The 72,089-nt window shown below is 45.8% G+C and overlaps 1 protein-coding gene across 2 annotated transcripts; it reads right to left on the reverse strand.

The window, feature by feature from the left end:
• Window positions 1–21,327: 21,327 nt before the first annotated feature.
• Window positions 21,328–56,494, reverse strand: CIBAR1 (CBY1 interacting BAR domain containing 1). Of its 2 annotated transcripts, none has more exons than XM_040431295.1 (9): window positions 56,342–56,494; window positions 46,829–47,063; window positions 42,969–43,037; window positions 42,185–42,286; window positions 32,534–32,539; window positions 28,830–28,934; window positions 27,882–27,995; window positions 26,418–26,522; window positions 21,328–22,179 (listed from the first exon to the last, which is right to left on the reverse strand). In XM_040431295.1, exons 1-9 carry the CDS (start codon window positions 56,368–56,370, stop codon window positions 22,075–22,077), a joined length of 870 nt encoding a protein of 289 aa, XP_040287229.1. In that variant the 5' UTR covers window positions 56,371–56,494; the 3' UTR covers window positions 21,328–22,074. The 2 variants fall into 2 exon arrangements, with proteins under 2 accessions (XP_040287229.1, XP_040287230.1); XM_040431296.1 differs by having other exon boundaries at window positions 56,200–56,438.
• Between the last annotated feature and the right edge of the window lie 15,595 nt (window positions 56,495–72,089).

Raw genomic sequence — 72,089 nt, forward strand, 5'->3', positions numbered from 1 at the left:
GTAAAACACTCCCACACAAAATCCTCCCCTCTGCCTGTGATACAATTACCTTACAAAATGGGTTGATGTAATTATCACAGGCAGGAGAATACACAATGTCTTCTGTCCTGGAGACAACCGAGGAGTAATTCAATTATCTCTCAGGACAAAGGGAAATCGCCAATACACACGTGAAGACAATAGGACAGACATCACTACTCAAATATACAATGTCCCAACCATTACAGTAAACATAGACATTTAACATATCCCCAGATGGATCTGAGCGCTCAATATATCCAAACAGCGCTCATATGCCACAAACACAGTCAAATCGCCATGGGGTTTAAGTTTAGCATGGGCTGATGAGAGGGCCCATAATCCTGGGGCAAGAGGCTGGCAACCAGGCTTCTCCACCACCCAGTGGCGAGGTTGGTTTCGCCACAATTCCCATCTCTGTTTCCCATTGTTGGATAAAGTGTGGCTTAGTGGGAATATTAGTTTCTAATATTTTGTTGTAGATAAGCGAAATTAATTTTCTACTTGGGTTAGAGGAGTCTAATATAGCATCGTACCAAGAAGGTATATAATTTCTTTGGGCAATGGCTTAATATTGATGGAACAATGAACTGAAATGAAAGTAATGAATGGATGACCATTTCAAAACCAGGAGCGACTCCTGGAGGTCACACAGAATGGGGATCACATTTCCCTTTAGCATGTCCCCGACAGTGCGATCCCCAAATACAGACCAAATTCCAAGGGTATCAACATACAGTGGATATAAAAAGTCTACACACCCCTGTTAAAATGTCAGGTTTCTGTAATGTAAAAAAATGAGACAAAGATAAATCATTTCAGAACTTTTTCCAGATATTCCTGCATCTCCTTTAATGTTGCTAAAGGCCTCTGGTAGCCTCCCAGACCAGTTTTCTTCTCGTCTTTTCATCAATTTTGGAGGGACGTCCAGTTCTTGGTAATGTCACTGTGCCATATTTTCTCCACTTGATGATGACTGTCTTCACTGTGTTCCATGGTATATCTAATGCCTTGGAAATTCTTTTGTACCCTTCTCCTGACTGATACATTTTAACAATGAGATCCCTCTGATGCTTTGGAAGCTCTCTGTGGACCATGGCTTTTGCTGTGGGATGCGACTAAGAAAATTTCAGGAAAGACCAACTAGAGCAGCTGAACTTTATTTGGGGTTAATCACAGGCACTTTAAATGATGGCAGGTGTATGCTGACTCCTATTTAACATGATTTTGAATGTGATTGCTTAATTCTCAACACAGCTACATCCCCAGTTATAAGAGGGTATGCACACTTATGCAACCACATTATTATTATTATTTTTTCTTCCCTCCACCTAAAAGATTTCAGTTTGTTTTTCAATTGAGTTGTACAGTTTATAGGTCACATTTAAAGGTGGAAAGAGTTATGAAATGATTTATCTTTGTCTCATTTTTTTTTTACATCACAGAAACCTGACATTTTAACAGGGGTGTGTAGACTTTTTATATCCACTGTAGCTGTTTTATAGATAGAAGGGAAGAAGTCTCAGTGGCATAAATGGTGTGGCTTAGTAGGCACCTTCCACAAGTTAGCTATGTCAGGTGGAGAGAGTAATTTGACAACTTAATTTAGTGTTGTAAGGGTTTATGAGTTCAGAGTGAAGTGTCAATTGGATGGATAGGTAGTATGTTTTGACATCTGGCAGCCCAGAGCCTCCTCTTCAAACCGCCCTCTTCTTGCAGGAGCGGTAGGATTGGTACCCGCACCTGTTTCGCTGTGGGTGGAAATTCTTCTGCCAGCGCCCGCAACAGCAGAATGCATCATCTCTCGCAGCAAAGCCTTGAAATGCTACATTCTTCCAGCCCTCTATGATGCTGGTAACATGTCCGCCATTTTGTGTTTGTACCGGGGGTCTAAGTACGTTGCCACCCAGTACTGGTCCTTGCCCTTTAGGCTTTTTATATGGGGGTCCCTCTGCAGACACTGGAGCATGAAGGCCCCCATTTGCACTAAATTGGAAGTGGTGGAGCGCCCTGGCTCCTGTTCATCGCCCAGCAGAATGTCGCCCTCGGTCTCCTCCCCTTAGCCACGGACAACACCATGGATCCCCGAAAAGTTTGAAGTCCCCCTCAAAGCCTGCTCTTCTTGCTCCTCCTCCCCCAGCCACCCTCCTCCTCTGACTCCTCTTTAGACTCCTGCTGACTTGTCTCAGATGGAATTGGAGAGGGTGGTGCCCTCAGGCGATACACCCTCCGTGAAGACACTTTGCCGGTGCGACTGAACGACCAGATGAGTAAGGATGTGAACTTCTGTTTATTCAATCGAGGATGACAACGCGTTTCGGAACATGCGTGTGCTCCCCTCCCAGTCTTTTAGTGCATTCTTCACACTTTTCCATCCATGAGGTGATGTCCCTATTACTCATCCCAAATTGCCCCTCATATCTTTCTACTAATTGGACATATACAGTTAGTCATCAATTTAATATGCATCCATTGTGAGAATTTTATATACACTGCTCAAAAAAATAAAGGGAACACTTAAAAAACACAATGTAACTCCAAGTCAATCACACTTCTGTGAAATCAAACTGTCCACTTAGGAAGCAACACTGAGTGACAATCAATGTCACATGCTGTTGTGCAAATGGGATAGACAACAGGTGAAAATTATAGGCAATTAGCAAGACATCCCCAATAAAGGAGTGGTTCTGCAGGTGGTGACCACAGACCACTTCTCAGTTCCTATGCTTCCTGGCTGATGTTTTGGTCACTTTTGAATGCTGGCGGTGCTTTCACTCTAGTGGTAGCATGAGACGGAGTCTACAACCCACACAAGTGGCTCAGGTAGTGCAGCTTATCCAGGATGACACATCAATGCGAGCTGTGGCAAGGTTTGCTGTGTCTGTCAGCGTAGTGTCCAGAGCATGGAGGCGCTACCAGGAGACAGGCCAGTACATCAGGAGACGTGGAGGAGGCCGTAGGAGGGCAACAACCCAGCAGCAGGACCGCTACCTCCGCTTTTGTGCAAGGAGGAACAGGAGGAGCACTGCCAGAGCCCTGCAAAATGACCTCCAGCAGGCCACAAATGTGCATGTGTCTGCTCAAACGGTCAGAAACAGACTCCATGAGGGTGATATGAGGGCCCGACGTCCACAGGTGGGGGTTGAGCTTACAGCCCAACACCGTGCAGGACGTTTGGCATTTGCCAGAGAACACCAAGATTGGCAAATTCGCCACTGGCGCCCTGTGCTCTTCACAGATGAAAGCAGGTTCACACTGAGCACATGTGACAGACGTGACAGGGTCTGGAGACGCCGTGGAGAACGTTCTGCTGCCTGCAACATCCTCCAGCATGACCGGTTTGGCATTGGGTAATGGTGTGGGGTGGCATTTCTTTGGAGGGCCGCACAGCCCTCCATGTGCTTGCCAGAGGTAGCCTGACTGCCATTAGGTACCGAGATGAGATCCTCAGACCCCTTGTGAGACCATATGCTGGTGCGGTTGGCCCTGGGTTCCTCCTAATGCAAGACAATGCTAGACCTCATGTGGCTGGAGTGTGTCAGCAGTTCCTGCAAGACGAAGGCATTGATGCTATGGACTGGCCCGCCCGTTCCCCAGACCTGAATCCAATTGAGCACATCTGGGACATCATGTCTCGCTCTATCCACCAACGTCACGTTGCACCACAGACTGTCCAGGAGTTGGCAGATGCTTTAGTCCAGGTCTGGGAGGAGATCCCTCAGGAGACCGTCCGCCACCTCATCAGGAGCATGCACAGGCGTTGTAGGGAGGTCATACAGGCACGTGGAGGCCACACACACTACCTCATTTTGACTTGTTTTAAGGACATTACATCAAAGTTGGATCAGCCTGTAGTGTGTTTTTCCACTTTAATTTTGAGTGTGACTCCAAATCCAGACCTCCATGGGTTGAAAAATTTGATTTCCATTTTTTTATTTTTGTGTGATTTTGTTGTCAGCACATTCAACTATGTAAAGAACAAAGTATTTCAGAAGAATATTTAATTAATTCAGATCTAGGATGTGTTATTTTTGTGTTCCCTTTATTTTTTTGAGCAGTGTATATTCGCTCATTATATCTTCCGTCCATATATATTTATTCATTTATTTATACATATGTATATTTTTCCTTTTTTCATATATATAATTTTAGCTTACCTCTGACCTAATCATTGAGCAATCTGCACTGATTTTTCATACAATCAACCATGTATATTCATGTGTCATTTTTTGCTCAATATTTTTTGGATATATATATTTGTGTGAGTTCATTTATTTACACTTATGAAATCCGAGATTATTTAAATTTATTTATTCATTTAGTTTAATAAAAAAAAAATCTTACAAAAACATATTGATTTGTACAGTGTATATATATGTTTGTTTTAAAGACTTGAAAAAGGAGCTCCGCATGCTCCAAAACGCGTTGTCATCCTCGATTGAATAAACAGAAGTTCACATCTTACTCATCTGGTCGTTCAGTCGCGCCGACAAAGTGTCTTCACAGAGAGTGTATCGTCTGAGGGCACCACCCTCTCATATTTCATTATCCACCTTTTCAGGGGCCGGCAACCAGTTCTAGTGGGGATTGAACGACACTGGCAGCACCGACCGCTTACGAACACCTGTGTACACTAGGTTTGTGCATACGTTTGCACAACCACGTAAAGTGAGCCTAATCATCTTAAACAGTCTTTTTTCTACCATACCTACTACCCTATGAGCGCCTCTCCCCTCCTTGTTGCCCAATTTGTTGTCTCAGATGGAGTAGCCCCCCCTGGGAATTCATTCAGCAATGCGACTTCCTCATCTTCCTGCTCCTGCTCTTGTTCCTCGATTAGCTTGATCAATGACACAAAGCAATGCACGCTCCAGAAAGAAGGCGTAAGGTACAAGGTCACTGATGACGTCCTGGCTGCGACTGACCAGTTTGGTAATTTCATCAAACGGCCGCAGAAGTCTGCATGCGTCGCGCATGAGCAGCCACTGGCGCGGTGAAAAGAAACCAAGCTCCCCAGAATCTGTCCTGCTGCAGAGTTTGTATGGCGCATTGCTGCTGGAGCAGCCTATCAAGCATATACAAGGTGGAGTTCCAGCGCGTCGGGCTGTCACAAACCAGACGTCTGACGGGCAAGTGGTGTCGCCGCTGAACGTCAGCAAGGCGAGCCATGGCTGTGTAAGATCTTCTAAAATGGCGAGAGATTTTCCTGGCCTGGCGCAAGACATCCTGCATGACTAAGTTCAGGACGTGTGCCATGCACGGCACCTGTGTCATTTTGTCCAGTTTCAGCGCGCTCAGCAGATTGGCACCGTTGTCGCACACCCCTTTACCAACTGTCAAATTGAGCGGTGTTAGCCACTGATCGGCCTGTGACCACAGAGCTGAAAGCAGTGCAGGACCGGTGTGGCTCTTGGCTTCCAGGCACAAAATCCGCAGCACAGCAACGTCTCACCTGGGACGTCGAATAGGTTCTGGGGAGCTTGGGGGGCGCAGCAGAAGAGGCAGTAGCATTTGAAAAGGAGGAGTCAGCCGAGGAGGAGACGGAGGATTGAGTAGGAGGAGGAGAAGAAGAGGCAGGCCTGCATGCAATCCATGGCGGTAACACCAAATCCACACGGGAGCCACAGGTTACATGCTTGACGGCAGTCAGAAGGTTCACCCAGTGGGCAGTAAAAGTTATGTACCTTCCCTGCCCGTGTTTGCTAGACCACGTGTCTGTGGTCAGATGTATCTTGGCACAGACACTGTGTGCCAGAGACATATTCACTTGCAGCTAAACGTGGCCATATAGCTCTGGGATGCCCTTCTGGGAGAAATATTTCCCTCCGGTCACCTTCCATTGTGGTGTGCCAATGGCCACAAATTTTCTAAAGGCCTCCGAGTCCATCAGTTTATATGGCAGTAGATGGCGGGCTAGCAGTTCCCTAGAGAAGAGCAGTATTTGAGGAAGCAGGTATATTGCAGGCCTCAAACATTTGGGCCATGGAAGCCTGCCTTATGCCAGATGAACGCGATGATGGCACGGTGGAAGGTGGAGTGGAGGACAAATGGGAGGAGAGAGAAGAAGAGGCAGGACGTGTTGCTTTCTGACGGTGTTGCTCCCACTGGGCTCGGTGATGGGAGGCCAGGTGCCTTCTTAAGGCAGTCGTCCCTTATGCGTTGACAGCTCAGGCTGCAGATAGCAACACTATTGTCAGCAGCTGACACGTTAAAAAAAAGCCCACACTGCGGCACCATGTGCCAGCGTCCTGGAAGCGCCAGAAGTGACCGTGCGTCAGATTTTTGCCTCCTGTGCCCTGCGAGCTGTGCCTGCTTCTCCTCCTTCTCTGCTGCTCCGTCTCTCCTTCTGAACTCCCCTCCTCTTCCTCTCTTGTGGGAACCCACGTGACGTCCATCGACACATCATCATCCTCACCTTCACCACCACTGACATTTGAGATCTGGGAATAGGCAGCAACAGCGGGCACCTCCCTCCTTGGGCTGATCTGGGTACTGTCGTCAGACCGCTGGGTGGCGGCCGTTGCTACCTCCTCTTCCTCATTCGATGTCAAGAATGGCTGCACTTCGGTAAGGTCTAGGAATAATTCCTCTGACTTGTGTGGAGGGGCTATGGTGGATTTGGGGGTGCACACAGCTAAGAGTGAGGAGGGTGCAGATACAGAGGATGAGGAGGGTGCAGAAGCGGAAGGGTGAGTGAGCCACTCAACCAACTCTGGTGCGTCCTTTGAAGTAATCGCACAAGCCTTCTCCAACTTCCCACTTAGGCTCCGGCCTGTCATTTTAAAAATCACCCTGTTCCTAAGTCCCTAGAGAAGAGCAGTATTTGTGGAAGCAGGTATATTGCAGGCCTCAATCAATATCTGGTGGAAGAAGGTATATCTAACCCCTTAATCAGTCTTTTGTGGAAGCATGTGCTGAAACGTCTCATTTGGCTGTCCTGTCCCACCTGATGGATGTGTCATGGGGGTCAAAGTTCGACGCAATGCAAAAGAATATGGCGTGCGAACATCGCCATAGATATGTTGAAGAATACGCAGGGCCTAAGAGTTGCCTACAATATGACATTAAGTGATAAACACTAGATGACTACCAGCAAAGTGACCACATCCATAAAGTGACCACAATCTTTATGGATTTCTGTTTCTTGATAGTCGACCATGTAGGAGGAACCTTCAAAGATCACCATCTTGGGGTATAGGCATCCACGAGGGGAGCTGGTGTAAATCACCTGGGGTGTGAATAGTAAATCGCCGATTGCCGGAGGAGATCAAAAGGAAAAAGCCACCTATAAGGGATTTTTGCTATGCACTGCGACTCTGTAAGAGGCCTCAGGATTCTCCTCTTCTTGAGGGTAGAGGGCGAGATTCTAGAGTCCGCCATCATTATTTCCTCTATGTTTCTGGCCTTGTATAAGATGGCTTCAGTGTCCTGATAGCTCAGCAAGCCGCAAATAATATCCCGTGGATTTTCTAAGGAATGAGGTTTGGGACGCAGAGCCCTGTGTACTCGCTTCACAACAATGGAAGATGCTCGCTCTGAGCCCAGCAAAGTTGAGAACAGGACCCGCATGACCGCTGTGACGAATACCTCGTGCCCGCTTGACGTCACCTACGTCAAGCTCATGGGTTACCAAAGCGTGATGTTACGCCCTCCAGAGGAGCAGGTAAGGTCAGCTTGGTACAGTTTACACATACACCTCCTGTCCACGCGGGCACAGAGAGCCAACAAGCTGAGAGAACCTTTTTTACTGCCATAGTGAAAACAGCGCTGTCTTAGCCCGGGTATCTGCCACCAGCTTCTCGTTTGATATAAGCTCGGTCCGCTAACGGGATTATATAGGGTGAATAACCAACCCGGGGTAGCTTATAACTAGGCCAAAACACAGATGTGGGGATTCGTGATCGAGATACAAGATAGCACAAGATTAAATTACATATTTAGTCGCCTTAAGGGCACACTAGATATAACACAATATACACAAAGAATATATACAGTGGTCTGAGGTTACAGATACAGGTTATGTAGGTACAACAGGGTTAAGAAGAGCAAAAGTCAGTTACCGGGAAAGATAAAAGTTCCTTTCGGTTGTGGTGTGTTCTTTGCTGTAGTCACATGAAGGGCAGTGATCTCAGCTAGTTCCTGGGTCCCCCTAAACACATTACATGTGACCCTTCTTCAGAGAAAGACCCGCCCGCTTGCTGGCACAAGCCTTTTAACCTGTAGCCGTCCCCTCCCGGCCTTTGGGAGGGGTCCACCCCCCTCTCTGCTGGACTGGCTGCAAATGACCCACATAGTTCCAGATCAGAACGTCACAGGGGAATGGTTCTGGGACCACCGATCCGCCTGGGTTCCGGCTACAAGTAGAGTCCACACATGGTACCGTTATGTGGTTTCTGTGGGGAGATATAGATACCTCCACTCCCTGGCATCCCACCCTTTAAAGACCATGGGCATGTACATCATGGCCACTGGGACACAAATATGTATCCGGTTTGCACCTGCGATGGCAGGACGATTCATAATTCCTTATGAAATGTAAGTGCCAACACGTCTGGGAGGTATAATTGATCCTGGCAAGGGCTGATACCTCCTGCTGGGGTTTTTTCCTGCAGGATCCGTGCTGTCTGACTGGAGGTGTGAAATGTAACCACAGGTGGTCTGCTAGGAGTTTTCTGCTATCTGGCTGCGGCTTTGAAGCAGGCCCCCCCATGGAGCTTGATTTCTTCTGCCATCTTTCAGCAAATGGTGGGTGTGAGGACATGGCTGACAGTAAATATTAATCCATATTCCGCACAACCGCAGACAGGTCTTGTCAGAAGCTTCAGGAAGACCTCGTAATCTGATATTCTTCCTAGGGTTTCTATTTTGTTGGTCTTCTATCAACATAAGGGTGTTATTTATAGCAGTATGGTAGGACCCTAAGGTGCTTTTGACAGCAGAGTTAAAAGAGAATAGAGCTTCTTGGGATTGCTCCAAAGCTTCCACTCTGTCCCCAATATGGCAGACATCTGCTTTAATGGTCAAAAGGTCCGCTGCTATGGGAGCTAAAGTTCTCTGGAGGGCCCGATCCAGGTAGTCACGGGTGAGAGATTTAGGTTCACTCACCGCCCGTTGTACGGGGGAGGCATCTGCGTCGATATCCTCGCTGGGTACATCCGTGCTCTGCAGCTGTATGCCTGGATCTTTCGGCGCCATCTTGCCAGCGCGTACATCCGGCTGGGACGACTTCTTGCTGAGGTATTTCTCAATGTTCTTATGTGTTTTCACGGGTTTTCCAGCGCCAGTCGTCTCTCTCCCAGGTGAGTCTTGGGTTGAATCACCATCTCGTGGGGATAGCTTGCACTTCTCTTAAGCAGCCGCCATCTAGCGAGGTCAGGCTCCGCCCCCCACAATACAGCTGGTCTAATGTACCACATACAACCGTGCCTGAAAAATGCAGAAACAAAAACTATCGGCGTTCACGTCAGCCCCACTGATCCTGCACGCATCCTCCACCAATTGTGGGGTTCCGCTCTGGTAGATAGGGTAAGCGGGCGCAGTACAGAGGCAAAATACAAGTTCTTAATTCAAAATGTCAGTGTTTATTCACACTTGAGGCAATTGCACAAAACAGCACGTAACTTTGCAGTCTTGGTGTTAATTCACACACAATGGAAAGTTCATATAACACAAGTCACCTTGCTGGCAGTTCTGCCTCCAGTAGTCCACTGCAGGCTTTAGGGGGCCTGGTCCCCAGCATGCGGCTCTCAGCCCTCCAGCACGGCACAAAGCCTCAGATCCCAAAAACAGAGACCTCTCTGCTGAGCCCAGCTGCCTATTTAAGGACAGCCAACTGCTACCAAACCCGGATCGGCACTTAAACTCTGGTTCGGTATTTGACCTCACCTGGCTGGAAACCAGCCCAGCCGCACATGCTGGGAGGAAAATACCTGCCTTGCCAGACACAACCCCTCGCTGTGTCACAATAGCCAAGATGGATCAGTCATAAACTCTATTGAAAGTCAATAGGGGACGGATCAGTTTTGCTCCGCATCCCATGATGAAAAGAAAACAGCAGCTTGCTCTCCGGTATGGGAACACAACCAGATGGAACAGAATGCATTTTGGAGCAGTCCCTTCTGTTCAGTTACGTTTTGTCGGCCGGATCTCAATACCGGAAAATGTAAACACAAGTGTGAAAGTAGCCTTACTTATAATTAGTATTGGCAATATATTATGCCTTTTTTCTCTCATTGGATTTCTATTTTCTGATACACCGTGGATGCTTATGGGCCTGTTGTACTGTATATACATATCTTCATGTTATGTTTTTATTTGCTTTGGCATATGTCTATTTGCATGTAATGTTTTCAGTGTATACTTTGCAAGCAGTGATACCAAAGGGTTAAATTGACCTGTTCCATGAGATTTGAACCATCTGTTCTTTAATGACCTTTCAAATTCCATTGCGTCATGCCGCTACCTTATATATTTAGAACAATTCAGCTCATATTTGTGCCCTGATTAAAATCTTTTGATCGAAACGCATTGATCTTGAACACGATGGTGTCTGTGGAGACGTATTTTTTTTTTTAAACTCGTTTTATTGAAGTATAAATATGCATCATCAAAGTACATGACATTACAGCACATCAATGGATTCAATAGAGAAGTATCATGACATCGATGTGCAGATTGGCATAAATACAAGTACAAAAAATAAATGAAATAAAACAATATGAAACATTAAACATTTGTGGTACATTATTCATGTTTAAAAGTACATTTTCCCATGGACATGACATGGCCTCTTGCAGAAAGCAATAAGGATTCATAATCTTTTCCCCATCCTGTCATGGCAAGAATGTTATCCCTAGTGGAAATTTATTATAAAAGCACCTCACAGTTCCCCACACAATCTGTATTAGCATGTAGAGTCTCAACGAGAACTTAGCGTATTTGCGGACTCGCACCATTCTCCCCAGACTTTCTCAAATTTCTGGGGGCATCCCCTATGAATGTATACTACTTTCTCCAATGGGATAGTCTGATTTACTACTTGTTTCCAGTGGTTAACATTAGTCATTCTATCAGCCATCCAACGAAGGGCTATAGCCTTCCTGGCCAAAAATAAAGTTTCCTCCAGAAATACCCTATGATGGTGGGACCATTGCTCTTCGTCCATGATTCCTAACAAACACATCTTAGGGCAAAGGGGGACACTGCCCGGCACTAGATCTGACAGTAGGGACGTCACATCTTTCCAAAATTTTTGAATAAGTCTGCAGTCCCACATCATGTGCCAAAAATTGGCGCCAGCTTGGTGACATCTTAGGCAATTGTCATTCTCAGATCTGCCCATTTTAAACAACCTACTAGGAGTAAGATAACTTCTATGCAGTATATGTAATTGTATCATCCTATTGTTAACTGAGGGGGACACTCTTGTAGGGGCCGCCAACGCCTCACCCCACTCTGTTCTAGAAAGAGACGGAATGCAATCCCTCCACTTATCCTCCACAGTCAATGGGGGTGTGTCTATCTTCGTGGTTATGAGATGCGTGTATATACTGTAGCTGATATAAGACCTCTAGGGCCTTGTGTGGAAAGCACTCCAATCAGGGGGTATTTAGAAATCCTTTTTGAGCCCCTGCCAAACTGCGCAGATAGGGCATGCCTAACTTGTAGATATCTGAAAAACATGTGTCTTGGGGTATCAAATTTTTCTTGAATCTGAGAGTAGGATCTCAAGGATCCTCCCTCATATAAATCTCTCAGTGTAAGAATACCATGTTCCTTCCACATCGGGGCTCCTTCATGCCCAATTAGATGCTGAAACATAGGATTCTCCCACAAGGGTATTAAGTCCGGGATGTCAGTGTAGTGTTTTAGCTTGGCTGCCTCCCAAACCTGATGTGCAAGCTTATGTATCGGGAGGGCCTTCCCATGGAACAGACTAATATCTTCCAGAACCGGCCATAGGGAGTGTAGTTGGAGGAAGTTCTGCAGATAGAACTCAGTATTGGGTAGGGGCTGTGAGGATACCCAGGTGACCAGATAGCGCAGCTGTCCCGCTAGGAAGTATAAAAACAGGTCCGGTAGTGCCGCACCTCCCTGCAGTTTAGGCCTCTGTAAAGTGCGTACCGCCAGTTTCCTTCTGGCTTTACCCCAAATGAAAGCTGACATCATGGAGTAAAGGCGGTCAAAGAACTTTCTAGGAACGGTTGTGCTCGCATGTTCTAGAATATATAATGCCTTAGGAAGGAGAACCATCTTAATGAGATTCAGACACCCCATCATTGAAATGGGAAGGGACTGCCATGCCGCAAACTTCCCAGTAAATATGGAGATTAAAGGCTCCGTGTTCAAGGTGTACGCTAGAGGGGGGTCCCTAGTAATTATAATACCTAGGTATTTAAACCTGTCTACCACCGGGAGGTTGTGATATACCGTATCCCAACCCTCCGGCTTGAGAGGCATCAGTGCCGACTTGGACCAGTTAATGTGTAATCCAGAGAAACGACCAAAATTTTCAATCAACTCAATCGCTCTAGGTAGTGACTGTTCCGCCCTGTCCATAAAAAGAATCAAATCATCAGCGTAGAGTCCCACCCTATCCTCTAAGGAAATACCCCTGTATACCTCATCCTGTCTCAGTCTAATTGCTAGGTGTTCTATTGCGATTGCAAACAGGAGGGGCGATGGAGGACATCCTTGCCTTGTTCCTCTAGCCAGATCAAAATAATCTGAGTGTGCTCCATTCACCAGTACATTAGCTCTAGGCTGTCTATATAACAACTGTACCCAATTGATGAAAACCGGACCAAAGCCGAAGCAATCCAGTACTTCCAGTAAGTATGGCCACTCCACCGAATCGAAGGCCTTGGCCGTATCTAGAGAGGCTAACACCCATGGCTTATCTAGGGCCCTACCTAATTGCGTGATAACTTGCGCCCTTCTAATATTGTTGGAGGTGGATCTCCCAGGTATGAAACCAGATTGATCCAGGTGTACAACAGAGGCGACTACCCTATTTAGTCTATTGGCGATTATTTTTGTAAGGACTTTATAGTCCAGGTTCAGTAAGGATATAGGTCTGTATGAACCACATTCCAGTGGGTCCTTATCTGTTTTCAAGATTACCACTATGGTGGCATCATAAAAGGAGTCCGGTAGTTTCTGTTGGGTTTTAGCCGCTTGAAGCATGAGTTTCATTCTGGGGGCTAAAATAGCGCTATATCTGTTGTACACCTCGATCGGAATTCCATCCGGTCCGGGGGCCTTACCAGTCGACAATCCTTTCATAGCTTCTTGAATCTCATCTAGGGTATACTCCCCTTCCAACATGTCCCTATCTTCAGCACTCAATCGAGGGTATGTCACTTCCCGTAGGTAATCTGTTAGCTCTTGGGGTGAATACTGTGCCGCTGAACTGTATAGGTTTTGATAGAATTCTTGGAATCTAGTGATAATATCTGGCAACTTTTCTTTTATCTCTCCATCTAACCCCTTGATGCGGAGGACTGGCGGGGCCGAGGCATTGTTCCTAGCAATGTGGGCGAGTAGCTTGCCTGCCTGTCCCCCCTGCTCAAATGATTGTTGTTTAAGAAAAAAAAAAGTTTCCGGTCGCTCTTCACCTGTAGGTGCTGCATATATTGCCGCCCTTTAAGAAGCCAATCTAACCTGTTTGCCTCGGAGGGGTTATCAGTAAAAACACTCTCAGCTACCTTACAGGCCTCCTGAAGTCCAACCTCCGTGCGGTGAGACTCTTTTTTAATAAATGCTATGGATGATTTTATACACCCCCTCAGGTAAGCCTTCAATGTCTCCCAGATCAATAACTCATCAGTGGTATCACCCTGCACTTCAAAAAACATATGGAGTTGATCCGGGATTCGGTCATTAGAGCCCATCAGTGTTAGCCAGAAAGGGTGTATACGCATCTTATTACCATTCTCCCTTCCATCCGTGAGTAAGAGTTTAGCGACCAGTGGAGCATGATCAGAAGGCCCCTGCGGACAGTACTCAATGCTCTCCAAATCAGTGAGAGACAGTGCATTGCCCACAATATAGTCTATCCTAGACAAGGCACCTCTAGAGGGGGTGAAGCAAGAGTACTGCACCGCCAGGGGGTGTCTCTCCCTCCATAAGTCGAGCCAGCCCATCTCAGTGACTACTTTGTGAAGTGCCGATGTGGAACTAGTGGACGTCCCCACTCTTGCTGGGTCACGAAATCTGTCCAATTCTGGGTTCATTAGCATATTAAAATCTCCCATACATAATAGTCTAACATTCGGGTATTGTACAACAAAACTCACTATTGCCTGTAGGACAGATGTACTGGCTGGTGGAGGATTATACACATTGATGATGACGTATGGAGTACAATTGATATAAGCATACATAAATATGAACCGCCCGTCCGGGTCCACAACAGACCTCTGTAGTTCCCACCTGAGGCTGTTATGTATCAGGACCGCTACCCCTCTTGAGTATGAGTTCCCATATGCGTTAGCACTCCACTGTACCCACGGTTTCTTTATTCTGTTACCCGTTTCTATTGTCAGGTGGGTTTCCTGCAATCCCAGGATATGTGGAGCAAACCGACGCACATGCGAAAATACTGCTATCCTCTTCCTAGGTCCTCCCAACCCTCTAACATTCCATGACATGACTTTTAGAGCCGCCATGCTATCCTAAGTTCCATGAAATGCATATTAATGTAACTTTAAAGAAATTTACTGAGCTTTCCTCTCTGCCGTCCCTCTTGCATGTCTACTTCAGATAGGACCATGAAAATAGTATGTACCACAACATAAAAACATAAAAAGAAAAGAAAAGGAAAAATAAAAATAAAAGTATTTAAACATATAACCGCTGGTAATTAGCAGGTCAATAGCCTGCTTCTTCTTTTTTTTTGACCGTGTATACGGGCACCTGCACGGTGTAAATGGATGTTAACCCTGTGCAGGTAGTCGCCGGGTGAGACCCTCGGTCATACTCTGCCAAACAGCCCAATATTCGCTGGTACTAATACAAGAATTAAACATTTCAATCAAACGTTAACTCCGCATATCTCAACAAAGAAAACATGGCATTTATACGATACCAGATGCTTAATATCGAAAGGGGAGTCCAGCTTTGAATAACAACGCAGGGCAACGTCCTTCTCAGGCCCACTCAAGGTAAGAAATCAGGACAAGGATCTCAGGGCTGCTCAGGCCTGTGTCTCGGCCTTCCAGCTGCCCACTCGTCAGCCTCTCTCGGATCCGTGAAGAACAAGGATTTCCCGCCATCCACAACTCAGAGCCGTGCAGGATACGACATGGAGTACTGAACATTCATCTCCCGTAATTTCCTTTTGACAGCCACAAAAGGTAGATCTTTTTTTCTGCAGCTCCGCCGAAAAATCAGGAAACAGAGAGATCCTGGCATTGTTAAAGGAGAGGTTCTGCGCTGTTCTGGCAAGATTAAGCAGCATATCTCTGTCCTTCCAGTTCAGGAGCCTGGCTAGCAGGGGTCTGGAGGGAGCCCCCGGTGGGGGAGGTCTAGCTGGGACTCTATGGGCCCTTTCTACAGCATATGTCGCTGAGAACACAGCCTCTGGGAATGTAGATCTGAACCAATTTTCTATGAAGGAGGACGGATCCATACCTTCAGCCTTTTCCGGAAGACCCAGGATCCTGATATTGTTGCGTCTCGATCTGTTTTCTAAATCGTCGCATTTTTGCTGCCATAGTTGAACTCTCTGTTCCAGATCTGAGAGTTTGACCTGCATGGGTCTGGTGATATCTTCCAGCTCAGACACCCTGTGCTCCGTTTCTCTCGCCCTCTCCCTCAGCTGCTGTACATCATGCCTGAGGAGTCCCACATCCACTTTCACCTCCTCTATCTTACTTGTGAGGGAGGTCTGGCACATGGAGATCGCAGTAAGTAGCTGTTCATGGGCCGCTTTAGGCGAGAGTTCTGGCTCTTCCTCACTTTGAGGATCTTGCTGCAGTGACTGGTTTCCGCGGGTCGCATGAGTGCGGGCGTTAGAAGGAGACGCGGCGCCATGTTGTGTCTCGGCCCTAGCATATTCCTTGAGCCGTTCCGCTGCCGCCTGCCCCTTGCTTGGGCTCATTTTACTCCTCCGGGTGTTCCCCTTTCGCTTCTGGACCTGCCACTCAATGTTTGCGGCTGATTAGCAGTCAGGATTGATGAGGATTAAGAACGGGTCTTGGAGCGGCGCTCAGAAGCGTGCGTTCATACCGGAAGTTGGTCACGCCCCGTGGAGACGTATTTTAATCTACCATGAAATAAAGCTTCAAGGTTTTATTTTCCTTGTGCTGGACATTCTTTTACACTGGAGTGAGTCTCGTGCACTCGAGGTTTCTACGTGGCCAGCTGGTGCGAGTTTTCCTTGTTTGCTGCCACTCAAAACTAGGCATGTCCTGCTATCATTGACTGGTGACATCCCGTTTTGGGATTGTTGTCACAGCTGACCAACTGTGTCACAAAGTTTCTACACTGACATTACATATACCTGTTCAATAGGAGACTCACTGTACAAACAGGAAACTTGACATATGTTATCAGTAGGGATGAGCAAACTTCTGTTTTAAAGTTCGGCGTACACGGTTCGGGTTATCTAAGAATTCCGATATGGATTCCGCTACCACGGACTATAACTTATGGTCCGTGGTAGCGAAATCCATAGCGGAATTCTTAGACAACCCAAACCTTGTACGCTGAACTTGAAAACAGCAGCTCACTCAACACTAGTTATCAGCTTCAGGCTGGGCTACATGGTGAAAATTGTGACAAGCTGCCAATTGCTGTGCAGCTTGCAGTTTTTTGCTTGGCGACCAGTAACTTGCCAAAAATTTCTCTCTCCATGTAGCCCTAGTTGCCATCCAAGAACATTGAGAAAGAAACACAAAGGCATAGAGGGAACCGTATATACAGGTACGTATTTCATTCACCTTTGCCCATTCTGACGGTAAGTGTAGTTGATGTAAGCAGTGTATTCGCCAGTGCTCCTTACTGCTGCCCAGTTTCTTGGACCGGCTATGCGGGTAACTGGAGGAATCTCAGAGGGAAGTGGAAAGCGGGAGAAGTAGGATGTAATCTTCAGCGGTGCTGTATCCAGAGCAATTGGCCACATAATGGGATATAGTAAATGATATATTTATTGGAGAAACACATTTCGGAGGTGGATAGCCTCCATGTGTTAAGTACCTGACTAAGGAGGCAGTTCTCCTCCGAAACGCGTTTTTTTTTTTTTTTTTTTTTTTACACAATGAAGATACCATTTATTTTATCCCATTGTGTGGCCGACAGCGGCACGGTATACGAAACAAAGGATTACGTCCTGCTTCTCCCCTCTATACTCCTGGAACATAGGTGTGTATGAAATATGAAACAATTTGAGAGTCCTTTTGGGGGAAATGACAATGTCAGCAACATTCTGTACAGCACTGTCATGAACATTAACATAGGCAACTATGGAGGGGGGGGGGGCCTGCACCGGATGGTTTGTATCAAATCTTTTAATTTCAATGTACAATATACATTCACAAAAAAAAATCACAGAAAAACACATATATAACAGCTGTGTTCTGTGCGACACGCCAGTAATAACGTATATAATAAAAGAATGCCCCCGAAACAGAACTGACAAATACAAATCAGCGCAGCAGTCCTATCGAGGCGCAGAATGTGCATAAAAGGGTTATACAATACTGTTCTTTACAATATATCCAGGACCTTATATTTTATTCTACTTCTCAAGTCATTTGTGGGTAATCGTAAAAGGACTTCAAAAGATACTTACATTAGTATTCGGTCAGTGGATCTCGTTGGCACCAAACTCATCAGAGCCACAGAGCTCTCCCATCAGCTGCACTTCTTAAAGGGGTTCTCCAGGAATACTGAGCTTTTTAGCAAGTGCCTGCAGCCTTTCTCTCTAAGCAGAGGATTCACACTTATTTGCTCCTGCCACCTCCGCTGTGTCCATTTTTCGGTCCCCAGAGTTGCCTGGCGCTGCATGGGCATGGTCACAATGAACAGGTCACCTCTGAGGTAAGTCATTGGCTGCAGCGTAGCAAGTGACCATGCCCACGCTGCGTCGGATGACAACTAGACATGGACACAGCAGGGGCAGCGCGGAGGACCAGAGCATCGGCGAACAGGCAGGTATGAATCTTCTGTTTGGAGAGGCAGGCTGCGAGCGCTTTGTAAAAACTCAGTATTCCTGGAGAACCCCTTTAATATATTGACAGGCAACCTATACTTTCCCTATGGTGGTGGTGGTTTCCCTTACAAATTTCCAGCCATGGCTTGTTCTAAGGCCAAGTTTACATGGTGCCAGAATTTTGGCAAAGATCCTGCGCCTTAAAGCCGCGACCGTGTCCTATTTTTGGTGTGGTTGCGGCTTTAAACCACCAGCTGCACAAACGTCAGCGCAGCCTCTGATTGAAAACAATGGGAGGCAGTTTCTGTGCAGGTGCAGCCAGCTTTTTGACACAGAATACACTTCAAAAGAAAGCGTATGAACAGGGCCTTAGGCCACTTGCACACGACCGTATGGCTTTTTCAGTATTTTGCGGTCCGCAAAAAATAAGAATGAGGTCCTTGTGCATTCCGTCTTTCGCAGAACGGAACAGCTGGCCCCTGATAGAACAGTCCTATCCTTGTCCGTTATGCGGACAATAATAGGACATGTTCTATCTTTGAACGGAACGGAAATACGGAAATGGAAGGTACAGTATACAGAGTACCTTCTGTTTTTTTTTTTGCAGATCCATTGAAATGAATGGTTCCATATACAGAACGCAAGAAACGGAACGGAAATAGAAAAAAAAAAAAAAAGTTTGTGTGCAAGAGGCCTTACTGTTATTTTATGGCCTATAGAAAACAGACTGGTTCCCTAAGAGAAGCATCGGTAGTATCTTTGTCATTCCCATCAGCATCTGTTCTCTGCTTTCCTAGCTCTTGGATATGCCATCACTCACCGTCTTTGTGAGAATGAAGGGGACATAGCACTGGCGTAGTGTTGCGTCCCCTGTAAAGCTGTGCCCCAGCCGTCAGCTGTGATGGTAGCTGGCATATGACTCCATTGAAGACAATGGGGTTGGCTGCAGTTCCCTGCAAGCCAAGTGCGCTGCTGTTCAGGGAAAATTTAGAAGGGTGCACACCTTTAAATGGTTACAATGTGTCGGCACATCAAACATTAACACTGATATACACAGTACCTCCGCAAGCAGCTATAATGTGTAGGGAGCCAGGAATCTGTCCAGGCAGCACCATGGACAAGACACCTTTAATACAATAGGAAGCGTCTGCATCTGCTCTGACTGTTTCCTGCTCTCTTGTTCATTTTGTAGCTACTGAGCAGCAAAACTGTAAAACCATGGATATTAAAAAGTCACTTTTGGAACATATATTGACATTAGTACAGAACCTCTTTAAAATAAAATGATGTGGTAATGTATCATTTTGGCAAGAAGTTATTAGAAAATCATAGCGAAAAGACTCAATCGCATAGTCTATTCCAGCATACAGCACTGCAACTGTTGAGGTATTATATTTAAAGGGTTTTCTGGGAGATTACTAATGATGACCTATCCTTAGCACAGGTCATCAATATCAGATTGGTGGGGTCTGACTCCCGGCACTACTGCCGATCAGCAGTTCTCACTGCAAAGACTCCTGAAATCAGCAGATTGGCAGACCCCCGCAGATCTAATACTGATGACCTATCCTATCCATAGTAAACTCCTAGAAAAGCCCTTGTAGGCACAAGATAACCTCTAAGGCCTCTTGCACATGAACGTTTATATTTCAGTTTATATTCCGTTTTTTTGCGTTCCTTATACGGACCCATTCATTTCAATGGGTCCGCAAAAAAAACTGAATGTACTCCGTATGCCTTCCGTTTCCGTATTTCCGCTCAAAGATAGAACATGTCCTATTATTGTCCGCATAACGGACAAGGATAGTACTGTTCTATCAGGGGCCAGCTGTTCCGTTCCCAAAAAACGGAATGCACACGGATGTCATCCGTATTTTTTGCAGATCCGTTTTTGCTGACCGCAAAATACTGAAAAAGCCATACGGTCGTGTGCACGAGGCCTAAGAAGACAAATTATACAAAGGTTTGATGTTGTGTATAAGAAGGTAATGTATACAATGTGCGATATTAAAGGGGTTGGCCCCTCTCGCATTTTGGTGGCATATTGCTAGGAATATTGCAACGTTTGGTTGCGTTCCCATCGCGGACAAAATAACGCTGCAAGCAGCGTTTTTCTGTCCGCGATGTGGTGCGGAGCAAGACGGATCCGTCCTGACACACAATGCAAGTCGATGGGGAACGGATCCGTTTTCTCTGACACAATAGAAAACGGATCCATCCCCAATTGACTTTCATTGGTGTTCATGACGGATCCGTCATGGCTATAGAAGACATAATACAACCGGATCCGTTCATGACGGATGCATGCGGTTGTATTATTGTAACAGAAGCGTTTTTGCAGATCCATGACGGATCAGCAAAAAAAGCTAGTGTCAAAATAGCCTTATCTTTCAAGAGGACCATCACCACTTTAATAAATGTAAACAGTATTTTTACGAAGTTCCGCTGTCCTCCTGAATATACTGCTTTTTTCCCTATCCCTTCCCTATTCTTATTGATTAGGGCCCCAATAGTTCCATCACCAAATACCTGAATCTGTCGCTGCTTTGCCAAGGGGGCGGCTACCAGGGGTCTTCACTCAAGGAGTGATTCTCTCCAATCAACACAGACAGTGTCAGAGCAGCTAGCTCAACTCAGACGCCGTCTGCAGTGACTGGCAGGGCGGGTGAGGAGGGAGTGGGTAGGAGAAAATAAAAAGTGCTAAACTCAGCGGGAAATTCAGAAATGTACCGTTTACCTTTAAAGGTTTTCATCCACTGACGGCAAACATCTGGAACACCTTAAAAGTGAAGAAAAACTTACAGGGTTTTTCCGGGATTCATATATTGATGACCTATCCTGATAAGTCATCAATATCTGATCGGTGGAGGGCTGACTTCCAGGACCCCAGCCGAGAGCCGCGTCCTTTTTCTAGACCAGTGACATCCCGTTCAATGGTCACATGGCCTATGTGCAGTTTAGTCCCATTCAAGTGAATGGGCCTGAGCTGCAATACTAAGAACAGCCACTATACAATGTACTTGGTTAACCTGGACAACCCCTTTAAGCAACATTCTAATACAGCTGTCTTAAAAAAATATTTTCGTCATTTTAAGATCTCAGCTGGTTCTCAGTGAATGGAAATATCAAAGCATCACTGCAGACAATCCTGGATTTCAGAGTCACGCCGGTCTTTGAATTCTACTGCGCTGCCGGATGATGCACCTAATTGATGACGAGGTGCCGGTCTGGTCATATATTACGTGCGTCATCTGAAGGGCTGCGTGCCAGAATGAAATCAACACCAGCATGAATTTCTGTCTTCCTTTGCGGCTTAAAACACGCGGAAATGAAGATAAATGTGGCGGACCCATTGTCTCCCCACCCTTTTTTAGGGAAAGTGGCAACGAAGGTGCAGAAACAGCACTTGCGACAAAATTTCTTTAAAAAGTTGCAAACACAGCGTTTCTGACTTTTTTCTACGCCAGGGAGATATAAATCTCGTTAGGTTTTCATACGCTGGCAAGCAGAGATCTTGAAAACTGTGTGAGGCGGAAACACAAAATATATTAAAAAGTTGCATACACTTTCAAGAATTGTACTTGACATCACAGAACGACAAAGAAAATATCTTTCCCATCTAATGCTCTTTTGATGAACCATGGGGGCCAGGTAAAGCTCTCCGCTTCTGGAACCCAAACGGCGCCAAAAAAAAGACCCGACCATTTAAATTTAAGGCAGTATTAACCAAATCTTCTGAGAAAGCAATCCAAATTCCATCAGTAATACATTGAGAGAATATCAGTGCTTGCTGACCGTATATATCCAAAAACCATAAGACTGTACATCTTGATATGTATAGATGTTTCCATACTCTGGAATGGCTTGAGTTCTCCAAAAATATCACTGACTGAAGTAAAAAGTTAGTTGTAGCCCTCAGTCGATTCATCGTCCTCATCATCAAGGTCGTTTTCTTCTTCCTCCTCCTCCTCCTCCGCCTTCTTTTTGTGCCGACTCCCAGAAGTTTGCTATCAATATAAGAATAAATCAGACTCCGTACAAAAAACACCGGGCAAATACAAAAATTAGTTTTTAATAGAAAATAACTGGAGCCACGAGAATATATCAAATAGGTTCTCTCGCTCCTGCCTGACACCGATCTCTGATCAGTTCAGGCAGGAGAAGAGGATGACCAATTGTTCAGCACATGGAGGGGACTGTTAGAAACAGCCTCTCCATGTAGAAGGTCTCCGGGCTGCAGTAACGGAGAGAAAAGCTCATATTAAACTGCAGCTGAAAGACCTTTGATGATGCCACAAGTTGGAGAGGCCAGACCAGGAAGACAGTACAGTGCATGTAAGTGTAAAGAAATGACAGATCGATTGTGTGTGAATGTATAATGTGTGTGTATGGAGCAGAATGTGTAGAAAATGCGTAAAGTTGTGCTTGGGCAGTGCCTTCTCAAACCGCTAATCAGCGGGGGTCGTCCTGATCGCTGCATTCCAAGACCCAGAACATTTTTATTTGTCTAACGACATAACATTGTGAGGGCTAATATATTAGAGTCCTCACTAGTGATATCGTTATCACTATTACTGTAGTGTGTAATCGGTATCGCCGAAGCGGTTCGCATATTGTATGGCAAGGACAGGATATGGACAGGAGGGACAGTGTAGAATGGAAAGGTTATTGATGTTTGTATGTGTGGGGTGTTTGGTGCGACTTGCTACCATGATCCGGACGCGTGTAAACTAGGGCTGCAACGATTAATCGACTTTATCGATAATATTCAATAACGGGATTCGTTGTCGACGGATCCCGTTATCGAATATTCGCCGATTCGTTGCTATGTGGGTGGGCGGTTTACTTTAAATCAGCGCATTTTTATTTTACCTTACAATGAAGCTCCAGTTACGGGCAGAGCGGGGGCGGCGGCGTAACGTCATTTACTCACGTGATACGCCTGCGTCATTTATAAAGTGGGCGGAGCAGGCGCGTCACGTGAGTGAGTGATGTTAAGCCGCCGCCCGCTCTGCCTGTTACCAGAGCTTCATTGTATTTGATTTTGTAAGGTATTAAAGATCAATTCACAGCGCTGATTTAAAGTAAAAGTTACTGCAGGGTAACGGTTAAGGAATACTCTCTAGATATTGCTGTGAGCGGCGGGGCCGGTGTATTGGGACTCGGGAGACAATGTTATGGGGAGATCTGTGGATGACACATATAGCATAAGATGCTATATAGTATCATCCACAGATCCCCCCCCCATAAAAGTGTGTCTGGATGTATTTCTGGAGCGTGGATGTATTTCTGGAGCGTAATAATATTACAGGCTATAGCTACTAGAGAGGGGTCGTTGATCCAGGGAGTTATTCTGATTGCCTGATTGGAGTCGGGAAGGAATTTTTTATTCCCCTAAAGTGGGGAAAATTGGCTTCTACCTCACAGGGTTTTTTTTTTGCCTTCCTCTGGATCAACTTGCAGGATAACAGGCCGAACTGGATGGACAAATGTCTTATTTCGGCCTTATGTACTATGTTACTATCCACAGATCCCCCATAAAAGTGTGTCATCCACAGATCCCCCATAAAAGTGTGTCATCCACAGATCCCCCATAAAAGTGTGTCATCCACAGATCCCCCATAACAGTGTGTCATCCACAGATCCCCCATAACAGTGTGTCATCCACAGATCCCCCATAACAGTGTGTCATCCACAGATCCCCCATAACAGTGTGTCATCCACAGATCCCCCATAACAGTGTGTCATCCACAGATCCCCCATAACAGTGTGTCATCCACAGATCCCCCATAACAGTGTGTCATCCACAGATCCCCCATAACAGTGTGTCATCCACAGATCCCCCATAACAGTGTGTCATCCACAGATCCCCCATAACAGTGTGTCATCCACAGATCCCCCATAAAAGTGTGTCATCCACAGATCCCCCATAACAGTGTGTCATCCACAGATCCCCCATAACAGTGTGTCATCCACAGATCCCCCATAACAGTGTGTCATCCACAGATCCCCCATAACAGTGTGTCATCCACAGATCCCCATAACAGTGTGTCATCCACAGATCCCCCATAAAAGTGTGTCATCCACAGATCCCCCATAACAGTGTGTCATCCACAGATCCCCATAAAAGTGTGTCATCTACAGATCCCCCATAAAAGTTAAACTTGCAAGATCATACTTGTCTATCCCAAGTACATCCACACCATCGGAACGCCTCTTCTCTGCTACAGGCAACATAGCGTGTAAGAAGAGAGCTAGCCTCAGCCCTAAACATGTGGACATGTTATATAATTATGTAACTCCTAAATTTGTTTTAATATGGCCTTTGAACATAATTTTTCAAGTAAAATCATATAAACCCCTTTTTTTGGTCATTTTGGTGTTTTTTCCCGATTAATCGATGAAATTATCGACAACTAAGCGATTATTCAAATAATCGTTAGCTGCAGCCCTAGTGTAAACCTCTAGGTCATGGCATCAATAAATGGCCTAATTTGGCGCAGAAAGTGATTAGATGGGCAAGCACTCATCTCACTCCTTTCCTGAAAAAAAAGACCCCCCAATGTGACCATCTCTGATTCATGGAGGAGAAAGGGAGAGGTAACATGCACAGAGGTCCATACTACCCACCCCCCTCGGGTCAAGATGTTTTTTTTCTCCTCCCTGCAACCTCACAGCTCCCCCACTGACGCCCTCTACTCCTCCAGGCTGGCTCATATCACAGACAGGTGAAGGGGGTGGCTGTTTAACCTGTCATATCTCAGGCTGTTTATCAGATGTGAGCATGATTGTATTTGAAAGCTGACAAAATAAGCTTTTAAACAAGACCAGGACAGAAGCATTAGCTGCTATAGGTAGGGAGATATGGCCTTTAGAAATCAGGTCAGAAGTGAAAGCAGCGGAAATCTGCCTTCAGCTTTTATCATTCCCAACCCAAATTCTATAGGCTATATCTCCTGATGTAGTGGAGCTAATGCTGGGATCCTGGTCTTATTTTAAAGCTACATTGCTTGAAATATGAAGGGTTAAAGCAGACCCCCACCCCCCACTTGGGCTGAACTGTTAAGGTCCTTTTCTTAAAGCCTGAGCAGAGCTCAGGCAAAACTGTTAGAGGTTACTCACTGTATGCGTCACTGCTAAGGTTGTCTTTCCTAACATCCATCCAGATTCTTTTTCTTGTTTCCTGCTGGTTCCCCCGCTTATGGATTATTTTGGTAACTCTGGCCCCCGTATATCATAGAAAATGGCCTCCTAGGCTCACCCATCCTACTGGCAGTGCGTGCTCCCGTCCTGTTTTCTAATTTTCTGCCTCCAGCGTCCTGGCTTTGAAGTGCAGCTGAATAATACGACCGGCCACTGCAGTAGGCTTTGAATTTGCAGATGCTTGCTTCTCCCTGCCTAGGAGAGCAGTTGGCTAGAGATGTGAGCATGCACACGGTCAAAGACCGCTCGTATACTTCAGCTGCACTCCAAAGCTGAGACAATGGGAGCAGAGAATGGTTTCTACTGCGCAGATGCTGAACATTTGATGTGGAGTCTGTGCAGTGGAAAAACGAGAGTGCGCACTGCCAGCATGATGGGAAAGACTATGGAGCCATTTTCTATGATGCCATACATGGGAACCAGAGCTACCAAAACTATACACAGGCGCTGTTTACAGGGGCACCAGCCAGGAACAATAAAAAGATAAGAAAAATAATCTGGACAGATGTTACTGAGGACAACTTTAGCAGTGATACATAGACTTAGAAACCAAAAAATAATGTAAGGTGACCAAACAGTTTAAGCCCATTATATATCATATACCGCCATCTTGTTAACAATTCTTCTGTCTGATAACTCTGGTGCTCCTAGTATAACACCCAAAGCTGAAATTGTACTACCACATTAGTCTACCGCTAATTGCAAATTATAAAATGGTCCTTTAGACAGGGACAGACTACACAGGGTTTGTTTGTAGTCTGTTACCATGGAGACACTTACTGTAGGTGTGTATAGGAGCTGTAGACACATATGGTAGTATATATATATATATATATATATATATATATATTTTTTTTTTTTAAATTAAGACCATTTGCAAAGTTTCTTCATGTTTAATTTTGATTTGATCAGGACAATAAAAAAAAATTTGGTCCTACAGGTTTTACATAATATTATTCTTATATAAACAAGACAACAGATTTTTAAAAACCACAGTAAAAACGTATGACAACCACTATAAGTGATTAAATGTAGGTCTTACCGATAAAGACGTGGACATCCTCTTTGATGTCGAGGTCTTTGAATTGGCACGCACTATGTCTAAGCGAGATTGGAAATCTGGAGGATGAAGGGAACTTCTGAAGACCTAACAATAGGACATAAAACAGTCATGAGTAGATGCTAAACACTATTGGGAAAATGTATCAAAACTGGGGCAAGACAAATTGGAGGTGTTGCCCATAGCAACTAGTCAGATTGCCTCTTATATTTTTCTGATTGGTTGCAATGGTCAGCTGCTCCAATGTGTCTTTGCTCCAGTTCTGATCATTTTCCCTATGTCTCCCTTGGATTGGTGTCACCAAGAGCAATTACTACATACATAGTACTGTTGGTGCCATCTCCAGGATGCCAATTCATACACTGTTAATCCTGTCTGTCCACCCCCTGGAATAGATGTCAGAGGAGCTTCTGATTCCAGTGGCGCTACAGCAGGGGAATGGGCGGCAGATTCAATATATTAATTAGCAATCCAGAGTGAGTACCAGCAGTATTATGCATGTAGTACTGTACTTAAAGGGGTCCCCCCACCTCCCCAGACTTGTGGAGGGAAACCTTTACCTGTTCCCCCCCACTGGGTTCCAGCTCCTTCAGTTCACCACTGCAGTCTCATCGCTCCGGTCCCCGCTTGTCGACTTCCATCATGGATAGGGAGTGTCTGCAGCAGGACACTTGACCCCCGTCTGTGTGGGAAGTTGAGAAGTGGGGACCAGAGCGCCGAGATTGCAGCGCAGCGGCAGGGAGCAGGTAAGGCTACTTTCGCACTTGCGTTTTTTGCCCGATCCGGCAGGGATCAGCAAAAACGCTTCCGTTACTGATAATACAACCGTCTGCATCAGTTATAAACCGATTCGGTTGTATCATCTTTAACATTGCCAAGACGGATCAGTCATGAACTCCATTGAAAGTCAATGGGGGACGGATCCGTTTTTTCTATTGTGTCTGAGAAAACGGATCCGTCCCTATTGACTCGCATTGTAGATCATGCCAGATCCGTTTTGCTCTGCATCCCATGACGGAAAGAAAACTGCAGCTTGCTGCGGTTTGCTCTCCGGTATGGGAACGCAACCAAACGGAACAGAATGCATTTTGGAGCACTCCGTTCTGTTCAGTTATGTTACTATTGACAATGAATGGAAAAAAAATACGGAAGCGTTTTTCTCCTGTATTGAGATCCTCTGCCGGATCTCAATACCGGAAAATGTAAACGCAAGTGTGAAAGTAGCTTAAGTATGCTTCCCTCTGCAGATCCACCGAGATGGGGGTGTGGGGCAGCCAGAAAAGATGTCAAAGAAGGACAGACCGCTTAAAAGGTGGTTGGGGGGGCGGCGACAGATTCATTTTAGCAAGCAATAGACACCTGTATCAGTCACAAAAGATACTTTTAATTATAAAATGGATTTAAGAAAATCAACACTATGCAGTATGTCTGGTCCCTGCTCCTCACCTCTAGATCTTCTTCTTCATCAATGTCTTCGATATGCTGAAAAGCAGCAGTCAATACTTCTAGAGCCTTCCCATGGAACAACATCTCAACGGTTACAAAGTCACTAAAAATTTTCTAAACAGAAAGGGGGGGGGGGAGAAACAAAAAAAAAAATTGTTATTAACTTTTTAAAAAAATGTCATAAAAATTCTCATCATTGCAGCAATTCTAATTGAAAAGAGGGGACTAGATATAATAAACTTCAAAGAGGAAAGTCTACTTCTAAAACATAACTTTTAATGCTACAAAAGTAGAAATGTGACTAACACCTAACATCAAACTGCCACACAGTACCCACAAGACTGGGAGGCTTACCGTACACAGGAAATGACACTGTACTATACCAGGACCCGAGTCTCCTACCGCGCAGAAGCCTCTTTCGTCACGGATGCAGCAGTTAGGAAATGCTTCTCCTGTGGAACTTGTCATAGGGACTTCTACCTACTGTTTTAGCATACTGATTATGTTGCTTTGGGACCTTTTTGTTTGTTTTTGAGGCGAGTACTCTCCTTTTGTGGTATTTTATGCAGCAGCATTAAAAGTTAGATTTTTGAAGTGGACTATACTTTTTAAAGTTCATATAATATGTACGTTCTAACAGTTCTGATTTACTGTACAACCATAGACAAGATCCTGCAGTCAGTAGTGACCGCAGCATCTAGGAAGTTACACAGAGGCTCCTTATCACCATCGGTACCTTACAAACACAATCGGCCTCCATGACTGTACGTCTATTAGACTTTGCCACAGACAAAGCCTAATAGACTTCCTGAATTTTTTTTTTGGTGCATCGCACAGCCCTGTATGCAGCTCATCAAACTACAGTTCTCGAAGTATTACCGTCAGAATTTATTACCAGTCGTACTTTAAATACAAGACTATTCTCTGCACATGAGACACTAGACTTACTTTGATATCTTTAATTTTCTGTTTTTCAAAATTATCAATGGTTTCCTCCAACTGGCGACTTATTCTGGCTGCATCCATCGTGGCTCTCTGCAGTTCTGTTTCAGCCTTAAACACAGACATTTTAAGAGGGTCATACACATCCTTAATTACGTGCGAGGATCGGAAACTTGAATCTACGCACTAAAGCACATTTAGGGCTCAAGCACACAAACGTGTTTTGGTTCTGCATCCGAGCCACAATTTTTGCTGTTGGGCTGCGGACCCATTCACTTCAATGGGGACGCAAAAATGCGGACAGCATTCAGTGTGCTGTCCGCATCGGTTGCTCCGTTCCGTGGGGGGCGCAAAATAAATAAATAAATAAATAGAGCATGTTCTATTCTTGTCCATTTTGCAGACAAGAATAGGTACTTCTATTATGGAGGGCCTGTTCTGTTCCGCAAATTGCGTAACGCACACGAGCTGCATCGGTGTTTTGTGGATCCGCAAAACACGGCACGTTCGTGTGCATGACCCCTTGCTAAGAGTTTTCTTTTGGTGGAGGTACAGATGTCCAAGGAGTTTTAGGAATCCACGAGACAATAGATACCGAGAGGAGCTCACTTAACGTTTACATTCAAGCTGATCTGGGCAAATGTACATTCACTAAACTAGAATTTAAAGGGGTTGTCCACTTTTTTATTTACTACGGGTGACCTATCCTTAGGATAGGTCATCAATATCAGATCAGCAGGGTCCGACCCCCGACACCCCCGCTGATCAGCTGTTTGAAGAGAAGGCACCTGCTCACCGCAGCAATTGCAGTGGTGAACAGGTGTAATTACAAGTATGGCGTCCCTATTCACTTCTGTGACGGCTCCTTCCTATGCACTTGAACGGACAGATCCAGCTAATAGAAGTGAATGGGGACGCCATACTTGTGATTACAACTGCTCAGCTGAAATTACTGCGGCAAGCAGGTAAACACAACAGAGAAGGCAGCTCTCATATGAGCACTACTTTCTCCTCAAACAGCTGATCGGCGGAGGTGCCGGGTGTCGCACCCCCGCTTATCTGATATTGATGACATATCCTAAGGATAGGTCATCAATAGTAAAAAGTGGACAACCTCTTTAAGCCTTTATAAGCAGCAATAATTTGAGTTATGCTTCCCTGCAGCAGTACGCAGTGTATTACACTTAAAGGGTTCGTCTCATTACGACAACTATCTTTTGGATAAGCATCTGATCGGCAGGGGTCCGACCTCACCGATCAAGAGAACAGTGGGGAGGGGGCTTCAAGGGTCGCGCGTGGCTGTCTGGCACTCCATTTAAATGGGGAGAATGGGCCCCCTGTGGATAGGGGATAAGTTGTCTTAATGGTACAGCCCCATTAAAGGGGTTGTCCCATGAAAAATATTCAGCCTTTTTTTAAACCAGCTCCTGGATCTGGATACTTTCGTAATTGCACGTCATTAAAAATGTAGCATAGCCACCGAGTTATTCAATAAAATGTATCATTATAGCGCCACCTGCCGTTTATTCTTTTTCTTATTACTCTGTCCACCTTGCTGAGGTGGACGCATATGCTCAGTTCCCTCCTTCAACTTACTCCTGAGCTGTGATGGGAAGAGAACTGCAGCAGAAAGGGCACATCCCCTGAGCTGACGGCTTGATATAAATCTAGCAGAGCAATGAATAGGGAGATCTCTTATATATGTGAAGTACAGGGCTGGTTCTAGCTTGATTAGAAAGAGGTTGTCATGTACTATATGGTGTCTGATTTTCAATTTTGACATTAATCATGGAAGAACCCCTTTAAATAAATATAAAGCATAGCATATTAAACGCACTGTACATGTTAAAGAGTGACTGTACTTTCACACAATTTAATTTCATTAAAGGGCTTCTGTCACCCCATTAAACCGTTTTTTTTTTTTTTTTCTTTACTAATAATCCCTACACTGCGATCTCCTCATACATAATCTAATTAATGATTTTGGTTCAGTAGAATTTCTTAAAAATCGATTTTTATAATATGTAAATTACCTTGCTACCAGCAAGTAGGGCGGCTACTTGCTGGTAGCAGCCGCATCCTCCGATGGTAATGACGCCCCCTCTGCTTGTTGATTGACAGGGCCAGCGGACGGGATCTTTCTCCGCTGGCCCTGCCTGTTTTGATTCAATATCTGGCGCCTGCGCCGCGGCCGTACCTATATTCAATCTGCGCAGGCGCACTGAGAGGCGGCCACTCACTCGGCCGCTCCATCCTCAATGCGCCTGCGCCGATGACGTCACATCTACACCCGGCGCAGGCGCATTGAGGAGCGAGCGGCCGAGTGAGTGGCCGCCTCTCAGTGCGCCTGCGCAGATTGAATATAGGTACGGCCGCGGCGCAGGCGCAAGATATTGAATCAAAACAGGCAGGGCCAGCGGAGAAAGATCCCGTCCGCTGGCCCTGTCAATCAACAAGCAGAGGGGGCGTCATTACCATCGGAGGATGCGGCTGCTACCAGCAAGTAGCCGCCCTACTTGCTGGTAGCAAGGTAATTTACATATTATAAAAATCGATTTTTAAGAAATTCTACTGAACCAAAATCATTAATTAGATTATGTATGAGGAGATCGCAGTGTAGGGATTATTAGTAAAGAAAAAAAAAAAACGGTTTAATGGGGTGACAGAAGCCCTTTAAAGAGAGAATAGTGCAATATCTTAAAGCACTCCATTTAAAAAATCTGCATGCATCCACCCCAAAAAAAAAAAAAAAGCTCTATGGCCACTAGGGGTCTCACGTCCACCTAACTTGCCTTCCACTGCCTGTTAGGCTAGATCTGTCCGTAGTGACAGACACAGAAGACAGCTCACAGAAAATGGGTCCGTGTCAGAACTAGCTGAGATCCTGAGCCTGATAAAAAGAACTGCTTCTACACTGCTTTTGAAGATTATAGGAGCCTCCTGTGTGTCTGTAAGTGTGATCGCCCACTCCTCATCTGTTCTGTGCTCTGGAGCTGAAAACATAATGGGAAGTAAGGGAAAGGACGTCATAGCAGTACAGTGCTGGCAGATTCCACAGAAGGGAGACGCCGCCTGCTTGTGAGAGAAATGTATCTAGCTGTGCAGCTGAAGAGAGGACTAATTAGGCTGAAAAAGACATTAGGAAAAAAAAAGGCCCAAATTCTATTCCTTCACAGTTATGATTGTAGAAAGAAGCACAACCATTATGCAAACTTTTTTGGGGGAAAACTCAGGGCTGTCCAGGCTCATGAAACTGAAACGTTTTACAAAACGCTGACAATGGTATAAGGTGACAAAAAAAATAAGTAATACCTTACCAGTCCCCTGATAAAGCTTTCCTGTTCCTCCGCCAGTCACTGTTTTCCGAGCTCCAGTGATGTCAGGTCATCTTCACAGTTGACCACTGCAGCCACACAGGTGCCTTCAAAGGCTGGCAGCAGTAATGCGTCAAAACACCACATCATAGCTGGAGCCGGGTAAACAAATTCTGGTGGTGGGTACCAGGGAAGTGGAGCAGATATTTAAAGTTCCAATGGTTCTGAATTTCTAATAATCCAGTACCATTGCAATGCCAAGCGTGTTGATTATCAGACAGGCACTAATGAAGTTCTCCAGACAAGTAGATGGCTAACTATTGGTTGTTCGTGTGCAAAAGGAGAAGAGCCGTCCATCAAGTTCCAGTGAATTCATGAACATGATGCAGTTTATACCTGTGACTTTATATTGGTTAAGGAAAAAGCCAATGGAAATTTAAACAATAAGTCTACAGTAAGTCTGTTCAAGGAATGTTCAAACTACGGATGTCCGTTCATTGAAGGGGAATTAAATATTGGTGAACCATCCTCAGGATAGGTCATCGATATCAGATCATGGGAGGGTATGCCAAACACAGTGCCAAACATTGTATAGTGGCTGTGCTTGATATTGCAGCTCAATCTCATACAAGTGAATGGAATTGAGATGCATGAAGGTCAGGTCTTGAGGAAAAGACCACAGTGGTCCCTTCTAACAGCTGATGATGGGAGTCAGACCCCAATGATCAGATACTGAGGCCCTATCCTGAGGATAGGTCATCAATATTTAAGGGCCGGACAACCCCTTAAAGATCATCTGTCACCATGATCAACCCCTTAAATCAGGAATACTGCCTGGTAGGGGTGATGGTGGAGAGCCCAATGCTACCTTGCTTTTTGCAATGAGATGTTCTCTTGTACTGGCATCACCTCTCCCCCATCCCACTCTGATTTGTAGTGCAAAGCACCCTCAATGCTCCAATGCCTGGCCCTGAAACCTTATGCATGCTCCCAGGGCCGGCTTTAGGTTCATGTGGGCCCTTGGGCGATAAAGTCTCAGTGGGCCCCCTTACACAGTGATAACTCTGAGTACAGATAATATAGTAGATATCACCTGCAGTCCTATGTAACAGCACAGATAACACAGTCATGGCTACCTGAGTACAGAAAATGTAGTAGTGTTACCTGCAGTCCTATGTAAAACCACAGATGACACTAGTGCAAATAATGTGGTAGTTACCTGCAGTCCTATGTAAAACCACAGATAACAATAACGTAGATCATGTGGTAGTGTTGCCTACGTCCTTAGTGTCCCTCCCTGAATCTCTCCTACAGATTCCATGCTGGCAGCCATCTTCTTTTTCTTGCCCTGCACAGAACGTCCTGATGCAGCTGCATCAAGGATTAGGACACTGTGGGCATGGTGATGGTGACACACACACACACAGGGACAGACACCTGTGTGATGGGGAGATCGTCAACCAACGTCTCCTGATGAAGCAGAGGCGAAACGCGCGTCAAGGTATTTTTGCAGACCTGCGCTGCTCTGTATACCCCCAATCATGTCTTGTGGTATGTATTGCACATAATATTATGGCAACTTGTGGCAAATTTTGATCATAGTGTTATTGAGTCTCCTGACCAGGTTGTGGGTGGTGTTTTGTGTGTGTGTGTGTGTGTGGGGGGGGGGGGTGTCTCATCCACTTTTTACTTTTCTTTTAATTTTTTTTATATTTTTTCCTCTATTTTCTCCGTCCCATTGTTTATTCCTGGGCTCATGCTGTACCATATTTATTAAGGAGTGTTATTACACACGTCCTAAATGTGTACTTGATATAGGTATCGACCCGGACAGAGGGATATACCCATGCATGTAGTAACAGGTAGGCCGTTTTGTGATATTCATGTTTTATAGTGTACACTCTCGTGACACTTGACATGTGGAAGATCTTTTTGGGAGTAGCAGCAGCATAGGTCAGATGATTCTGGCACCCCTATACATTTGTCGTTTTCCTTTTACCATTACCATTATACTGTTATAGATTGTGTACATGGATTTTTATGCAATAAAGTGGATATATTGTTGACTATATTGGGTATGTCTTTGTTGTTTGTGAGTGAGCAACATTATAGGTATATGTTCTATCTAATGTGTGGCCACCTTTAGGGGACATTAAAAGGGAATTCCACCTTTATTTATGCTCCAACCTTTTGTTACCTTCTAATATGACTCCCACCGATTCCCATTACTGAGGGGACATGGACAGGGGATTAAAAGGGAAATATTAACATGTACCAGAAGGTGGTCTAAACTGTAACGCATTAAGCACTGGCTAGACTGTGGTATGGAGTCTAAGGTGCACACACACACACAGAGACAGACACACAGCCAGGCTCCTGTCCCTACAGGAACACAGCTGCTCCTCCCCCACTGGTCACATGGGCGGATGACATCAGGAAGGTCCTTTAGCCCAGTAGGAAACTCCATCTACGCAGTTCTGAGTCCTGGGGCTACCCACCACAGCAGTGCACATGGCGAAAATTGTCTGCATTGCTGGGGTAAGCTGCCCTAGAATTCAGAACAGGTGGTTTAATGAAGTCCAGGACACAGCTGCAGAAGTGAGCGGGCACAGTAGGCCCCCCAGGAGCAGTGGGCCCTGGCACTTGCCCGGGTGTGTCGGGTGCTGACGCCGACCCTGCATGCTCCATAGAGATTACATAGCCATGCATTGGAGCCGTGAGGACACACAGCCCTTTCAATCTTACTGGGAGAGGGATTGGAGAAATGTTTTGTACCCTTTTCCAGATGTGTGTCTCCACACACTCCTGTCCCTGAGCTCTGCAGGCAGTGCTTTCCTTCTGATGGCTTGGTTTTTGTTCTGATGCATGGTCAGCTGGAGACCTTACATAAAGTGCCATGAAAAAGTATTCATACCCCTTGACCAACACAAAGTAGCAAGTATGTGTGAAATGAAAATGATACATGGTTTTCAGAATTTTTAATGAACAAACTGCATAATTTGCTTTCAGTATTAGATACCCCTAAACAGGGTGGATAAAAAGCAATGATATATTATATATATTTTTTATAATATATATGTATGTTTTGATTTAAATCAGATTTTTTTTTAAATATAAAATGCTTTTTGAGGAAAATATATTACCATCCAAAGGTTATTCCATCATGAAATAAAGATTAGTTTTTTAATTATGTAGAATAAGGCTGTACGTAGACTCCCATATTGTTGAATGGATCAGGCAGTGGTTGAGGGACAGACAACAGAGGGTTGTAGTCAATGGAGTATATTCAGACCAAGGTCTTGTTACCAGTGGGGTACCTCAGGGATCTGTTCTGGGACCCATATTGTTTAATATCTTTATCAGGGAAATTGCAGAAGGCCTCGATGGTAAGGTGTGTCTTTTTGCTGATGACACAAAGATTTGTAACAGGGTTGATGTTCCTGGAGGGATACACCAAATGGAAACGGATTTGCACCTGGGAAAGTGCACCAAATGGAAAAGATAATGCACCTGGGGCGTAAAAACCCAAGAGCAGAATATAAAATCAGTGATACAGTCCTAACCTCAGTATCTGAGGAAAGGGATTTAGGGGTCATTATTTCAGAAGACTTAAAGGTAGGCAGACAATGTCATAGAGCAGCAGGAAATGCTAGCAGAATGCTTGGGTGTATAGGGAGAGGCATTACCAGTAGAAAGAGGGAGGTGCTCATGCCGCTCTACAGAGCACTAGTGAGACCTCATTTGGAGTATTGTGCGCAGTACTGGAGACCATATCAGAGAGTTCAGAGAAGAGCTACTAAACTGGTACATGGATTGCAGCATAAAACTTACCAGGAAAGATTAAAGGACCTTAACATGTATAGCTTGGAAGAAAGACGAGACAGAGGGGATATGATAGAAACTTTTAAATACATAAAGGGAATCAACAAGGTAAAAGAGGAGAAAATATATTTAAAAGAAGAAAAACGGCTACAAGGAGGACATAGTTTTAAATTAGAGGGGCAAAGGTTTAAAAGTAATATCAGGAAGTATTACTTTACTGAGAGAGTAGTGGATGCATGGAATAGCCTTCCTGCAGAAGTGGTAGCTGCAAATACAGTGAAGGAGTTTAACCCCTTAAGGACACAGCCTTTTTACACCTTAGGACCAGGCCATTTTTTGAAAATCTGATTAGAGTCCCTTTAAGTGCTGATAACTTTAAAACGCTTTGACTTATCCAGGCCGTTCTGAGATTGTTTTTTCGTCACATATTGTACTTCATGACACTGGTAAAATGGAGTAAAAAAAAAAATTTTTTTTCACCAAAAAATACCTAATTTAACAAAAAATTTGGAAAAATTAGCAAATTTCAAAGTTTCAGTTTCTCTACTTCTGTAATACATAGTAATACCCCCAAAAATTGTGATGACTTTACATTCCCCATATGTCTACTTCATGTTTGAATTGTTTTGGGAATGATATTTTATTTTTTGGGGATGTTATAAGGCTTAGAAGTTTAGAAGCAAATCTTGAAATTTTTCAGAAATTTACAAAAACTCAATTTTTAGGGACCAGTTCAGGTCTCAAGTCACTTTGCGAGGCTTACATTATAGAAACCACCCAAAAATGACCCCATCTAAGAAACTACACCCCTCAAGGTATTCAAAACTGATTTTGCATACGTTGTTAACCCTTTAGGTGTTGCACAAGAGTTATTGGCAAATGGGGAGGAAATTTGAGAATTTCATTTTTTTGTCTAATTTTTCATTTTAACCCATTTTTTCCACTAACAAACCAAGGGTTAACAGCCAAACAAGACTGTATCTTTATTGCCCTGACTCTGCCGTTTACAGAAACACCCAATATGTGGCCGTAAACTACTGTACGGCCACAACTCGGGGCGTAGAGTGAAAGGTGCGCCGTATGGTTTTTGGAAGGCTGATTTTTATGGACCGGTTTATTTACACCATGTCCCATTTGAAGCCCCCTGATGCACCCCTAGAGGAGAAACTCCCTAAAAGTGACCCCATCTAAGAAACTACACCCCTCAAGGTATTCAAAACTGATTTTACATACGTCGTTAACCCTTTAGGTGTTGCACAAGAGTTATTGGCAAATGGCGATGAAATTTGAGAATTTCATTTTTTGCCTAATTTTCCATTTTAACCCATTTTTTCCACTAACAAAGCAAGGGTTAACAGCCAAACAAGACTGTATCTTTATTGCCCTGACTCTGCTGTTTACAGAAACACCCAATATGTGGCCGTAAACTACTGTACGGCCACACAGCGGGGCGTAGAGGGAAAGGTGCGCCGTATGGTTTTTGGAAGGCTGATTTTTATGGACCGGTTTATTTACACCATGTCCCATTTGAAGCCCCCTGATGCACCCCTAGAGGAGAAACTCCCTAAAAGTGACCCCATCTAAGAAACTACACCCCTCAAGGTATTCAAAACTGATTTTACATACGTCGTTAACCCTTTAGGTGTTGCACAAGAGTTATTGGCAAATGGCGATGAAATTTGAGAATTTCATTTTTTTGCCTAATTTTCCATTTTAACCCATTTTTTCCACTAACAAAGCAAGGGTTAACAGCCAAACAAGACTGTATCTTTATTGCCCTGACTCTGCCGTTTACAGAAACACCCAATATGTGGCCGTAAACTACTGTACGGGCACACAGCGGGGCGTAGAGTGAAAGGTGCGCCGTTTGGTTTTTGGAGGGCTGATTTTGCTGGACTGTTTTTTTGACACCATGTCCCATTTGAAGCCCCCCTGATGCACCCCTAGATTATAAACTCCATAAAAGTGACCCCATCTAAGAAACTACACCCCTCAAGGTATTCAAAACTGATTTTACAAACTTTGTTAACCCTTTAGGTGTTGCACAAGATTTAATGGAAAATAGAGATACAATTTCAAAATTTCACTTTTGGCAGATTTTCCATTTTAATATTTTTTTTCCAGTTACAAAGCAAGGGTTAACAGCCAAACAAAACTCATTATTTATGGCCCTAATTCTGTAGTTTACAGAAACACCCCATATGTGGTCGTAAACCGCTGTACGGGCACACGGCAGGGCGCAGAAGGAAAGGAATGCCATACGGTTTTTGGAAGGCAGGTTTTGCTGGACTGTTTTTTTTTTACACCATGTCCCATTTGAAGCCCCCCTGATGCACCCCTAGAGTAGAAACTCCAAAAAAGTGACCCCATTTTAGAAACTACGGGATAGGGTGGCAGTTTTGTTGGTACTAGTTTAGGGTACATATGATTTTTGGTTGCTCTATATTACACTTTTTGTGCGGCAAGGTAACAAGAAATAGCTTTTTTGGCACCGTTTTTTTTTTTGTTATTTACAACATTCATCTGACAGGTTAGATCATGTGGTAATTTTATAGAGCAGGTTGTCACGGACGCGGCGATACCCAATATGTATACAATTTTTTTTATTTATGTAAGTTTTACACAATGATTTCATTTTTAAAACCAAAAAAATGTTTTAGTGTCTCCATAGTCTAAGAGCCATAGTTTTTTCAGTTTTTGGGCGATTATCTTAAGTAGGGTCTCATTTTTTGCGGGATGAGATGACGGTTTGATTGGCATCTATTTTGGGGTGTATATGACTTTTTGATTGCTTGCTATTACACTTTTTGTGACGTAAGATGACAAAAAATGGCTTTTTTTACACCGTTTTTATTTTTATTTTTTTACGGTGGTCATCTGAGGGGTTAGATCATGTGATATTTTTATAGAGCCGGGCGATACGGACGCGGCGATACCTAATATGTATACTTTTTTTTTATTTATGTAAGTTTTACACAATGATTTCATTTTTGAAACAAAAAAAATGATGTTTTAGTGTCTCCATAGTCTAAGAGCCATAGTTTTTTCAGTTTTTGGGCGATTATCTTGGGTAGGGTATGATTTTTGCGGGATGAGATGACTGTTTGATTGTTACAATTTTGGCGTACATGCGACTTTTTTGATCACTTTTATTACCTTTTTTGGGAAGTAAGGTGGGCAAAATTTCAATTTCATCATAGTTTTTTATTTTTATGGTGTTCACCGTTCGGGTAAAGTAACATGACCGTTTTATAGATCAGGTCGTTACGGACGCGGCGATACCAAACATGTGTAGGGAATTTTATTTTTTTCATTTTTTATCAGTGATAAATGTGTTTTTTGATTTTTACTTTTTTTTCACTTTTATTCACTTTTTTTGGACCCAGACCCACTTGGTTCTTGAAGATCCAGTGGGTCTGATGTCTGTATAATACAGTACAGAAAAATATATATTGTACTGCACTGTATTTTACTTACACTGAACAGATCTATGCCTTTCAGCACAGATCTGTTCAGCACCATGGACAGCAGGACGCCTGAGAGGCGTCCTGTTGCCATGGGAACCTTCCCCGTCTGCTCAGAACTTTGCAGACGGGGAAGGGTAAGAAGGGGATCTCTCGGGGGGCTGTCTGGGGGCTCTCTCCCTCTCCATCGGGGGGCTGCAAAGGCACAGCAGCCCCCCGATGGGAGAGGGAGGGAGCTCCCTACGCTGTTAACCTTTTCCATACAGCGGTCCGTACGGACCGCTGTATGGAAAGGGTTAAACGGCTGACATCGCATCGCAGATGTCAGCCGTTTATACCAGGGTGCCAGCAATGTGCTGGCACCCTGGTATACCCACTGAACACCAATGAATTTTCAAGGGGAGGCGGGCGGGGGATCGCGATCCCGCCTGCCGCACCGCCCGCAACCCTCCCCCTGCACCTCCCGCCACCATAAAAATCATTCGGGGGTGCAGGGGGGGGGTGAATAAAACTTTTTTTAGGCATATAAAGTTTCTGATCCCCGCGGTCAGGGACCGCGGGGACCAGAAACTGCAGAAATCGCAGCAAACCGCAGGTCTGAATTGACCTGCGGTTTGCCGCGATCGCCGACATGGGGGGGTCACGGGACCCCCCCGCGCATTTAGCCTAGGTGCCTGCTCAATGATTTGAGCAGGCACCGGGTTCCGATCACTGCCGGCCGGGCGGCAGTGATCGGAACAACACATGACGTACCGGTACGTCATGTGTCCTTAAGAGGTTAAGCATGCATGGGATAGGCATAAGGCCATCCTTCATATAAGATAGGGCCAGGGGCTATTCATAGTATTCAGTATATTGGGCAGACTAGATGGGCCGAATGGTTCTTATCTGCTGACACATTCTATGTTTCTATATGTGTAATTTTTTTGGTAAATAAATTCCATTAATCCATTCACAATGTCATGCTCTTCCAGAGTTTTTTGTAAGATTATTGGGCAGTTTCTCTGCCTACAAGATATTATCACAGATGCTTGGTTTACTTTTGCAGTTCTCAAAACTGAATTTGACTCAGCAGAGATCACATGCCTCTTCTTCACAGCAAAAATGTTATAACATGAACAGAGTTGAGAAAAATACCTTAATCCTAACTTCTACAACCCTATCAATGCAAAATCAAACTAATATGAAAAGTTGTTATTCTAAAAATCTTCATCTACTTGCATATTATAAGTTATACCAGCAAGAATTAGTCTTTATGTAGAAAACTATGATTTAAATCAAGCCTTACTGACTAGTGATTTAAATCAAATCCACTCTGCCCCTAAATTAAACCCAGTGGGACCAATTGCCTTCAGAAGTCACCTAATTTGTACATGGAGTCCACCTGTGTGTAATTTATTATCAGTATAACTACAGATGTGCTGTGAAAGTCTCAGAGGTTTGTTAGAGAACATTAGTGGTAGTGATCAAACAGCATCATGAAAGCCAAGGAACACACTAGACAGGTTAAGGATAAAAGGGTGGAGAAGTGTAAAGCAGGGTTAAGTTATAAAAATAAATATCCCCCCAGCTCTGAACATCTCACGGAGGACTGTTCAATCCATCAGCCGAAAATGGAAGGAGTAAGGCACAACTGCAAACCTACCAAGACAAGGCAGTCTGACTAAACTGACAGCCCAGGCAAGGAGAGCACTAATTAGAGAACTAGCCAAGAGGCCCATGGTCACTGTGGAGGAGCTGCAGAAATCCACAGGACAACTATTAGTCGTGTAGTCCACAAATCTGGCCTTTATGGAAGAGTGGCAAGAAAGAAATTTACGAAAGAAAGCCATAAGAAGTTCCATTTGCAGTTTGCCACAAGACATGTAGGTGGCACAGCAAACATGTGGTGAAGGTGCTCTGGTCAGATGAGACCAAAGCTGAACTTTTTGGCCTAGATGCAAAACACTATGTGTGGCAAAAAAAAAATAATACACGGCACATCACACTGAATACACCATTCCCACTGTAAAACATGGTGGTGGCAGCATCATGCTGTGGGGATGCTTTTCTTCAGCAGGGACAGGGAAGGTGGTTAGAGTTGATGGGAAGATGAATGGAGCTAAATACAGGGCAATCCTGGAGGAAAACCTGGTAGAGGCTGCAAAAGACTTAAGACTCCGGCAGAGGTTCACCTTCCAGCAGGACAACGACCCTAAACATACAGCCAGAGCTACAATGGAATGGTTTAGATCAAAGCATATATTCATATTGAGGTGTTAGAATGACCCAGTCAAAGTCCAGACCTCAATCCCACAGGGGTTGAATACAAATGAACACCACTTTCCAGATTGAATCATTTTCTTTTCACTTCACACATACTTGCTACTTTGTGTTGGTCGATCACAAAAATTCCAGTGAATTACATTAACGTTTGTGGGTGTAAAGTGAAAAAATATTAATGTTATTTTAGGACAAGGCTGCAACATGAAAAAAAGTGAAGGAGTCTGAAGATTTTCTGAATGCCTTGTATATGATGGACTTTTGGCAAGTTGTATGACACTGATGTAAATTGACCATATGAATAGCAGAATTTCCAATGTGTGGATGACATTCACCTACGCTGGGGTGCTGGCTCTTTCTGTAAAATGCATGCAGCAGTCAGAAAACAATGGCAGACGTTTTGCCAAAACTTCGTAGCCCTCATCTGCTCTCAGTTCAACAGTAATTCCGCCAGAAAAAGACTCAGCAATCAAAAGACAAAAATGGAAAAAAAGGATACAATGATTTGCCGATCTGATGGGTTTCTCTGACGAGTTTTCTCTAGCTGTGCCATCTGCTTCGATTCCCTGTTCCTTGCACTTAAGGTCACTTTAAGATCCTCCTATTAAAAAAATTGAAAAATTAGTATGTTCACTTGAAACAAACCTACCTTTGTGTCAAACGCTGCTCCCCCAGGCCATGCGCTGGACTTGTGCCCTACCACTGGGCTCACTAGATAAAAATGGCACCCAGATGTAATTCACAGGGAGGTTCGCTGTGGATATGGCTGACTAAGCTGCTGGCATGTTTTCATTTACCGCCTCATGCACACGACCATATTCATTTTACACTGCTCATTTCCATGATTACGACCACCCTGCAATCCATCGGTGGTGGTCGTGTTTGCACACTACAAGAAAAAGCGTCGGCCTCTCTGGTTTCCGGGAAGTGCACATAGGCTAGTGCTTTTTCCTAGAGTGTGGATTGCAGGGTGGTCGTAAACATAGAAACGAGCAGTGTATAATGTGATGGAAAAATGAATCCAGCCAGTAAAAGGAGGCAATATGGACAATCACAATACATTAGTAAGTGCCTTGTATTAACTTTCTCTACATGATAAATGCCATTTGCTGAAGTGACACAACCCCTTTAAGTGTAATCCCCAAAGACTATAGGGGAGGTTGCACCAAGTCCTCCAAAGCAAGAGCCTCTGCTTGCAGCAGCTCTTAATTCTGTCCATATTACCAAAGAGGGCCTATAGACCAGTGTTCACACCACATGTATACAATGCAGAAACAACATACCCTCTTAAGCTTGATGATAGCTCCGTAGCTTTTCAGAGGTTCAACTACTTTGGACTCAAGTCTTTCCACCTAGTAATAAAATTCAGATCTTCAGTGCAGAAAGACATTGGGCAATGTTCTGACATTTCCACGTATTTTACTATATCAACCTGGAATAATGTCTGCATCACTACCACCTATGCCCTCCACTACATATAATGTCTATACAGATAGAAATGCTGGAGATCAATGCCACCCATGCCTTCCACTATATATACACACACTATTCACAAAGAGTTAGGGGTATTTGGCTTTTGGGTGAAATTTATGGAAAACGTAAAAAGTTCACACTACAGTGATAATATATCATGAAAGTAGGGTATTTAAGTAAAAGCAGCAATAGTGATTTCCTCATCTCAATTTATTGAAACAAAAGCTAACACCAGTGCTGGGTATACCCCCACAAAAAATGTCAATGTCTCAAAAACTTGTCGTGTGGCCTTGAGCATCAATTACAGTATGACTAACACGTCTCATGCTGTTCACAAGTCGAATTATTGTCCGCTGAGGCATGGTATCCCACTCTTCTTGAAGGGTGGCCCTCAGGTCATTGAGGTTCTGGGGTACAGAGTTACGAGCCTCTACACGGCGACTCAGCTGACCACATAGATTTTCAATAGGAATCAGGTCTGGAGAAAGTGCAGGCCACTCCATTTGAGCTACCCCAGTCTCCAGCAGCCGTTCCTTAATGATGCGACCTCGATGAGCTGACATCCATGAAGATGAAATTAGGCCTGTGTTGTTCATGCAGACGCACAATGATTGGATTAATGATGTCATTCAAGTAGTATGGGCTTGTCGCTGTACCATTCACAAAGTGTAGGGCAGTTCTGTATTGAGTAGACACACCTGCCCACACTGTAACACCACCACCAAAGGCTCGTCTGGTGACAACAGTGGCTGATGCATAGCGCTCTCCTTGACGTCTTCAACATCGTTGGCATCCATCATCTCTGCTCAGTGTGAATAGACTTTCATCAATGAACAGCACTGAGGCCCACTGGTCCAGCGTAGATGCTCCCTGGCCCATGCGAGACAATGATGCCTGTGGTGTTGTCAGATACAGTTGCAGGTTGTCTAGCAGGCAGACCACGCTGATGTAAATTGCTTCGAATGGTCTGAGGTGACACTTGGGTGTCTCTCACTTCCCTTAAATGTGCCTGGAGTTGTGTGGCATTCATCGTCCAGTTACGCAGGCCATTGTTCACCAGTCATCAGTGTGGGATGTTGTCAAAGGACGTCCACTTGTATGCCTATCTGTGACTCTTTCAGTCTCTCTGTATCTCTGTTGCAACCTGCTGATGACACTCTAAGCCAGGCATGGCCAACCTGCGGCTCTCCAGCTGTTGTAAAACTACAACTCTCACCATGCCCTGCTGTAGGCTGATAGCTGTAGACTGTCCGGGCATGATGGGAGTTGTAGTTTTGCAACAGCTGGAGAGCCTCAGGTTTGCCATCCCTGCTCTAAGCTCAGTGGCCACTTACGTCTGAGAACATCCTGCTTGAAGCCTTGCGAGGTGCAGTTGATCAATTGTTAGGTGTCGTCTTGGTCTCATGAGGTCAAAATGTGAACAGCATGATGAGGAGGACTGTTTAAATACCAACTCTAATTAAATCATGGAATTTATTGGAGAGATTCATGGATCAAACACCTGTTGTGAATTTTGCGGTTAAGCTCCTTGTTAAAGAACAGCAAGTTGTGCAAAAAGTACTGAAACATTGAACAGTTTGACATGTGCAATCAAAAGTTTAGAGAAGGTCACATTAAGTTTACATGTAAAGGTTAGAGTGCATTTTAGGTTAATCCTGAAATTTCACACACAAGCTAAATATCCCTAACTTTTTGTGAGTAGCTTATAATATTCATACAGACGGGAGTTCTGGAGATCACTGCCACCCATGCCCTACACTACATATAATCTCAATGCAGATGTTACTGCAGATCACTGCCACCCACATGCTACACAGAAAGCAACCTAGCTGCAGCCAATGACCTCACATGAGACGGGTCTGGCTAAAAACCACTGCTGCAAAAATCATCTGAAATGGACTATTTTTTGCTGCAGCACTGTTCATACAGTAGATTGTTTTCTGCTTTGCTTGGCAAAGGTTGAAAGTTGTGGGTAAAATGCACAGCATACACTGCCATGCTGCGGACCAAAATCCCACAAGTCAGTTAACTCTGCAGGCTCTCTCTACAGTGGGTGGAGGAGATTTCTAAAATCTCATCCACATTTTTTGTACTTTAAAGGCTATGTGCACCTTTGGGGGCAATTTTTTTTATTATTGCATTGTACTCATTTTGGGCTAAAAATTATATTTTTTTCAATTGCTCTTTATTAAATAATATTGAGCCTCTTTCTTTGTACGGCCTTGAGATTCTCTAGTAACATCCTCTGTGTTTTACTGTGTTCCAACAAGCAGCTCAGCTGACCGGTCCTTATAGCTCAGTTATTATCTGACTGATAAGAAAGTGGCTTAAATAAGTGTTTATCACCTTTTAGTAATTTCGAGATAATTATTACATGGCACAAAGTGAAAGTAAGATACATACAGCTAGAAAAACAGAAAATAGTAAAGGAAGGGTCCCGGAGACAAATAAAATCCTCTTTCAGCTCTTCTTTATTAGTTATGGACATCGACAGACATAACCATCAGGTGCACGGCAAGGTTGACGGGTTTCGGGTGAGTACCCTTAGTCGTAACAAATTGCTAACTGTGGTCCCTCAATATAAAGGGGTTGAAAGCACCCCTCCTCTAATGGGGAGGAACTGGTTTCAAGCAACATCCGTTGCACCACACCTAGACACACCTTTTTTCTATCAGCTTGCATCAATCAGTTTGTAATTAGTAGTACACTGTGCGAACCTTTCCTTGACACAGTGTACTACTAATTACAAACTGATTGATGCAAGCTGAAAGAAAAAAGGTGTGTCTAGGTGTGGTGCAACGGATGTTGCTTGAAACCAGTTCCTCCCCATTAGAGGAGGGGTGCTTTCAACCCCTTTATATTGAGGGACCACAGTTAGCAATTTGTTACGACTAAGGGTACTCACCCGAAACGCGTCAACCTTGCCGTGCACCTGATGGTTATGTCTGTCGATGTCCATAACTAATAAAGAAGAGCTGAAAGAGGATTTTATTTGTCTCCGGGACCCTTCCTTTACTATTTTCTGCCTGCCACGGGAACACTTCCCCAGGGCCTCTGGAGCCGGGATTATATGCAGACCAGTTAGGTGAGCTGGATTATTTTTTCCTAGCTAGAAAAACAGTTAACCTTTTGCGACAGAGTGGCTGAACATTTTTTATAAAGACCAATTGAAAAAAATATTTTAAAGGGGTTGTCTCATCATAGACAATGGGAGCATATCACTAGGATATGCCCCCATTGTCTTATAGGCGCGGGTCCCACCGCTGGGACATGCACCTTTACCGAGAACAGAGCCCCGCAAGGTGGTGGCTCCCATAAATTTTTATGTATTCGAAGGAAATAGCCGAGCCAGCGCTCGGCTATTTTCGCCGGCCCCATAAAAAATGAAAGGAGGGCGACTGCACATGCGCAATGCGCCCTCTTTCACTTGCAGGGTTCCGCTATCGATATAGGTGCGGGTCCCATCGGACCCGCACCTATAAGACAATGGGGGCATATCCTAGCGATATGCCCCCATTGTCCATGATGAGACAACCCCTTTTAGCCTAAAATGAGTAAAACTGCCCCTGAAGGTGTACATAGCCTGATTTAGAGAATCCACAGCATTTATGCCGCTAGTGTTGTATAATACAGCAGGCTATCCTGTATGATCCTGAAGATACCGCCATACCTCTGCCTGTCGATAGTCCTGAAGTTTGGCAAGTTCATCAGAAAAACCCTTTAGTCCATGCTTGAGATTTGGCGTTTCGGTGTCGGCATAAGCATTGACTTCTCTCACCAGGAGATCAGCTTTGTCCCGCAGCCGGGCAGTTTTTCTGACATACCCGGCATAGATTTGGCACAGCTCTCCAAAGTGCTTCTCCACATTACTGACTGTTTCTTGAATCTGTCTGGTCTGATTGTCTCTGGGGTAAGAAACAACAGTAGAAGGTCAGGCGTGGGTTGTAATACATTATAAATGAAGGATGAGGTTTTCTTTATGGGTGAACACTTCACTTACTTGTTCACAAGGCCGCGTATAATTTAAAGGGGTTGTCCAGGTTAATAAAATGTTGAGGGAAATAAAAATAAAAAAAGGAGATACTCACCAATCCCCTGGGGCTCCCGTTTCCAAGGGTGTCCAGTTCCCAGACGAAGATGTCACAACATATAGATACAGTCCTGATCAAAAGTTTAAGACCACTTGAAAAATGGCAAAAACTCATATTTTACATTGTTGGATCTTAACAAGGTTCCAAGTAGAGCTTCAACATGCAACAAGAAGAAATTAAAGTGTGACAAAACATTTTTTGAGCATTCAATTCATTGAAAATAACGATTAAAGAGGACCTTTCACCAGAATAAAGCATCTAAACTAACTATACAGACATGGAGAGCGGCGCCCAGGGATCCCCCTGCACTTACTGTTATCCCCGGGCGCCGCTCCGTTCTCCTGTTATAGCCTCCGGTATCTTCATAGTTAGGCTCCACCCAGGGGAACCTGCCGGGGTCTCTTTCTCCTATGCTGTAGCGCTGGCCAATCGCAGCGCTCAGCTCATAGCCTGAGAGGTTTTTTTTTTCCTCTCAGGCTAAGAGCTAAGCGCTGCGATTGGCCAGCGCTACAGCATAGGAGAAAGAGACCCCGGCAGGTTCCCCTGGGTGGAGCCTAACTATGAAGATACCAGAGGCTATAACAGGAGAACGGAGCGGCGCCCGGGGATAACAGTAAGTGCAGGGGGATCCCTGGGCGCCGCTCTACACGTCTGTATAGTTAGTTTAGATGCTTTATTCTGGTGAAAGGTCCTCTTTAAACTGAAACAGGCCGTTTTTCAGCTGATCCAAATTTTAGGACCACATGCCTTTAAAAGGCCAAATCTGTGCAAAGATGGATTCATTGTCATTTTCTGTCAGGTAGTCACACGTTGTGATGGCAAAGGCAAAAAAACTCTCCCTTTTTGAACGTGGTCGGGTTGTTGAACTGCATAAGCAGGGTCTCTCACAGCGCGCCACCGCTGCTGAGGTGGGACGCAGTAAGACAGTCATTTGGAATTTCCTAAATGATCCTGAAGGTTATGGAACAAAAAAGTCAAGTGGAAGACCCAAAAAAAATGGTATTACTTACCGGTAATTTGATTTTACAGAGCCCATGACAGCACCACCGGAGAGAGGAGGATCCGCCCCACAGAGACAGGAAACCTGCAGAATAAAACGGGCGGGCATACTCCTCCTCGTCAGTGAGTTTTCCAAGTATCGGAGGAAGGCCGCCACATGAATTAGACATGCATTTTGTATACAGGGAACATATATTATATATATTCTTTTTTTTTTTTTTTTTATAAAATTATTACTTTTTTTTTTTTTTTTTTCTCTGCACACCCGTGTAATAAAGAAGAACCATCAGGGAGGGAAACCCAGGGTGCTGTCATGGGCTCTGTAAAATCAAATTACCGGTAAGTAATACCATTTTTTCCTATCGCCCATGACAGCACCACCGGAGATTTACTAGAGTAATCCATAAGGGTGGGAAGTAGAAAGAAGAACCCCTTTACCAAAGGAAGGATCACCAGAAGAGTTCAAGTCCAACCTATAGTGCCTAAAAAAGGTCAAAGGGGAAGACCAGGTCGCTGCCTCACAAATTTTCTCCATTGGAACAGAAGACCTCTCAGCCCAGGAGGCAGCCACTGCCCTGGTTGAGTGGGCCCTTAGGCCCCCCGGGGGAGACAACCCAGATGAAAGGTAGGATAAGGAGATGGCTGACACGACCCACCGAGATATAGAACTCTTTGAGGCAGCAGAACCTTTGTTTCTCCCTTGAAACTGTAAGAAGAGTGAGGAAGATTTTCGCCAGGAAGAGGTAGAGGACAGATAGGCCAAAAGGGCTCTCTTGACATCCAGACAGTGGAGAGATTCTTCTTCCTCAGAGGAAGGATTTTGACAGAGAGTGGGAAGAACAATCTCCTGAGAGCGGTGGAATTTGGAGGCGACTTTTGGAAGAAAAGCCGGGTCAGGACGGATGATAACTTTGTCCTCTAAAATCAAGGTATACGGAGGGTTGATGGAGATGGCCTGGATCTCCCCAATCCTCCGAGCAGAAGTCAAGGCTATCAGAACGGATAGCTTTAGGGTAAGGTGCTTAATCGAAATAGAATCAATGGGCTCAAAGGGAGGCCCAGACAAAGCTTTTAATACCACCTCTAGACTCCAGGGGGGGGCTTTTGGAACTACCACCAGGGAAGACCTCTCCGCAGCCCTAAAAAACCTGGCAACCCAAGGGCTACCAGCTATGTTCTGATTAAACAGAATCGACAGGGCAGAGACCTGAACTCTCAGGGTACTGACTGATAGACCCATTTCTAAACCTTTCTGGAGAAACTCAAGAATAGGAAGCAAGGGAGCAACCCTAGGTAGGCTCCTTAACTGGATCTGGGCAAAATTTAAGAATTTATGCCAAACTCTGCTATAGATCTTTATAGTAACCTCCTTTTTACTTTTTAGCAGGGTAGAAACCAAGGCATTAGAGAACCCTTCCTTCTCTAATAACCACCTTTCAAAATCCAGGCCGTTAAATGTAGGCTGTCTACAGCTGGATGTCTCACTGGTCCCTGGCTCAGAAGGCCCCGGACCGTCGGAAGCACCCAGGGATCGGCGATAGACATGGTTCGGAGTCCCGTGAACCAGGACCTCCTGGGCCAGAAGGGCGCGATCAGGATTACTGTGGCCCGCTCTTCCCTGATTTTCCGTAAAACTCGGGGAATCAGGGGAAGAGGGGGAAAGGCATAAGCCAGGCGGAAATTCCACTCCTGTGTCAGGGCGTCTATCCCACAGGGGGATCCCGCTCTGCTTAGGGAATAGAACCTGGCCACCTTCTTGTTTGAATACGTGGCAAACAAGTCGATTTCGGGAACTCCCCAGAGATCTACTATCTTCTGGAAAACAATGGGGTCTAGGGACCACTCCCCCTGGGACAGGGTATGGCGGCTCAGAAAATCTGCCTGTTTGTTCTCTACCCCTCTGATGTGGACTGCTGAAATCGAGGTGCATATTCTTTCTGCTAGACTCAGAGTGACATAGGCTTCCTCCATAAGAGCCCTGCATCTTGTCCCTCCCTGCCTGTTCAAATAGGAGACTACAGTCCTGTTGTCCGAAAGGATCCTTAGGTCCTTCCCTTTTATCTTCGGAAGGGAGGCCCTCATCGCAAGGCCGACTGCCATTAATTCTTTCAGGTTGGAGGACTCTACTTTTTGTAGGGGGTCCCAACGACCCTGGAAGGAGGTTCCTTGAATGTGGGCACCCCACCCCCACGGGCTTGCATCTGTAGTCAGGCACACCAATCTTCCTGTTTTCCACGGGATCCCCTGGACGAGATTTTCCGTATCCAGCCACCATGATAGTTTCTGTAAGGTCTGGACTGAGATCTCCATTTTCGCATTCAAGGACCGGCTTTCCTTCCAAGCAGACAGGATTTCCCACTGTAAGGCTCTGGAGTGCAGCTGAGCCCACCTTACTCCCAAAATACAGGATGTGAGGGAGCCGAGGACCGACATTGCTGTTCTTACTGAAGTAACCGGTCTCCGGGTTAGATCCTGGATCTTGTCCTGGATAACTACTACCTTGCTTGTAGGTAAAAGGGTTTTTTGGAGAGAAGAGTCCAGTATTAGGCCTAAAAAGGTCTGCCTCCTCGATGGACGGGGTCTTGACTTCTCCTCGTTTATTATCCACCCTAACCTGTTCAGGATAACCCGGATCTCTGATACTGCCCAGATGCATGCTTCTTCTGTCTGACCTACAATTAAGAAGTCGTCCAGGTAAGGGACGAAGAGAATGTCCTTTTCCCTTATGTGGGCTGCTACTTCCGCCACTAGTTTTGTAAACACCCTTGGGGCCATGGAAAGGCCAAAGGGTAGAGCCTGGAATTGGAAATGCTCCAGTTGACCTTTCAACTGAATGGCCACCCTTAAAAACCTCTGGTGTTCTATTGAAATGGGGACGTGGTAGTATGCGTCTTTTAAATCGAGAACGGCCATGAAGCACAATGGATAAAGAAGATTGATTGTTGATCGTATTGTTTCCATTTTGAATCTTTTGGGCTGAATGAACTGATTTAATCTTTTCAGATTTATAATGGTCCTGAAAGAACCGTCTGGTTTTTTTACCAAAAAAAGTGGAGAGTAGAATCCTCTGCCTACTTCTTCCTTTAATACTGGGATCAAGACCGATTTCTCTATTAAATTCAGCACTTCTGCCTGTATCACTGATTTCCCTAGGACTGAAGGGGGGACTATGGTTGGAAGGAATCGGGCCGGAGGGGACTGAAGGAATTCCAACTTTAACCCTTGGCTGACTGTATCTAAAACCCACGGACTTAGGGAAATTTTCTTCCACTCCGTTAAGAAGCCCTTCAGCCTGCCCCCAACCGGAATCCTGGCGTCATTGTTGTTCAGGCTTTCTCTTGTCTGCGGAGGACTGGTTAAAGAAAAAAAATTTATTTTTCCTCTGACCTCTGAATCGGTCCTCCCTAGTTCTCCTATCCTGTTCCTGGCTACCCCTAAAGGGACGAAAGGACCGACTAAACCTATTTCTGCTAGAAAAGGATCCTTGAAACCCCGGAAACTTTTTCTTCCTGTCTGCCGCTTTATCTAGCAGGTCGTCCAGACTTGGACCGAAAAGGTATTCCCCTTCACATGGAACACCACAAAGCTTGGATTTAGAAGACATGTCTCCAGACCAGCCCTTCAGCCAAAGAGATCTCCGTGCAGAATTTGACAAAGCCGCTGATCTGGCCGCCAATCTAACTGAGTCGGCTGAGGCATCTGCCAGAAAGTCTGCTGCCTTCCTAATTGTAGGGAGGGAGGCTAATATCTCTTCACGGGGGCATTTATTTTTTAATTGGGATTCAAGCTCATCCAACCATACAATAAGAGACCGGGCCGTGCAGGTGGAGGCTATACTAGGCCTAAAGGAAGAGGTAGATGCCTCCCAGGCCCCTTTCAGAAAGGCATCCGCCTTTTTATCCAGCGGGTCTTTCAAGATTCCCGTGTCGTCAAATGGTAGGGCCGTTTTCCTGGAAACTTTGGATATAGCCACATCTATCCTAGGTGCCTTATCCCAAGACGCAGAATCTTCCTCTTTAAAAGGATATTTACGCTTGAGACTCCTGGAAATAAATACCCTCCTATTGGGTTTTTTCCATTCTCCTTTAATCAGAGCTGATACATTCCTATGCACTGGAAAGGTACCATGCTGCCGGGACTCCAACCCCCCGAACATAATATCCTGAACTGAGCGGGGCTCCCGAATTTCTTCTATGCCCATAGTCGAGCGAATAGCCTTAAGGAGTTTCTCGGTGTCCTCAACCGGAAAACAGGGTCTCCCCCCTATTTCTTCTTCCCCTGACGAGTCCTGTGACGAGATATCAGAAGGACCACATACTGAAGAAGGGATCTCACCCTCGTCTGACGATGGGGGTTCTCTGGAAGGTGCTCTGGTTTTAGGTTTCTGCCATTTCTGGGCTACCTGGGATGCATTAATCTCAGAGCGCACCAACGTCTGCAAACACTTATAAAATGAGGGAGACTCTTCAGCCACCGTCCTATCTATACAGGGCTGGCACATCTTCTTATCCCTGGGAAATGAATTACACAGGTTTGCAGGTCAAAATGTAATTACCCAGTGATACTCCGTCTAAGCTATAACAACAGTTATGTTTAGACATTTTCCATCTTACCATTCAGATGGCAAGCCCTTGCTGCATAACGCACATTCTTTATTCTTCTTCTTTGCCCCCACTTTCTTGGGCTTAGCTGGGGCAGGAACTGTGGGATCCTCAGATCGCTTCTGAAGGCTTTCATCCTCCATGCTCTAGCCGGAAAAGACGCCGGGCCGACAACTCGTGCACCTCTCATAGGCGCCTGCAGATGACGTCACAGCCGGCGTCATGTGACTATAGGAGCGCTCCACGGCCTACTCACAGCCGGAGCCGCTCCTCTTCCTCCCCCTGGTGGTCAGCGTTCTTCCTCCGGCGCCACACATGCCGCCGTCTCCCCGCACACTGCCGCCCCCTCCGGAGCTCAGATGTGCCTCTGCTGCAGCTTCCAGGATCGCAGGTAAGTGGGGGACCCACCGGAGGGAAGGATCCAGCATGTCGCTCTGCAGGCTTCCCATCAGAGACAGGAAACCACACTGACGAGGAGGAGTATGCCCGCCCGTTTTATTCTGCAGGTTTCCTGTCTCTGTGGGGCGGATCCTCCTCTCTCCGGTGGTGCTGTCATGGGCGATAGGAAAAAATTCATCAGCACTGAGCCGAAGGATCCAATTGGCTGTCCGTCAAGACACTGGACGATCCTCGACGCAAATTAAGGCCCTTACTGGTGCTGACTGCAGCCCCATTACATCAGACGGCATCTGAGACTGAAGGGCTTCAAAAACAAAAAACGCCTTCAAAGACCTCGTCTCCTTGAACGCCACAGAACTGCTCGTTTGGACTTTGCAAGAGAGCACCAAACATGGGACATTCAAAGGTGGAAGAAAGTTTTATTCTCTGATGAGAATTTTTTTTAACCTTGATGGTCCTGATGGTTTCCAGCGTTACTGGCATGACAAGCAGATCCCACCTGAGATGATTTCTACGCGCCACAGTAGAGGGGGCGCCATAATGGTCTGGGGTGCTTTTTCCTTCAGTGGAACAATGGAGCTTCAGGAAGTGCAGGGGCGTCAAACGGCCGCTGGCTATGTCCAGATGTTGCAGAGAGCATTCCTCATGACTGAGGGTCCTCGTCTGTGTGGTAACGACTGGGTTTTTCAACAGGACAACGCTACAGTACACAATGCCCGCAGGACAAGGGACTTCTTCCAGGAGAATAACATCACTCTTTTGGCCCATCCTGCGTGTTCCCCTGATCTAAATCCAATTGAGAACCTTTGGGGATGGATGGCAAGGGAAGTTTACAAAAATGGACAACAGTTCCAGACAGTAGATGGCCTTCGTGCGGCCGTCTTTACCACTTGGAGAAATGTTCCCACTCACCTCATGGAAACGCTTGCATCAAGCATGCCGAAACGAATTTTGGAAGTGATAAACAATAACGGCGGAGCTACTCATTACTGAGTTCATGTTTGGAAGTTGGATTTCTGTGTTGGGGGGGGGTTTAGGAGTTTTTTGGAGGTGTGGTCCTAAACTTTTGATCAGCTGAAAAACAGCCTGTTTCAGTTTATTCGTTGTTTTCATTAAATTGAATGCTCAAAAAATGTTTTGTCTCTCTCCCATTTCTTCTTGTCGCATGTTGAAGCTCTACTTGGAACCTTGTTAAGATCCAGTCATGCTAAATATGATTTTTTGCCATTTTTCAAGTGGTCTTAAACTTTTGATCAGGACTGAAGGTCACCGCTTTGGCCAACAGCTTAGTAGAGCTGCCCCAATGTCAAAAGGAAGCATACTTACCTGCTCCCCACCTCTCAGGTTGGCTCCCCGGCAGTGTTCACTGCGCCCCGATCCCCACGTGTTATCTTCTGGCATAGACGGGGTCACGTGCTTATCTGCAGGCAATGGAACACATCACCACTATGACCAGCGGTTCGTGTGACTTTGTCCATGCTGGAAGACGAGCTGGAATTGAGCGGCGGGGAGCAGGTAAGTATGCTTCTCTTTAAAATGGAAGGCAATCCTGGAATAGGCCATACACATTAAAGGGCATCTGTCAGCAGATTTGTACCTATGACACTGAGCTGAGCTTCTAGGTGTAATGGAAACGCCCCCGTTGCCCCTAGAGGCTCATCTGCATAAATGAAGGGTACTTTTACACTTGCGTTGTGAGGATCCGGCAGGCAGTTCCGTCGCTGGAAAATGCCTGCCGTATCCGAATCCGTCTGACAAATGCATTAAAATTCTGGATCCGTCTCTCCATGTCATCTGGAAAAACGGATCCGGTATTTATTTATTTCACTTTTTTAAAGGTCTGCGCATGCACAGACCGGGAAACTGCGTCCGGTTTTCCGGAACACTTGGTACCGGATCCGGCATTAATACATTTTAATGGGAATTGATGCCGGATCCAGCATTCCTACAAGTGTTTTGGAATTTTGGCCCGAGAAAATACAGCAGCATTTTCTCCAGTCTAATACCGTAAGAGTGACTGAACGGAAGACATCCTGAACAGATTGCTCTCCATTCAGAATGCATGGGGATAAAACTAAAGCGCTTGCATTGCAATACCGGATCCATTTTTCCGGTGTCATCCAGATGCGCAGACCTGGAAACCGGATCCGTTTTACCAGAACACTTGATACCAGATCCGGCATTAATGCATTTCACTTGAAACACATTCAGGCAAGTGTTCCGGAATTTTGGCCGGAGAAAATACCGTAAAGGGACTGAACTGAAGACATCGTGAACGGATTGCTCGCCATTCAGAATGCATGGGAATAAAACTGATCAGTTCTTTTCCGGTACAGAGGCCCTAGGACGGAACTCAATGCCGGAAAACTTTAACGTAAGTGTGAAAGTCCCCTAACAGGTCTCATAGGTACAAATCTGCTGACAGATGCCCTTTAGAAGCGTATTGGCGGGTTTAGCCGACTTGTATGTGTGGGACCTCTTGACCCCTTCCCTATGGCTGATGTTGGGGACATAAGGATGGACCAAATTGGATTCAACTGCCCGATCCTTTTATTAGTGGTGAGATAACAGAAGCCAGGATCGGGAAAGGGGGCGCCAACCGCTATCCATGGTGTGCGATCGGCTTTAGGGCTGCAGATCTCTGTAAGTGCAATATGCGCCTTACGTCTGAATGCACCAAGGACGTCAATGGGGATGGGGGGGCAGAAACTTCTGCAACAAATGACACCCCGGTGATTACACCGCAACCTCCACCGTGAAGCTAGAATTGTGTAGGGATCCAGTAACCCCGCAGCCAGCTGTAGAGTTCCCCCAATACAGTGATCGGCACTGCAGGGGTTACCAAGTATTCAGACCCCATCCTGTACATCATCCACAGTACCCCGCTTCCTGATGGGAGTGATACTCCATGTGATGCAGCTACAGATGGATGGTATATTTTCTATACGTACCTTGGCTGGAGGAACATTGTTGCCGATGGTCTGGAGACGTGAACGGTATTACGGGGAGAGGACCGGGACCATTCCTTCTTCCCCCTTCCTAGTAAGACCCTGCTGCACCCGGCGCCCCCTACCCACCGGCGACACTCCTCACCTAGCCCTGGCCTCTGGAGTCTGGCTCATGACGATGATGATGATGGCGCGTCCTCCGGGATCGCAGCTCTGACTCCTCCCTCTCAGTCACCGGGGGGAGGGAGGGAGGGGGGTGGTGGGCGCCAAAGTTGCCATGGTTTCTGCTTGACGCGTCCCCGCTGTACATGATCACGTGATCAAGGCGGAGCCTGCGCCCCTGGTAGTGGAGGCGGGGCCTGAGCGGCGCTGTGCCCTCGGAACTTTTTATTGCTCAGCAGCTTGTAATGCAGCCCTGGTAACCAGCTGCCATCGGAGGGAATCTGCCAATGTACAATTACTGTCATGGCGGTCCATGCAGTCTTTCAGAGTGAGAATCCCCATGAGGCTCAGGGTAGAGAGCAGGCTCACACAGGGGTACAGGTAAATCCCCCTGTGGGCCCCTGAGCAAGGGGGGATGGGCCCTAGGCAGTGGACGTGCTGCACTACATACATGTATTCAATGTTCATGAGAGAAAAAACTGGGTAGATTATTTAACCCCTCCAAGACCAGGCCTATTTTCATTTTTACATTTTTTTTTTTTCCTCCTCATGTTCCAAAAGCCATAACTTTTTTATTTTTCTGTTCACATAGCTATATGAGGGCTTCTTTTTTGCAGGACAAGATGCATTTTTTTTATGCCACCGTTTCATTTTCCATGTCTTGTATTAGAAAAAAGGAAAAAAAATTATTTGTGTGGCAAAATTGAAAAAAAAAACCCAAACAAACAGCATTCCACCAAAGTTTTTGGGGTTTTGACATCACAGCGTTCACTATGCACTAAACATGACCTGACATTCTTATTCTGCGGCTCAATACGAATGCGGCGATACCAAACTTGAACAGTTTTTTTTGTTTTACTACTTTAAAAAAATATTAAAACCTTCAGAAAAAATCTAAATTTTCTTTGCATCGCTATATTCTGACAGCCATAACTTTTTTATATTGCGGTCTACAGAGCTTTATAAGGGCTTGTTTTTTTGCGTAACGAACTGTGGTTTTCATTGATGCCATTTTTGTAGTATATACAACATTTTAATCACTGCAATGGCAACCGATCGGAGCCCCGCGATTTCACTGCGGGGGCTCCGATCGGAAGGAAGATGGAGGCGCATCACTTCACAGGTGCCGCGATCAGCCTTGATCGCAGCACCTGAGGGGTTAAATGGCAGGAGCAATGCGATCGCCGGTTCCTGTTAGTGCAGCCGGATGCCGGCAGATCGCGCGTATGGAGCGGGCTCACTGCAGAGGCCCGCTCCATACATCCCCTGTACGTCATAATGCGTGAAGGGGTTTAAAGGGGTTATCTCATGAATAATGTAAAAAACGAAAATCGCAGACAATCTAGCACAGGGGTAGGCAACCTCTGGCACTCCAGATGTTGTGAAACTACTACTCCCAGTATCCTAAACTGGTGATGGATCATTGTGACGGACCATGTGATGAGCGCAGTGACGTCACCACAGGTCCTATTCCTTAGGCCTCTTTCACACGGGCTTTGCGGGAAAATGTGCGGTTGCGTTACAGGGACACCCGCAATTTTTCTGCGCGAGTGCAAAACATTGTAATGCGTTTTGCACTCGCGTGAGAAAAATGCCCACCTAGGCTGCAAAAAAGTGTCACACATCTGGTATCTCCGTATTCAGGAGAAGTTGGGGAATGTGTTTTGGGGTGTCATTTTACATATACCCATGCTGGGTGAGAGAAATATCTTGGCAAAAGACAACTTTGTATAAAAAAATGGTAAAAGTTGTCTTTTGCCAAGATATTTCTCTCACCCAGCATGGGTATATGTAAAATGACACCCCAAAACACATTCCCCAACTTCTCCTGAATACGGAGATACCAGATGTGTGACACTTTTTTGCAGCCTAGGTGGGCAAAGGGGCCCATATTCCAAAGAGCACCTTTCGGATTTCACTGGTCATTTTTTACAGAATTTGATTTCAAACTCCTTACCATACATTTGGGCCCCTAGAATGCCAGGGCAGTATAACTACCCCACAAGTGACCCCATTTTGGAAAGAAGACACCCCAAGGTATTCGCTGATGGGCATAGTGAGTTCATGGAAGTTTTTATTTTTTGTCACAAGTTAGTGGAATATGAGACTTTGTAAGAAAAAAATAAAATAAAAAAATCATCATTTTCCACTAACTTGTGACAAAAAATAAAAAATTCTAGGAACTCGCCATGCCCCTCACGGAATACCTTGAGGTGTCTTCTTTCCAAAATGGGGTCACTTGTGGGGTAGTTATACTGCCCTGGCATTTTCCAGGGGCCCTAATGTGTGGTAAGTAGGTAAATGACCTGTGAAATCCTAAAGGTGCTCTTTAGGATGGCATTTGACCAAGATATTTCTCTCACCCAGCATGGGTATATGTAAAATGACACCCCAAAACACATTCCCCAACTTCTCCTGAGTACGGCGATACCAGATGTGTGACACTTTTTTGCAGCCTAGATGCGCAAAGGGGCCCAAATTCCTTTTAGGAGGGCATTTTTAGACATTTGGATACCAGACTTCTTCTCACGCTTTGGGGCCCCTAGAATGCCAGGGCAGTATAAATACCCCACATGTGACCCCATTTTGGAAAGAAGACACCCCAAGGTATTCAATGAGGGGCATGGCGAGTTCATAGAAATTTTTTTTTTTTGGCACAAGTTAGCGGAAATTGATATTTTTTATTTTTTTCTCACAAAGTCTCCCTTTCCGCTAACTTGGGACAAAAATTTCAATCTTTCATGGACTCAATATGCCCCTCACGGAATACCTTGGGGTGTCTTCTTTCCGAAATGGGGTCACATGTGGGGTATTTATACTGCCCTGGCATTCTAGGGGCCCTAAAGCATGAGAAGAAGTCTGGAATATAAATGTCTAAAAAATTTTACGCATTTGGATTCCGTGAGGGGTATGGTGAGTTCATGTGAGATTTAATTTTTTGACACAAGTTAGTGGAATATGAGACTTTGTAAGAAAAAAATAAATAAATTCCGCTAACTTGGGCCAAAAAAATGTCTGAATGGAGCCTTACAGAGGGATGATCAATGACAGGGGGGTGATCAATGACAGGGGGGTGATCAGGGAGTCTATATGGGGTGATCACCCCCCTGTCATTGATCACCCCCCTGTAAGGCTCCATTCAGATGTCCGTATGTGTTTTGCGGATCCGATCCATGTATCCGTGGATCCGTAAAAATCATACGGACATCTGAATGCAGCCTGACAGGGGGGGGTGATCAATGACAGGGGGGTGATCAGGGAGTCTATATGGGGTGATCACCCCCCCTGGAAGGCTCCAGGGAGACGCCTGTATGTGTTTTGCGGATCCGATCCATCTATCAGTGGATCCGTAAAAATCATGCGGACATCTGAATGGAGCTTTACAGGGGGTTGATCAATGACAGGGGGGTAATCAATGACAGGGGGGTGATCAGGGAGTCTATATGGGGTGATCACCACAGTCATTGATCACGCCCCTGTAAGGCTCCATTCAGACGTCCGTATGCGTTTTGCGGATCCGATCCATCTACACTGCGTGCAGAATTATTAGGCAAATGAGTATTTTGACCACATCATCCTCTTTATGCATGTTGTCTTACTCCAAGCTGTATAGGCTCGAAAGCCTACTACCAATTAAGCATATTAGGTGATGTGCATCTCTGTAATGAGAAGGGGTGTGGTCTAATGACATCAACACCCTATATCAGGTGTGCATAATTATTAGGCAACTTCCTTTCCTTTGGCAAAATGGGTCAAAAGAAGGACTTGACAGGCTCAGAAAAGTCAAAAATAGTCAGATATCTTGCAGAGGGATGCAGCACTCTTAAAATTGCAAAGCTTCTGAAGCGTGATCATCGAACAATCAAGCGTTTCATTCAAAATAGTCAACAGGGTCGCAAGAAGCGTGTGGAAAAACCAAGGCGCAAAATAACTGCCCATGAACTGAGAAAAGTCAAGCGATGCCACTTGCCACCAGTTTGGCCATATTTCAGAGCTGCAACATCACTGGAGTGCCCAAAAGCACAAGGTGTGCAATACTCAGAGACATGGCCAAGGTAAGAAAGGCTGAAAGACGACCACCACTGAACAAGACACACAAGCTGAAACGTCAAGACTGGGCCAAGAAATATCTCAAGACTGATTTTTCTAAGGTTTTATGGACTGATGAAATGAGAGTGAGTCTTGATGGGCCAGATGGATGGGCCCGTGGCTGGATTGGTAAAGGGCAGAGAGCTCCAGTCCGACTCAGACGCCAGCAAGGTGGAGGTGGAGTACTGGTTTGGGCTGGTATCATCAAAGATGAGCTTGTGGGGCCTTTTCGGGTTGAGGATGGAGTAAAGCTCAACTCCCAGTCCTACTGCCAGTTTCTGGAAGACACCTTCTTCAAGCAGTGGTACAGGAAGAAGTCTGCATCCTTCAAGAAAAACATGATTTTCATGCAGTCCAAGTACTCCACAGCGTGGCTGGCAAGAAAGGGTATAAAAGAATAAAATCTAATGACATGGCCTCCTTGTTCACCTGATCTGAACCCCATTGGGAACCTGTGGTCCATCATCAAATGTGAGATTTACAAGGAGGGAAAACAGTACACCTCTCTGAACAGTGTCTGGGAGGCTGTGGTTGCTGCTGCACGCAATGTTGATGGTGAACAGATCAAAACACTGACAGAATCCATGGATGGCAGGCTTTTGAGTGTCCTTGCAAAGAAAGGTGGCTATATTGGTCACTGATTTGTTTTTGTTTTGTTTTTGAATGTCAGAAATGTATATTTGTGAATGTTGAGATGTTATATTGGTTTTACTGGTAAAAATAAATAATTGAAATGGGTATATATTTGTTTTTTGTTAAGTTGCCTAATAATTATGCACAGTAATAGTCACCTGCACACACAGATATCCCCCTAAAATAGCTAAAACTAAAAACAAACTAAAAACTACTTCCAAAAATATTCAGCTTTGATATTAATGAGTTTTTTGGGTTCATTGAGAACATGGTTGTTGTTCAATAATAAAATTAATCCTCAAAAATACAACTTGCCTAATAATTCTGCACTCCCTGTATCAGTGGATCCGTAAAAATCATGCGGACATCTGAATGGAGCTTTACAGGGGGTTGATCAATGACAGGGGGGTAATCAATGACAGGGGGGTGATCAGGGAGTCTATATGGGGTGATCACCACAGTCATTGATCACGCCCCTGTAAGGCTCCATTCAGACGTCCGTATGCGTTTTGCGGATCCGATCCATCTATCAGTGGATCCGTAAAAATCATGCGGACATCTGAATGGAGCTTTACAGGGGGTTGATCAATGACAGGGGTGTAATCAATGACAGGGGGGTGATCAGGGAGTCTATATGGGGTGATCACCACAGTCATTGATCACGCCCCTGTAAGGCTCCATTCAGACGTCCGTATGCGTTTTGCGGATCCGATCCATCTATCAGTGGATCCGTAAAAATCATGCGGACATCTGAATGGAGCTTTACAGGGGGTTGATCAATGACAGGGGTGTAATCAATGACAGGGGGGTGATCAGGGAGTCTATATGGGGTGATCACCACAGTCATTGATCACGCCCCTGTAAGGCTCCATTCAGACGTCCGTATGCGTTTTGCGGATCCGATCCATCTATCAGTGGATCCGTAAAAATCATGCGGACATCTGAATGGAGCTTTACAGGGGGTTGATCAATGACAGGGGGGTGATCAGGGAGTCTATATGGGGTGATCACCACAGTCATTGATCACGCCCCTGTAAGGCTCCATTCAGACGTCCGTATGCGTTTTGCGGATCCGATCCATCTATCAGTGGATCCGTAAAAATCATGCGGACATCTGAATGGAGCTTTACAGGGGGGTGATCAATGACAGGGGGGTAATCAATGACAGGGGGGTGATCAGGGAGTCTATATGGGGTGATCAGGGGTGATCAAGGGTGAATAAGGGGTTAATAAGTGACAGGGGGGGGTGTAGTGTAGTGGTGCTTGGTGCAACATATTACTGAGCTACCTGTGTCCTCTGTTGGTCGATCCAAACAAAGGGGACCACCAGAGGACCAGGTAGCAGGTATATTAGACGCTGTTATCAAAACAGCGTCTAATATACCTGTTAGGGGTTAAAAAAATCACATCTCCAGCCTGCCAGCGAACGATCGCCGCTGGCAGGCTGGAGATCCACTCTCTTACCTTCCGTTCCTGTGAGCGCGCGCGCCTGTGTGCGCGCGTTCACAGGAAATCTCGGCTCACGCGAGATGACGCCAATCGGCGTTAGTGTGACCTGGGAGCGCCGCAAAAATGACGCCTTTCGGCGTTAGCGTGGCGGGAAGTGGTTAATCCACTTGATCGCGATGCCCGGCATCTCCTTCTGTCTCCTTTACTGAACAGGACCTGTGGTGAGCATTCATTACAGGTCAAGGACCTGTGGTGACGTCACTCCGGTCATCACATGATCCATCACCATGGTAAAAGATCATGTGATGGATCATGTGATGACCGGAGTGACGTCACCACAGGTCCTTGACCTTTAATGAATGCTCACCACAGGTCCTGTTCAGTAAAGGAGACAGAAGGAGATGCCGGGCATCGCGATCAAGTGGATTAAGGTGAGTTAAATTATTTATTTATTTTTTTTAACTCCTCCAGCGCTATTTTACTATGTATTCTGTATTCAGAATGCTATTATTTTCCCTTATAACCATGTTATAAGGGAAAATAATAATGATCGGGTCTCCGATCGTCACCTAGCAACCGTGCGTGAAAATCGCACCGCATCCGCACTTGCTTGCGGATGCTTGCGATTTTCACGCAACCCCATTCACTTCTATGGGGCCTGCGTTGCGTGAAAAACGCAGAATATAGAGCATGCTGCGATTTTCACGCAACGCACAAGTGATGCGTGAAAATCACCGCTCATGTGAACAGCCCCATAGAAATGAATGGGTCAGGATTCAGTGCGGGTGCAATGCGTTCAACTCACGCATCGCATCCGCGGGGAATACTCGCCCGTGTGAAAGGGGCCTTAAAGAAGAAGACAGAAGCGATGCCGGCTGCGCGAACAAGTGGATTAAGGTGAGTTTAATTTAATTACATTTTTTTAACCCCTCCAGCCCTATTGTACTATGCATTCTGTATTAAGAATGCTATTATTTTCCCTTATAACCATGTTATAAGGGAAAATAATAATGATCGGGTCTCCATCCCGATCGTCTCCTAGCAACTGTGCGTGAAAATCACCCCGCATCCGCACTTACTTGCGGATGCTTGCGATTTTCACGCAGCCCCATTCACTTCTATGGGGCCTGCGTTGAGTGAAAAACACACAAAATAGAGCATTCTTTGATTTTCACGCAACGCACAAGTGATGTGTGAAAATCACCTCTCGTGCGCACAGCCCCATAGAAATGAATGGGTCCGGATTCGGTGCGGGTGCAATGCGTTCACCTCATTCACCTCACGCATTGCACCCGCGCAGAAATTTCGCTCGTGTGAAAGAGGCCTTACAAGTCCAGAGGCCACCACCCAGTATCCTCTTTTCCCAGGGACCTACCTTCTCAAAGTCGCTGCAGGGGCCCCTGTCATCTGGTAGCATCTTGCTGCTGTATGAGCAGGCAATATTTGAATATATCCATACAGTGGGCCCCCAAAATAAATGTTACTGGTGGGCCCTACTCACCCCAGTCTGACACTGGCAGAGAGCACTTTAGCACCATCTGGAGAGCCCCAGGTTGGTGACTACTGCTATAGCATACGTTTTAAAGAAAAAGCCTCTGGAGGAAACGCCACCTGTCTCATACAATGGGGGCGATTTATCAAAACTGGTGTAAAGGAAAACCATAGCAACCAATTAGATTCCACCTTTTATTTTCCAATGGAGCGCTGAAAAATGAAATGTGGAATCTGATTGGTTGCTATGGGCAGCTAAGTCAGTTTTCCATTACACCACTGCTGCCCCCCTTTCTGTTGGGGAGTGAGGGACCGATCATGGTAGATTTCCCGCTGGAGATACGCCACTGCCAAAGGGTGTAAAGGGAATTTGTCAGCAGTTTTACACTGCCATATCTGAGGGCAGCGGATATGGACAGGTGTCTGATGGCGGCTATCTCTTCTCTCCTCATTAAAATAATGCTAAGGGCACATTCACACGACCGTGCCGTGTTTTACGGTCTGCAAACTGCAGATGAGCGAAACATGGATGCCGCCCATGTGCGTTCTGCAATTTGCGGAACGGAACGGATGACCCATTATAGAAATTCCTATTCTAATCCACTGTGCGGGGCCGCGGAAAGGAACAATGGATGGGCACCTTTACTTTTTTGGCACAATCTTTTTCTTAGGCCTCTTTCACATGAACGTGTGTGCCCCGTGGCTATATTGCGGATCCGCAATACACGGGCGCCGTTCCGTGGGCATTCCGCATCACTGATGCGGACCCATTCACTTCAATGGGTCCGCAAATCTGGAGATGCGGAATGGTGTGGAACCGAAGCACGGAACGGAAACCCACGGAAGCACTACGGAGTCCTTCCATTGGGTTTCGTCCCGTAATTCCGTTCCGCAAAAAGATAGAACATGTGCTATCTTTTTGCGAAACGGGAGGATCGCGGACCCATTAAAGTGAATGGGTCCGCAACCCGCTGCAGCTGACCCACAGTTGGTGTTTGTGCATTGCGGCCCGCATGTTCGTGTGCAGGGGGCCTTAAAAGGAGTTATCCCATGACTAATGTGAAAAATAAAAATCAGACAACATATAGTACATGACAATCTCTCTCTAATAAAGCTAGAACCACCTCACATGGGTCCAGAGATCGACCGATTTATATCAAGCTCAAAGGGAGTGTCCATTCTGCTGCAGCTCTCTCCCTATCACAGCTCAAGAGGCAATTGAAGGATGAAACTGAGTATGTGCGGCCATCCCAGTGAGCAGGACAAAGAAATAAGAAATAAAACAAACAGCAGGTGGCGCTATACAGATATGTTTCATTGAATAACTCTGTGGCTATGCTAAATTTTTCATTACATACGATTACAAAAGTATTCAGATCCAGGAACTGTAGAATTTTGTTAATGGGACAACCCCTTTAAGGGTCTAGCTGCACGGTGACATGTGTAGAAATGCCGCACAACTATTTTTGTAATGATAGTCAATGGTGTTGCAACGCGACATGCTCTGACATGATAGTTGCAAAAAAATCCGACAGTCGCAGCATGTCGCATTGCAACACCAATGACTATTACAAAAAAAATTGCATACATTTTTTAGGACAAAAAGTTGCGTGACACATGTCGCCATCTAGTTGTAGCCTTTTTCGTTCCCTTGAACCCAGGTCGAGCAGCTCCAAAGTGAGCCATAGTGCTAGAGTCTGCTCAGTGCAATGCATAAGCTCGGGGTCTTTGTCCTCAGATATGGCAGCATAAAGCTGGTGACAGCAGAGGCCCCAGCCATCCCAGATCCAGCGGGACAGTCCTGGATTTCATTCACTGTCCTGGATGTCCCACAACACCACCTGCCATGCTTCGGTCCTTCCTGTTTGACTGGGGTTGCATGGCCTCTGCAACCAATCACTAGCCGCAGTGGGGATGTGTCCTCTGTGTGATACATCGGGGACACGTCAATACTGCGGCCATTCATTGGCTGCAGCGGCCATGTTATTCCGGTCAAACAGGAAGTTTACCAGTGGGGAGCAGAACATGGCAGCGGATATGAGGGACCGAAGGAGCCAAAACCCAGTGGAGGGGAGCAGGTTAGGCTACTTTCGCACTCGCGTTTGGTGCGGATCCGTCATGGATCTGCACAAACGCTTCCGTTCAGATAATGCAGCAGTCTGCATCCGTTCAGAACGGATCCGTTTGTATTATCTTTAACATAGCCAAGACGGATCCATCTTGAACACCATTGAAAGTCGATAGGGGACGGATCTGTTTTCAATTGTGCCAGATTGTGTCAGTGAAAACGGATCCGTTTGCCTCTGCATCATCAGGCGGACACCAAAACGGTGAAAGCATGAAATCAGCGTTTTGGTGTTCGCCTCCAGAACGCAATGGAGGCGGTTCGGAGGCAAACTGATGCATTCTGAGCGGATCCTTATCCATTCAGAATGCATTAGGGCAAAACTGATCTGTTTGAACGGATCTCACAAACGGAAACCAAAATGGCAGTTTGAAAGTAGCCTAAAGTATGTTTTTCTCCGCACATCCAGCAACATGAGGGGGCCTGGCAGAAAGGCCCCCAAAGGTGAATAACCCCTTTAAAGCTTGTTCAATAGCTACACTACATGAAGAAAAATCTTGGCACGTGCCTTTTATACTGATGACCTATCCTCAGGACAGTCTGATGGACGAAGCACTCGCAGTAGCACTGCCACCTTCTCGCAGCTCACCAAGCACAGTATCGTACATTGTATAGCGGCTGTGTTTGGTATCGCGCTCAGCCCCATTTACTTTAATGGATCTGAGCTGTGCCTAGGTTACGTGACCGATGAACGTTAGGCCTAGGCCTGTGATGGCTAACCTCTGGGACTCCAGCTGTGGTTTAACTACAACTCCTAAGATGCACACTTGCTTGGCTGTTCTCAGAACTCCACAGATATGAATGGAGCATGCTGGGAGTCGTAGTTGCACCACAGCTGGTGTGCCAGAGGTTAGCCATCACTGCCCTAGGCTAAGCTGCCAGAAGGCCACGGTGCTACTGCAAGCCCCAATGCGTACTCGGTTGATCGGCAGGGGTCCCTGGTGTCAGACCCCCACTGATCAGATACTGATGACTTAGGCCTCATGCACACAACCGTTGTTCTGGTCCGCATCCGAGTCGCAGTTTTTGCAGCTCAGATGCGGAACCATTCACTTCAATGGGGCCGCAAAAGATGCGGACAGAACTCCGTGTGCTGCCCGCATCTGTTGCTCCGTTCCGTAACCCCGCAAAAAAAATATAACATGTCCTATTCTTGTCCGTTTTTTGCGGACAAGAATTGGCATTTCTACAATGGGCCGCCCCTTCTATTCCGCAAATTGTGGAAGGCACACGGGCGGCTTCCGTGTTTTGCGGATCCGCAATTTGCATGCACTATTTTTTTTTTGCGGGGCTACGGAACGGACATACTGTGCTGTGCTGTCTGCATTTTTTGTGGACCCATTGAAATGAATGGGTCCGCATCCTATCAGCAAAAAAACGGGAACGGACAAGGAAACAAAATACGGTCATGTGCATGAGGCCTTAGGCTGCAACTTCTCTCTCTGTAGTCTGACTCTAGATTAATCCAGGGAACATTTCCTCCTGCCTGGTGAGGCCTCCATAGCCAGCAGAGCTGAAGGTGCTCTAATTGGCTTAGGCAGGACACGTCCAGCAGGGACGTGGACCAGCTTCCTCCCCTGGCAGGGGGTGAATCTCAACTAACTCTAACTAACTAGTCTCCTCCTCTCTTTAGAGAGGGAGTTTAGAATGGAAAGAAGGGTTCCATCCTCTGCAAAATTAGCACTGCCATGTTAGCATGAACCAGGTGAACTACATGATAGCATAACAGTTACAAGAAATAGAAAATGCACATTGTGAAGGACTTGCAATAAATACAGAAGTTGACATTATATTAGACCATAGGAGACAGTAGCGGGTCGGGAGTGGTAATGGCACTCCGGGTCATTACAGATGCTACCGGTGCAACAAATCAGTTCATAAAATTTCATCCCTCCAAAATACTCCATGATCAACTGTGAGTAATATTATTGAAAAGTAGAAGTGTTTAGGGACATGTAAAGCATGCCGCCACTGGACTCTGGAGCAGTGGAAATGTAACATCCCAGAGTTATGTTACTGAACTCTTTCTCCCCGCTACATCCTGTTAAGTGTATGTATATTGTCATCTGGTGTAATCTAACATTGCATTCTTAATTATATGTATTTTCTAGGCCTGTTTTATATATTATGCTGTAATTTCCATGTACACCAGCAGGTGGCAGCAGTATGTAGCAGGATCTTAGCCAGTTTAGTATATCTGGACTGGAATAGTTCATTCCAGTCTAGTTTCCCCCCTCTTTGAGCAGAAGTGGGCTGGCCCATGTCCTGTCTCATGGGGAGGAAGGAAAGTTCTAGTTAGTGTACCAGCCACCCCGGCTAGGGGAAGGCTGTGTTGGTAGGAGCTCCCAGTTACAGGGATCCCAGCCCTGGAGCCAGCCTCGGTTGAGGCCAAAGATCTCCATTCCCAGACTGAGCCATCAGCCTCAGTGCTGGTAGAAAGCAAGCAGCACCTCCAGTCCTCCAGGACGAAACATTCCCTGCGAGCAGAACTGTGAGTAACTTATCCAGAGACCAGGAGAAGCCAAATTCCTCCTCAACTAGTCAGGCCCACACCAAGCAGAAGATAGAGCAGAAGACAGATTCCTGCCATATTCTCCAGGCATATAGCATAGAAGCAGAAGGGATATTGATCCCTGCCATACATTGCCAGAAACCTGCTGGGACCTAAAGACTAATGCTGTACCTCGTATGGATTTATGCTGCAACCAGTAAAGACAAGTTGCACTTTATTACAAGTCTGGATCTTATTCATTACCATCAAATTCCTCAATTACTCCTACTAGCAACACTCATTTTATTGCAAGTGAGCCAGGATCCAAGAGTCCAGCCGTACCAAGGTAGGAGACACCGTTGACACTATATAGAGACATTATCCCCACTCTGGCATTCCTCACCTGGTACGTGAGTTACAACACCTTAAAGGGCCCTGCAACAGTACCCTGCGCAAACTGCAATTGGCGTCACAAACAAATCATAGACTTTTATACACATATCCTGACCCACTGCATAATTGGCCACCGTACCGCGGTCCTGCTCATTGCATTAAGTGGCGTCACTGGAACAGGATCGGATCGAATTGTGTGCCTATCCCTGACAACAGAACCGGATCCAATTGTGTGCTTAACCGGATCACGGTACTGCAAGTTCTGAGAATTGTACAAAACCCTGAAAATTGACTTTATTGCTTTGTTGCTGTGTCAGAAAGCGCTAAATGTGCGCTCCAGCAGTCCAAGGGTTAATTCGCTACATTCGTAAAATGGCGCTTCTTCTTCATGCCCAGAAGTGGGAAAAGACAGGAATGCCCTCTCAAGAGCGTGAAAATGCCGAATACGCCCCCCCAGAAGCGGGAAAACTTAGTAACGCCCCTTCAAGAGCGCGAAGATGTCGAATACGCCCCTCTGGAAGCGGGAAAACTAAAGACTGCCCCCAGTGAATTTTCTATTGAGAGCCGAGGGAATAAAGACTCCTCCCTCCGGGCTCCACCCTCAACTCTGGCCGTCTGCTTGTTCGAGGAGGCAGGAAAGATGGTGTGCCCTCGTTCCAAGTGGAACCAAATGTCAATTGGTGGAGAGCCAGTATATGAGCAGTACCCGCTGGAGATCCAGGTCGCCCAGTTACTAAAGAGACGTGGTCCCTCCATCTTCGCTACCAGCCCGGAGGCAGTGGATCCCTCCGCGGCCAAAGAGCCTGTGCCGCTTACCTTGGCCAGTGCCCCTGATGTTCCGGAGAAGGCCGCGGTCGATATCCCGGTCCCTGCGGAGGAAGATCTGATGCAAGTCAAGTCTCCAGAGACGGTAGATCCCTCCGCTCCGTCAAGTGCCATTACGGAAAGCAAGACTCCAGTCAAGACGGGTGCCGACGTTGAGCCTGCTCCCGCGGAGGACGCCGCTGACGTCGTTGCGCAAGTCGCTGACCAGCCTGCACCGCGGACAGAGATGGAACTCCATGATGACAACCAGGAGGCACCGGAACCGGCCGCAACAACAGGTAGGAGCTGCCGCGCTCCCTGAGGCCCCGGTCCGCATCTGCCCCTGCACCGCGTCCTGCGGCCCCTGCAACTGCCACCAGGCCTAGGCCTGCTCCGCCAAAGACACTTACTGGTGCGGCGGAGGTGGCTGGTGTTTCCACTCCGCCGCCCAGCTCCACTCCCATGAAGCCAGGGAGCCTGAACCCTGAGGTGCCCCATGAAATCACTGTCTTTGCCCAGACGGCCTGGGAGTACAAGTCCGCCGTCGAAGAATGGGTAAAGCAGGTGGTGGATGACCCTCAGCCTGGAGACTCCAGACTGACCAGGCGGACCGGAACCGTCCTATGGTTCTCTGTAGAGAGGGGGGTCGGTTTCCTCCAGGATAATCATTCCGGATCGGAGATTTTCGTGGGCCGACGCTCTGTAAAACGGCATTACCTGCCGCAGGCCCGTCATAACTTGTATAAGGGGGATCAGGTGGAGTACACCCCCATGCGTTCAGTACAGGGCCCCTTTGCTGCTGGCGTAACCCTACTGGACAAGCCACTCACCCCTGACGTCACCCCAGAGACCTGGCAGGAGGAACCAGGCTCTGCGGGCAAGACCAGATGCTTGCAAGAGACTCCTGATGGCAGGCTACGTTTTAGGGAACAACCCCAGCCAGAGCCTGCGCCTCTCATCCCTGACCTGGCCGCACCACCAACCCTGAGGGTAGGTCAGATTAACAACTCGTCCTAACCTTTAACCCCAAAATGCAGCCATACATTCTGCCTTGGAAGCAGCCTCAGGCATCTGCTGTGTCCCTGCCTGAGCCCCTTCAGCCAGAGGTTCTGAACCCCTCTGTACCGGCTGGGGATTCCGGACTACAGCGCGTTACTGCAGCGTTCTCTAGGCTGTCAGCACAGCCACTTCAACCACCCACCACTAGAGGGCAGTGGCGCACCACAACCGCCGCTACTATGAGCTTCCACCAGAGGCAGGAGCGCCCTCTTATGCGCTTCAGCAGCTCAAGTAGTGAGGAGGACATGGATGCCCTTCTCTAAAATGTGTTCTACAACAAAAAAAATGACATTTGGGAGCCACGTCGTGGACTGCTTCCTGACGGGTGAGGACCTGTTGGCCTTGTGTGTTCTAATCTTTTTATGTTTCAGGTTGCCTGTTTAGTCCTCACCCTGATGGTCATGCTCAGTTAGGACTCCCCCCAACAGCACTTAACCCCTCATGTCCAAGTTCAGCGTTTTATCCCCTTTCTCAGGTTACTTGATAGCCTGATGCTCTTAAACATCTTAACTCTTTGGATTACAATGGACTTTTATCAGTTTCCAGAGGATTCTACAACTTTAAGCACTTCCAGGAAAAAGGACTCAAGTTATTGTTGAGCCTATCCTTGCACTAATAATTTGCACTATTTTATAAAAATGTTTTATTGCAACATAAAAGCTTGCACCAAAGGAAAAGACTTAAACATGATACCTGAGCTCTTTGTGATTTTCATACTTTAATATTATTGCACTAGTACCAGTTTACATGTTATGTAACGTTTAAGATAACCTGCCCATTGTGTGTATTATCCTTCTAGGTGCCGCAATGTGAATTTTTTGCACTGTTTATGATGATTGCACTTAACCATTGCACTTAACAAAAAATGTAGCAACTTACTTTTGTGTGCCTTAACTTAACAGCTCTTGTTCTCTCCCCCTTTATACGGACTGTCTTCATACGGACGCTGAAAACTAATGGCCTACACCCGGTGATATATACCCAAAGGTACCCAGGGTAGGACCAAGTGGTAAGTCCTGGCAGATCCAGTAGTTACACAGGTACCCCTGCTGCTTCGGGAATCGTTAGAAGCCCTAGGCTGCTCCTTCCCGCTTGTTTAATGTTCGGGATTGCTCCCATCCTGAGGCTTCTCATTTCCAGGAGATCCATGGGATCATAATACCCTCCTCCTGTGACATTGCCAGAAGTATACGGAGA

This window comes from Bufo bufo, chromosome 5 (genome assembly GCF_905171765.1).
Source record: "Bufo bufo chromosome 5, aBufBuf1.1, whole genome shotgun sequence".
NCBI classification, from domain to species: Eukaryota; Metazoa; Chordata; class Amphibia; order Anura; family Bufonidae; genus Bufo; species Bufo bufo.

Coding starts and splice junctions, on each gene's coding strand:
- CIBAR1 (XM_040431295.1), bottom strand. CDS start 56,370: ATGAGCCAGACTCCAGAGGCCAGGGCTAG. Junction 42,287..42,968: donor CTATCATCAAGCTTAAGAGG/GTATGTTGTTTC, acceptor TTTTTTTAATAG/GAGGATCTTAAAGTGACCTT. Junction 27,996..28,829: donor AGAAAATTAAAGATATCAAA/GTAAGTCTAGTG, acceptor CTTTCTGTTTAG/AAAATTTTTAGTGACTTTGT.